The sequence below is a fragment of the Chenopodium album genome, chromosome 7, assembly GCF_948465745.1.
Source record: "Chenopodium album chromosome 7, dcCheAlbu1.1, whole genome shotgun sequence".
Classification (NCBI taxonomy): domain Eukaryota; kingdom Viridiplantae; phylum Streptophyta; class Magnoliopsida; order Caryophyllales; family Amaranthaceae; genus Chenopodium; species Chenopodium album.
In genome coordinates, this window is record NC_137840.1 from 50,705,853 (window position 1) to 50,777,941 (window position 72,089).

Here is a 72,089-nt window from a genome sequence, read left to right on the forward strand (position 1 = left end):
GGTTTTGGGGAGACATTTTTGGGTGTCTACAATTCCCTACATTTTTTTGGCGACTCCACTGGTGAGGATTTCTATTTTCATTCCTAAAATTTATTTTGGCAATGATTTAGAATGAGTGGATGATACTCAAAAAGTTCTAACTATTTCATGTACGTAATTTTGAATAACATTATTGACATAAGCATAAAAAGTTTTGCATTGGAAAGACCATCTGTAATGCGTAAAAAATATAGGATTTTTACACGTAGGAAACTACGGAAATATCTTTCACGACTAAATTCGAAATAACGCTACGAAAAAATTTGGAAAATTCAAGAACAGAAAGCTGCCGAGGCATGTAGGAATTAGTGCTGAGAAAACAGTGTCAGCGCCGAAAGATGGCGCTGTCACCTGGCGACAGTCTTGTCGTCTAGCGAAAGTGCCAGCGTCTGGCGACATACGCTATTTTTTCGCCGCGAATTCTTCCAATACCGAGCCAGAAATCTACCTTCTTGTTTCGACTAGTTTTCTAGTACTGTTTGCTCGATTTTCCTTCCTGATTGAGTTTTTCCCTTTTTTATGAAACCCATATGTGTTCTACATATGGCCCTAACCCTCTGGGAATCCACGCTCCATATACCAAATCGAACGCTCCTGGAAACGAAGGGTACATCCGAGTTTGTTGAATTCACCAAACCATGGAAGCGAGTTTAACTCGCGGGGTCCCATCCACTCACGCCAACCCTTCCAAAGGTAAGGCTTCCGCGCAGTGCATTCAGACTCATAACCATGGACCATCTTTGACTAACCCTTATCTTTGAACTCAAAAGAACTAGAGCCATGGTTAGGTTGCAAACTCATTGCATCATATTGTGACTATTTGACTACTTGTGCATTATTTGCTTGTGCATACTTATTATGTGACTAAACTAACCATTTGGTTTGACATGTAATTATAAATATGCTTAAATAAACTAACCAAGGACTAATGGACTTTGCCTAATTAATTGATTAATTAATTTAAGCTAATAAATATGTCTAAAATCGAGTCATAGTTCCTTTGAGTCAACACGGATTTTTTATTCCCGTACATTGCACAAACGTCAATTTAATTTGGTCATATCCGGATTTCTAGGAAGAGTTATGGGTCTTACAACCTATGGATCTGTAGCCCCGAGTTTTATCTTTCATTTGGGGTTGGTTTCGTTCAACTTGGAGTCACAGATTAAAAGTTATGACTAAAATACTACAGCCTGTCCAGTTTAGTGCACATACGTGAAGTCTTAGCTTAGTCCTTAATTAAGTCTAGTTACATAGTCTAGTCGCATGGTCTTGACATGATTCTTAAACATATCACTTACACTCACAAATATTCACACACATTTTGTACATACTTTTTTCACACCATGACCATGTCTTAGGGTCATGCATGAGTCGCTCTTTCCATCATTTGAGTTGGGGTCCACTTTATTCCTAAATTCTTCTATATATTCCCATCTATATCATTTTTTCACTCTTTGCATAATTTTTTCCATACTTATAATTCTCCCTTTTCTTCCATGATCTCTTCCCATCTATTGCATGTTGAATAGAGCTTGAGTTAAAAATGAAAAACTTACCTCTAACTTCCCTTTCCGCAGCGCTTGATTGAGGAGAGAAAAGTGTTCAACCAAGAAAACATTTTTTTTATATATCACTCTTTGATAGAAGAAAAAGGATCGTAATAATGGCTAGTGAACAAGAAATTTTCTTCTGTAATACCGAGGAAAACTCGTCAAGTTTGCAGAGGAAGTTCATGAACTACGCAATACTGTTGTCTGTCTTATGGGTGCAGCAGAGGGACTAGAAAACCGGATAATGGTTATCGAACAAGGTTCTCATTGTCAAGATCGAAAGTACAAAAAGGAGGATCACTATTTTTCCTCTTTCTCTCGTCAAAAATTTAATGAAAAACTCAATGCTCCTAAGCCGCAGGCAAAACAGACCATTGATGAGTACACACCAATAGGAATGACTTATGGTGAAGCTTTCAACTACCTCCAGGGCCAAGGTCTCATTCACCCCAGATCCAGTACATGAGAGACGGTCTTCCAATTGGGACCCAAAATCCTATTGCCAATATCATAGAGGCCATGGTCACACCACCGAAGAGTGTTTCGCCCTCAAGGATCGCGTTCAAGACCTCATTGATTCAAATCTCCTTCATGTTCCTCCGAGTAACAAGAAGGCCAAGATTAGTAGCAATAACGACAGTGGCTGGAAAGGAAAGAGGAACGACCATCCTTACTCTTCCAAAAACACCTACTCTATTAACAATGATGCTACCTTTGACCTTAATGAAGTCTTAGCCATGGATAACCAAGGACCTAGAAAGCAGCTAAAAAAGAATTTTGCTTCTATTGGGATTAGCTATGATACTGCCTTCGATCGAATCCATGCTAAGGGACTCATCACTCCCATTGGACCTATTCAAGATCCTCCACCTGAGAAGAGACTGCCTAGTTGGGACCCAAATGTACACTGCAAGTACCATCAAGGTAGGGGTCATACTACTGAGAACTATTGGAAGCTAAAAGAGGTGATCCAATATCTAATTGACAATAAGAAGCTTCCTACACCTCTAAATGGAAAGAAGACTAGGTAATGATAAAATAAAGACACGAGGCAAGCTTCAAGATTTCGTGACCTTGTTTTTTCTATTTCTTTTATTCAGCCTTTCCCCAATAAGTCTAGCATAAGCACCTTTTATTTTCTTTAGATCTTATTTTGTAGGTTTTTTTACTTTTTACCTTTTAAATAAAAATGAGCATTTCTTTTCTTGCATATGATTATTTCATTACATTGCACAAAAAAAAAAAGGAAAAGAAAAATTGATGTCGAAATAAGCACAAGGTATACCAATGATTTGAGGCACCCTTTGTAGCCAATCATATCTGAAAGGAATGGTGTGCTTCGAACAAGTGTACTATTCCGTTAGTGGGTTTAGAATTATTAGAAAGCTAATATATTCAGTAAGGTCAAGTGATCGGAATGCCTGGGTGGAGGCCGCTTCCGATCAGTAATATTAATGCATAATTAATATTACAACTTAATCTTGATTGAACCTTTCGGGTCACACCCAAGAAACTAACGAACCAAAGCGACGAATTAATCCGGAAGGAATTAATGAGTCGATCGAGTAATTAATATTTAGACGTCGGGAATTCGAGCTTAGAGCGTCGAAACCGAACGTCGGAAGTTGAGTAAAAAATAGTAAAAGACGAGACGTGAAAAATAATAATAAATCAACAATGACCGAAATACCCCTAGCATGGGTAAAACTGAGTGCTAGTGGCGCGGCAAAAAGCTAGCAACCCGCACCAAGTGTGCTTGGCAATGCTAGCATGCGGCAGCTAGCAGCCCGCACACTTGGCGCGTGGCTTGCTAGGCCGTGGCAGATAGCAGCCTACGGTTTAGGGCACAAGTGAGGTGGGCCGAAGCCTCACAACCGCACCATGGCAGCCCACAAGGCAACCAACGGTGCCCAAGTGAGCTGCCATGTGGCCGAACTCAATTAGAGGAGAAGAAAGGGAGGTGGCTGGTTATGGGAGCAAGAGTGGGGGGCAAGTTTGGTCCCCCCCCTCTCCAAATGGTCCTCACCTACTCCTCCTTGTATGCTTGCCACTTGTTGATTTATTACTAGTTTGATTATTAAATTTATTTTAGCTTTAAAATAAAATGGAAAAATCAAATTCTCCCACATTGATGGGAGAGCTTTTCACACTATTGCATTTCCCTTTAAATACCTTACTTGGGGCACTGGGAAGAGCACTTAAAACCTTTGATCTCATTAATTACTCGGGTTTTGGTCGGGCCTTGCTAACCCTAAGACATTGGACCGTTTTCGGTGGTCGAGTTGTGGGTGGACTATCGTTGGAGGCCGTCGTAATTTCGAGGCTTGCTTTCGAAGTAAGAGCCCCTTCCGGTCGGGCGAAGCACGCTCCAAAGGTAATCGTTTTATCTTAATCTTGTGATTAATATAATTATGTTTATGGTTTTATTTATTGCGAGTGCGGTCTTATTTTTGGGTTTGTTTCCGCGGTGAGTCGGGCTCACCAAACCCCAACAGCGGTATCGGAGTCTCGCTCGTTTATTTTTAAAATCATAATATTTTTCAAGGTTTTTTTTATGGCTTAATTTTTCTGGTATTAAGTTGCTAATTAGATTAGTAGCTCGTTTTATCTATTTTAACCTCGTATTAGAGCTGTCTTCAGCTCCCGAACCTAGAATTCGACCCAAAAATAGTGAATTTTGGGTGGAAAAGGCGTTCTGGAAATGGTTTTTACTTTTTAGGACTCGGTTTTTAGCCAAAAACGATTAGAAATGCGCTTTTCGAGGGATTTTTTGTTTTGACGAAAATTTTTAAGTCTTTCTAACCTTGAAAATTCATTGCATATTTATGGTGGTAATGTATTTGGTTCTTTCCTTAATTTATATGCAATTTTAATTCTCTTTAGGCATAATTACTTGGTGGTAATTTGTGTTTGAAAGCTTGGTTTTATTTTTCACGTAATTGCAAATTAATTGCATTAAGTGTGAGAACTTTGTTTTTGAGGCTTCTAAAGTGCTAAAGATTCAATCTTTAATTGTGTTAAGTGATTGAAACTTTAAAAGCTACTAAATTCCATGAATTTTATGTTGAACTTTGTTGTTTTAATCATTTTTGGTTCATTGGAAACATAAAGTTTTAAACTTTTTGATAGAAATTTGTTTATCTTCATATTGGAAGATATAAGTTTTCAAGGATTCACAAATGTTAGTAGTTGGATTTTTCATTTGAACATTAAAGTTCATATTTTTCTAACTCCCACTGACTTTGTCAAAATCTCAAGATTAGTTTAAATTGATTGAATTAATAATGAGAAATTGCCTTATTTATTTTATTTTGGTTGAATGCACCTTGTTAAATTTTATTTAAGTTAGACTTGAATAAATTTTCAATTTTTGCTCATTGAATTAGTTCTAAAATCAATTTAGAATTAACAACATGACACGCAAAATTGGGATCGAAATCCCGAGGCTATGGCACGCAAAATGAGGTAAACCACCCCTTGGGCTAGCCGGGCTGCATAGTAGCCCGCATGTGGCTGCCAAGAGGGGTGCTCGTGTGTGCAGCCACGTGCGTGGCTAGAGCTCACAGCAGCAGCAACACACGGCCGTGCGTGCGTGTGTGCATGCACAGCAGCAACCATGGCTGTGTGCATGCGTGCTGTGGTGCGGCAACGGGCAATGTGTGTGTGTGTGCTTGGTGTTGCGGCAAGAGAGTGTGTGTGGGTGTGCTACGTGCTTGTGGCATGATGCGCACAACCCCACACTTGGCACTTTACCCCGGGTTTTAAGGCAATGCAATTTTGTTTATTTTGCCGTTTTATTTATTTAATTAATCTTTTTAATTAAAATTTTGAGGCTAGGCCTCGGTTTTGAGCGGCATTGGCAAAATTTATTTTGACAAATTTTGGGTTCTACCAGCTTAATTAAGTTGGATGTGGAATTTAGTGGGAGCTTCATTTATTATTTTCATAACCGGTTAAAACTACTTTGACTGGTTTTAATTAGGCATGTTAATTGGATTAAACCATCTAGATTAGTTACTAGTTCTCGCGTGTTTATGCATTGTTACTTGTTTATCGTTGTAAAATGCATGGGCCATTCACAGATAGTGAATGGATGAATGGAATGTATATTCTCTCACAGGTTTTATGAAATGGCAACTAGTGGGTCCCGATTAGGATAGAGAATACGGACTGTGATCCGTGATGTATTTTTGTAAATCTAAATACAGTCTACGAACCGTTGAATATTTTTGTACCTTAATATTTAGATTAGTCCTAATCGTAGATACTAGTAGTTGCATTTATTTTGGTCAAGTCTTGGAAGACGAAGCCATGAAGTTGCAAATGAAGACCTTCTGAAGATTTGAAGATCTCAAGGGGTCCTGCTAGTTGCCAAATGCATCTCAATGTATGTTTTTCGATATATATATGTTTATGTATATGAATTATATGTTAGATGCATATTTAGGATTTCGAATGTTGTGATGATTAATTAAGTTCACTTAAATCAACCAACATAGAAACCCTAGGTTTCTAAATATTGAGTACAACTTGTCATTCCAAAACAACACTTACCAACCGAACGAGGGTAGTGGTGGGCTACGCCAAAGTGAGGCATCACTACTTCTCCAAGGAACGTAAGGCATACCGGGTATGCAAGTTGGTTTTGGTTGTACTTAACGATATGAGTGATGGAGTCCTAACATGTCGTGGAAAAGTGAATAAATTGTTGAGAGAGCATTAGATGCGACGATTTATTCAACCAAGAGTGGCTTGGAGCCATTAGCAAACCGTTGCTTACCTTGGGAGATTGAGTGCTAAGACAAGCCAAAGCATGCTTAGCCACTCTTAGTTTCCTTGGATCTTGGAATTGACTTATTCTCGCCAAATGGGAACAATTTTAATGAGTGGATAAGACGTTATATAAGATTGAAAATTTGCATGAATACCTTTTAATTTTCAAACTTATTATTTTATTTACTTGATAAATGGTTATAATTTGCACTTATATTTATAGAATTCCTAATCAAACCGTATTGCTTTCCATGATTGGTAAAGGAAATCTTTGAGAATGGTTCTCAAAGAAAAGTAAAGCATTTCTAAAATACAATTCTCATAAATGACTTTTATAACAAATTCCAAAAGGACGGTTGGACATCATGTATTCAAAATACTAGGTAGTTTTGATAAAACATGAAGTTTTGAGTTAAAAACTCAAATTTTTAATATTGACAACCAACATATCTTTTCGCTTAATACATAGATGAGTAGGACTCATTGATGTAGTAATTCAAGCGTGAATTAAAGGAAAAGATGGAACTTTGTTTTACAGCGCACTAGGTGCGTGATTATGCCCAACAAAGTGTAAAAGTCAAGGCACTTAAAGAAATGGTTCTTAAAGTAAAGTTATGAGATATTGTACAATAAGAAATATAGGAAACAAGGAACGAAGAAAAGGAATAAGATTCCATTTCAACCCATGAATTCATGTTATTGTAGTTAACTTAGCAATTTGTTATCTTCACAAGTATCGGATACTGCTTGAGTATTCCACTTTGAAAGTGACCTTAAACTATTGAAGTTAAGCTAAGTTATCGACTTACAAGCTTAGAATAAAGCAAGGAGAGCTGCATAAGTTGTAAAGTCGTATGCTTTGTTTAAAGACCTTTTAAGCAAAAGGCTGGAACATGTAATGGTTATTATTATGTTCCACAATCAGCAATTGATCCGTTTACAAACGGAAAGACTCACATTCAGAGCAAAAGCAATAGTTGCGAATTTATTTGAATGGCATGGTTATCCAAGCGTTGAGTCAAGAATGCTTGATCATAAACAAACATTTTCCTAACATGATAAACTCATTAAGTTCAAGTCATGGGCTTGATTTGCGTTCCAAACATCTTTAGCAATGTCACATCGACAAGAACATACTCAAGGCTCTATTAGATAGGCTCTTGATAGTTGATTTATTCGGAATCGTTCTAAGACAAGCAAGTCTTACTTGTTGAAACCGACAAAGTAAAGAGCTATTGTTCTTGGTATAGACAATTGACTCCGAAAGCTAAAGAGGATTCATTTACTTCAACGTTTCACAAAGAATTTGAAAGAATATGGCTATATTCATCAAATGTGAACAAACTTGACCTTGAATAGTTCAAGAGTTCAGTGAAGTACAGAATCAACATGGCAAGATATCAAAACGTCTAGATTAGATCGAGTGATGTTTGCTTGAGCCAAGCGTGACCATCACAAAGTTATGAAATTGAAATTTTCATAAATAACTCCACAAAGAACATAGTGTGTCTTCACGGAGACCTCGATGCCATTTAAAAATGACTCGAACAATGATGGATCACATCCTTTCCTATAAAGTTCTTAAGATTTGCACAAAGGACTAATGTTACACTAAACAAAATGTCGAAGCTAAGAAAGGATGCCATATTTATTTATGGATAGAATTAACTTCTAAATGTCTTTTCAAGTATATGTCTAAAACTCTTAGCCACAGTGGAAGTTCATTGGCTCAGTGGGAGCTAAGTGACTTAGTGGGAGCTCACTGGCTTAGCAAGAGCTAGGTGGTTGAGTGGGAGATTAATGGCTCTTTATAGGCTAAGATAGCTCAAGTGGGAGTGAACTGTTTGTCTTACAACAAACTTTTACCCAAAGACAATATACATGTCTCTTTGTAAGAATTCAAGTGAGACCACGGGCATTACCTCCACAACCTAATTGAGAACATAGTGTTTGTTTCTCTAAGTGGTGTCTTTCTGGAAAGTAACACATTTCCAAAACGACAAGTAGGAGGAAAATGAACTCGATGACAATCGAGCTTAGCAACAAACTAGAACTGAGAATCTTGGAAGACCTTAAAAGGGCTTCATGAGAATACTTGATCAAGAATATTCAAAAAGACTTTACAAGTACCTTAAAAGAGAATTCATTTTTCACAAAACTTTTGAAAAGTTGGAGTAAGATCAAGAAAATCAAAGGGCTATGGAAGCGCCTTGAAACTCAGTGTTTAATGCACTTGCCCCGTATAGGTATAGAATTCACCAAAGGCTTGGATTGAATTCTATAAATTTCTATTAAGTTAAAAATAAACCTAAAACTTACAAGAATACTATTTACTGTTAGATATTAAAGGAATAATGTATTTTAAGATAGCTAAGACAAATCCAAATTCCAAATAATGGTTAGAAGCCATGAAAATCCGAAATAGACCCCATGTTTGAAAATCATGTTTGAAACTTGATTAATTTGCATGAAAGGTGAAAGACCCATTGATTGCAAATAAGTTTTCAAGTAGAAAACTAACAAATGTGAAAATGTATATGCATACATAGCTGGATTGGTTGAAAAGGATCCAATTAAATTCACGGAGTTGATTTTAATAAAAACCTATTCACCAATCGGAATGCTCAAGTCTTTTCGTGATTGATCTAGCAAAAAAATTTAACATATGACATATGGCAATATAGATACCAAAACCGCCTTCCCGAAATAGGATTTTGGAAGTGACTATGGAATTGCCTAAGGGTTTTGAAAATCTAAATAATGCTAGATTTGAAAGCAAGCTCAAGGAATCCGTCATGGGATTAAAGGAAGCATTGCATATAGGAATTGGAACATGTTTTCCCATAAAGTTAATAAGAGGATTGGCTTATGGAGAAATATAGAAATTCTGATGAATAAGAAGTTTAGTGGGAGCAAAAGTAAAGGTCCAACGAGAAGTTTACGAACTCTATTGTGAAACAACTATCAAATGCTAAATGTTTAGATTTGAAAGTGAAAGTATTTTGACAATGGACCAAGCTAAAGACGATACTTAGTACATATTGGTATTAAGATCTATTGTATAGACTTAATAAAATGTTTGAACGTGTAAAGAAATTTACCATGTTAAACATGAATTGAAGGACCTTGAAAGACTTTCGACCCGTATGTATAAAACTAAGTAAATGTTTGAACTAAGTATAAGCTAGGATAAATACTAAGTCAAACAAGAAAGACTCTAGTAAGAGACTTTCAACCATATCACATAGCAAACAATTTAGCAAGACTCAGTGAAACTGAATGAGCTAAAATGTCACATGGATGGAATAAGATTGAGAATTACTCTGCAATTTAATCCATCATGTACGATGAGATATGGAATCATTGCACGACTTACTTGCTTAGAGTATGTGAAGTATGTATGTAATACCAATCAACCTGAATCTATGTAATAGATCATTAGATTACAGTCAAGAACATCCAAAACACTTGGATGAGTTAGAGGATGAGTTCTTGACGCATGGAAATAAATATAATTTGAGCATTGTGGTGCAAGCACAAACCTTAAATAAGGATGAAATCCTTAATAAGGAAGCCATTTGTAAGCACAAGGTAAGAAACATCGTGGCTTGAGAAATGGTAACATGGATATGCATCCATGTATAATGTGCGGAAATTTAAGGTAAAGTTCCATGATCACAAGTGATTAGGGTTTTCCAAATCATTTTGAGCCGTTGGGAGTCCTAAGCAAGGCATCTTCAAGAAGTCTACTTAAGTATATGATGAGAATATTGTTGCCTAAAAAGACAATAATAAGGAAGATATTAAATGGAAAGTTCGTTGTTTTACGTTAATGATTGTAGGTTGTCAAGTTGAAGGTCTCAATCATGAAAATGAGTGGGAGCCATCTCTTGGACAATAAATCCTAAATCACATACAATCCATGACACTCTCAAATTTTATCATCTTATTATGAAAGTGATTAGTAATGAAGATGCTACGATTAGCAAAGTAGTTATAACTAAACCTATGCAATAAGTGAACGACAACATTCACAATTGCATGAAAGAAATCAAGCATATTAGATATGGGTGTGATTTCTATAGATGTTTTATAAAGAGTGATACTCTTAAAACATTCGGAAAAACCATTTATCATAAGATGAACCATTCAGGTTTTGGAGTAATTTAAAATTTCATGAAATTTTTATCACTCCGTTTCTATTTAATTGTGGTTTAGAATTAAATAATAATTTTGTTTGATTTAAAGAATATTCAAAATAGGGTATCAAGGAAACACCTTTTAAGTGAACGTTGAATGTTATAATAAAAAATTATCCCTAATCGAGGTCATTTAAACAATGGACGATTAATGACCAATTGAGATTAGTGTGTAGTCTGATTTATAACACTGTTTCTTATGCTACGAGGACATGATTGTCATAAATCATTTGCATAGGTATTGGTTTAGAACCATACTAGATCGACCTATGAGAATACTTTACGAGATTAAAAATCGTCACAAGTATACTTCTCATTATGGCTAGCGGAACCTATTTCCTCGACCATGAGTATTGTGAGTTCTCTTGTTTGAGTACTAGTCTGCTTTGATGTTCTCAAACGTCTGCCGTAATAGGCGATTATAACGAAAACACTCGGGCGGCTAGGTCCTCTCAGTAAGAGGAGCTACATTACAAGACTAGGAATTTCCCCCTACTAAAATAGGGAAGATGTCTTTGTTGTATACAAGGCCTCTCGTAGAGCGAGACTGTGAAAATGCATGGCCGTGCTCGAATGGATTTTAGAAATCATATGTTTATTGACAGTCGGAATCGGAATCGAGAAACATTTCTAGACGTAATAAGGATGACAAAATAATCTTACCTTATAGTTCATGAATAGACATTAAGCGACATAGGAAAAAGGCTGTACACTAAATGCGCACTTGTCCGGAAGGACAAGTGGGAGATTGAAAGGAATGGTGTCCTTCGAACAAGTGTATTATTCCGTTAGTGGGTTTAGAATTATTAGAAACCTAATATATTCAGTAAGTTTAAGTGATCGGAATGCCTGGGTAGAGGCCGCTTCCGATCAGTAATATTAATGCATAAGTAATATTACAACTTAATCTTGACTGAACCCTTCGGGTCACACCCAAGCAACTAACGAACCAAAGCAACGAATTAATCCTGAAGGAATTAATAAGTCGACCGAGTAATTAATATTTTAGACGTCGGGAATTCGAGCTTAGAGCGTCGAAACCGAACATCGTAAGTCGAGTCAAAAAATAGTAAAAGACAAGACGTGAAAAATAATAATAAATCAACAATGACCAAAATACCCCTAGCATCAGTAAAATCGAGTGCAAGGGGCGCGACAAAGAGCTAGAAACCCGCACCAAGTGTGTGTGGCAATGCTAGCACGCGGCAGCTAGCAGCCCGCACATTTGGCGCGTGGCTTGCTAGGCCGTGGCAGCTAGCAGCCTACGGTTTTGGGCGCAAGTGAGGTGGGCCGAAGCCTCACAACCGCACTATGGCAGCCCACATGGCAACCAAGGGTGCCCAAGTGAGCTGCCATGTGGCCGAACTTAATTGGAGGAGAAGAAAGGGAGGTGACCGATTATGGGAGCAAGAGTGGGGGGAAATTTTGGTCCCCCCCCCCCTCTCCAAATGGTCCTCACCTACTCCTCTTTGTATGCTTGCCACTTGTTGATTTATTACTAGTTTGATTATTATTTTAGCTTTAAAATAAAATGGAAAAATCATATTCTCCCACATTGATGGGAGAGCTTTTCACACTCATGCATTTCCCTATAAATACCCAACTTGGGGCATTGGGAAGAGCACTTGAGTAAGAGTTGAAAAAGGCATCACCATTGTGAAAACCTTTGAACTCATTAATTACTCGGGTTTTGGTCGGGCCTTGCTAACCCCAAGGTATTGGACCGTTTTCGGTGGTCTAGTTGTGGGTGGACTATCGTTGGAGGCCGTCGTAATTTCGAGGCTTGCTTTCGAAGTAAGAGCCCCTTTCGATCGGGCGAAGCACGCTCCAAAGGTAATCGTTTTATCTTAATCTTGTGATTAATTTAATTATGTTTATGGTTTTATTTATTGCGAGTGCGGTCTTGTTTTAAGGTTTGTTCCCGCGATGAGTTGGACTCACCAAACCCCAACAATATCATCTTCACCCTTTCAAATATACAATCCTTTTTTGATAAACCACTTTGAACCTCACCTAAGGATATGCCTTTCTTTTTTCAACCCACATCTACCTAACCTTAGGATGGGATAGTGTGCAATTTATACAATTTTCAAAGAATAAAAGCTTGAGTGATTTTATAAAATTCAAAAGAATAAAATAGCAATAAAAGTGTGTAAAAGGGCTAGTGTTCCAATGTCTTTGACATAAACATTTATTTGATATGAACACGTCTCGGATTGCGTTTTTTATCGATTGCTCGGTACCGTGCCTGAGAAATATGAATGCCAAGTGAGTGATAGACCACATGATCGGGATTGCCCACACTTATTCAAAAAAGATTCAAATATAAAAAAATGCAAAAGCAAAAAAAAGAGAGAGAAAAAATATAAAAGAGAATTCAAAAATAACAAAACCTCAAGCATACAATACAAAGATTTAAAAGCAAGGTTGCACACCTTGGGGGCTTATCTAGGGTTTTGAGCCTTTTATCCCCTTCTTCTTCAACCTTTAGCCTAACCACGTTACAACCCTTAAAAGAACTCTTTGAGGTATACACATACTTGTGCGAGGTTCGGCTAGAGCTAGGTTTGGCTTGAATCCTAACGGATACGTAGGCAACCTCACATTGGGGTGCAGCCATAATAAAAAATGCATAATTGATTATATCAAGGGATATCCAATGCTCATCCTTATCCATTTAGAGCTAGACTTGTGGGCTTGATCCCTACATCATTAGTTTACCTAGCCTAAAGAGTCACCATTACTTGGCTCCTCTCATAATACTTCCCCATACACTTGGCCTTTGCATCCTAGCTTTAGTGTCACTTTCACACACTTCACGGATACATGACAAAATTATACTTCCCTTAGGAACCTTTTGTCACGAAATCTTAACATAACGTGGAAGCATACCTTATCATCATTGCATCACGAAGTATGAAGTGCTTAGCCTCCGTGCCTAAGTTACCTAAATACTTTCATCCAAAATTAACAATGGAGATAGCCGAGGATATTACAATCTTTGTGCCCTAAGATACGACATTGACCCATACATTTGTTAAAGCTCCACATGCACCTTCAACAACTTCACTTCCTCTCTTCTTGCGTCTTTTTTTTCGGGAGAAAGTCGGTACCCTCCACAAAAATGACGGAATTTTTTTTATTTTTCTACGTTTTCGAGTCGAATGCACACATAAGTCATGTACATATCGAGTTTCATGATTAAATGCTTTGCCCTCACATTTCACAATCGAGTTGAGTCGACCTTGAGTCGGTCAATTGTATTAAGTCAAGTTTACACCTTGAGTCATGTCAAGCCATGTGTGTCAAAACGCTTTGAGTCGAGTCTTGACAAGTCATTTATGTTAAAAACACATTAAGTATTATGAAATGAGTCAAGCAACACTGAGCCTTAGGTCAACCCCTAAAAATGAGATGAGCAAAGTCCTGTAGTACAAAATATAAATGTAGGTACAAAAGATTAGAAGCAAAAGAACGCAAATGGCTTAGCAAATCAACTAGAGTCAGCCTGATCGCAGTTAGATTGACGATTAGCCGGATTGATTGAGCATATCCATATTATGATCAAGCACCTCAGACTCGGTAAAATCCTGAAGGATAGGGTTTTTGACAGAGTTTCGAGGCATAGGAAGCTATCACTTCCAAAGAGCAAGTGAGCAAGAACATTTCTGGATTTTTTCCAAAAACCGCGAATATAAACACATGAAATTCTTCCAAGATAATAGAAGTTTGAGCAAAACTTACATGGATCAGTAAATTAGAGATGAAGAGCTTTAATTTGCAAAAGATTTGAGCAGATTTGGTTGAAAGGAAACGACCAAGATGAAGGATCAGAGCAAAATCGAGCAACAAACAACAGTAATGGAGAAGAAAAGAGTTTTACTTCAAACACTTGACTCTGTCGCCAAACGACAAAATTGTCTTCTGGCGCTGGTCTTCGTCGCACTGGTGACAGAGCTAAATCTTGGCGACGGCGTGTTCCAGCGTGCGCTGGTGCGGCGACAGGATATGTGGCCCTCATAAATGACTATGAGGACCTTATACAACAATTTTGGGTTCCTTGGTACGCCAGTTAGCCCCTATAAGCAATTTGACATGATTAAGTAATCGACTCGGTTACAATCACAGTAAGTGATCGATCTGATAAAAGATTGTCTCACTTAGCTTAAAGCGCCTAAACATTGGCTCATTGCAAAGACACCGACATAATGGTTCACAAGCAGCAAAAAGCACCAATGTAATGGTTCACAAGCAGCAAAAGGCACCGACGTAATGGTTCACAAGCAGCAAAATGCTCCGATGTACAGGCACCACGGTAATTTAAGCAAATATCATAGTAGAAAAGTTCAAGCGAGCTTTAAGGATCGACAAACGTTGGTCTTCGGTAATTTTCTTCGGAATATTATCGCAAAACAGAAGATGGCTGCAAGCGGAGTTATCTTGGACGGCGTTCCCTAGCTTGCGCAGGGTTGTCACAAATAACTGAGGGTGGCTTCAAGCAAAGTGATCTTCGACGGCGTTCCCTAGGATGTGGAAAGTTGTCAGAAAACTGAGGATGGCTTCAAGCGAAGTTATCTTGGACGCCGTTCCCTAGGATGTGGAAGGTTGTCAGATGCAGGAGGTGGCTTCGAGCGAAGTTATCTTCGATCATAATCCCTAGGATGTGGAAGATAGTCATAAAACAGCGGAAATTAGAGGCAGCTGCAAGCGTGGTAGTCTGCAGGCGGTATCCCCTAGCTTGAGGAAGATCGTCACAAATCAGTTACTACAGAGACGTGTGCTAGACGGTACAAGATATGCATTTCTTAACTCTCTTATCTGTTTTAACTAACGCTAGTTTGGAGGTATCGGCGTTACAAGAATGATTTAGGATCGAATAACGTTCTGAATCATTCTCTGTCCCTATCGCTACTTTGACTTTTGTTTTCGAAACATAAGTTTCTCTAAACTAAGTCAAAGTAGGGGTTTCTGTAGACACCCAAATGTGTCTCCCCAAAACCAGACTCAGTGATGAATACCTTTCGCGTTATTTGATTACCGAACGAAGTGAAAGTGTGGAAAGTCTAGTGATAAGGATGTTTTTATTAAAATATTTATATTTCTGTTTTAAAAAATGTTTCTTCTTTCAGACTATTATGAAAAATAGCCAGTCTAATTTGGTTTGTTCCATGATAAGGGTCCAATAATAGTGTAGTTGGATTGGGATCGAAAAGAGCTTTCCTACGATATATTATAAGCCCAATTCCAATGACTTATGAGGAAGTTATGGATTAAATCAAATTAGGCCCAATGATTTTAAAAATGTGGCCCAACGATCTAGTGGAGGGCCTATTAATTATTATTCCTAAAGTTATTAGGATTGATTTTAGTCATCTAGGAATATCTAGAAGGTTCTCTTTAATTCTAATGAGGTTAGAATTGATAATTATATTTTTTTACAAGATGTTTTATTTTGAATAAAATATATTAAATCTTATTTTAAATCTGCTTGGACGCAGAATTACCTGTAACCGACTTAGAAGGTAATTCCGCGTTTAAAAGGTCGTTGACATTTAAACCAGCGCGAGATGACAGAGTCGTCGCCAGGGGCTGACTTTCGTCGCCTGGTGCTGGCCTTCGTCGTCTGGCGATGAGCTTGTTGTCCGGCACTGACTCCTGTCGTTTGCGACATGAGTTATTTTAGTCCGAATATGATTTTCTTCGATCACGTGCTATTTTTCCTATAAATAGGGGTCGTATTTCCCCATTTTTTATTCATTCACAATCACCATCTCTCTCTCTCTAAAAGCTAGAAGCTTTCTCTCTTTTCTTTTTCTAAACCTTCCCCCTCTCAAAGTTCGTCACTCATTAGATCTAGAAACACCTAGCTAAGTTCGAAGTTGCCTTCGCCCTAGACGTTAAAGGTTTGATAATTTCCGAGGGTTTGGTCCCAAATCTCTATTTCAATTATTTAATTGTTTTTTTTCCTTGAATTTACTAACGTGTGTATTTTGTTATTAGAAAATGGTACGAGATAGAAGTTACTAATTTAATTGTTTTATTGATCTTTTGATATAGAAATCATGCTTAGATTATTTTATTGATTCGTAGTGTCATGTTAGGATGTTTTATTGATTCATAGTATCATGCTTAGGGTTAATCAATATTCCTAATATCAAGTATGATGATGCTTCCTATTTCTTTCCTAATATCATGTTAGTATCATGTTAGGGCTAAAGTTTTGATATTTAATGTTTAGTGTCATGCTAGGGTTTGTTATTAATCTTATTAGTATGCATGTTTGAAGGGAATTTGTACTTGTAATCATGCTTAATGAGATAATTAATAATCTTGTTTAGGGATAATTTGATTATAATTCAAGTGATCACCAATAATAGTTTTGTTTGTGCATTAATATTCAACCAACATAGATAAACAGGTTTAGGGTTAATCTAATGATTGTATGTTAGTTAGAAAGCGCACATGAATACGAGAAGAATAAAGTAGAGGCCTATTTTTAGGGCAGGTTCAGTCTCTTTTAGGTTGGAGTTGTACCTTCATCCCCAAACTTCCAGTCATGGTTCCAGACCTTATTGGAGTTAACGATATCCTGGATCGTTAAGGGGTGTAACCTCCACCTAGTGAACGGTTTACAAGTTCCTAAAACTTGTTGGTGACTATTTTACTCTAGCTTCCTTCCCTTTGGACGCCACCATGCTTAAGTGTATGATCATAGTGGGGCTCAAGTGTGGGATGGCTTCAAATATTCCCTACAATGTGGGACGAAGAAGTTTCTGTTTTTGATGCCCATTAGAACGAGATGTTTCTATTGCGTGCAGCCCTTATGTGGACCATTAATGATTTTCCCGCATATGGCAACCTGTCTGGGTACAAGAATGAACAAAGGGCATAAAGTATGTCCCATTTGTATCGATGACACACCGAACGTGTACCTTGATTACTATGGAAAAGATGTGTACGTGAGGACTCGAAGATTTCTTAGGCACGATCACCTATATTGTAGGCAAAAAAAGGCCTTCAATGGGAAAGTTGAAGGGGATGCTGCTCCTAGGCCATTGAGTAGAAAGGAGGTGTATGCTAGAGTGAAGGGTATACCATGTGTTTTTGGTAAAACAACGAAACCAATATACCCACATGCTCTCTTTAAAAAGGAATTAATCTTTTGGAAGCTTGAGTACTGGGAAGAAAATGATGTTAGGCATTGTCTCGATGTGATGCATATACAGAAGAATGTTTGTGATGCAATTGTTGGGATAATTATGAACATTCCTGGTAAAACGAAGGATGGAAAGAGTGCGCGATTAGATTTGCAAGCGTGGGGGGTTCGTCCGGAATTGTGGGTTAACACAAAGGTAGGGATCGAAGACAAAGGTAAAGGAAAAGAAAAGCGAAGAAGGTGGACAAAAACGTAAGGGGAAGCGCAAGGAAAAGGCCACGGGTAGCTCAAATAAGAAAGATGATGGAAAAGGCAAGAATAAAAAGGTGTATTTACCTCTAGCTTGCTACACATTATAAAAGGTAGAAATACGAGACAACGGAGTTGATTGTGCCCTATAAGTGATGGCTATACATGACTAGATTAGAGTTGTGCTATGTTACTGTGCATAACAAGACAACGGATTTGATTGTGCCCTATGCTTGATGAGGATTATGTTTGACATATTCAATAATTGCACGGAAGCTCAACGCGTTGAGGAGGTATGTTTTTTTTTTTATAACTTCGATCAATACTTGCTTCCATTATTGCACCGAACACATAAATGGAAAAGTGAGAACCCGAGGAATCCACCCAAGTATATTCAGAACATGAGGCAACTTCAGCATCCGAGGCAGCTGCCTCGGGTTCTGCCTAAGCAGCTGCAGCAGCCGCCCAGGAAGCTGCAGCAGCCATGGCAACAACCCAAGCAGATGCAGCAGCCGTGGCAGCAACCCGGGCAGCTGCAGCAGCCCCAAGAGTAGCCGAGCCATGGTGATAGTTAGGAATTTTTGTGAATTATGGTAAATTTGGTCAACTGGGTAAAATTTTGTGAACTTGGTGCGTAATTGTTAGTGAATTTGGTAAATAAGTCATGTAGGTTGATTTTGGATAAAAAAAACGTCCTAAAACTTAGTAAAATGCTCTTTTGATGTGACTTCAAACCTTACATAACTAACACTAGGTAATATATGAGAAAGAAAAAGTCCATTTGAAAAAACAATGTAGAAAATGGGCAAAGTAGAAGTGATATAGGCCTTATTTGGGCGATTTTTGATAAAAAGAGTCCTAAAAATTAGTAAAAGGCTCTTTTAATGTGATTTCAATCCTTAAAGACCTAAGACTAGGTAATATTGTCATGTTATGAGAAAGAAATAGTTCATTTTATAGAAAATGTAAAAAATGGCCAAAGTAGATGTAATATAGACCCTATTTGGGAATTTTGGATAAAAAGCATTCTAAAACTTAGTAAAATGATCTTTTGATGTAATGAAAGAAATAGTTCATTTAATAGAAAATGTAGAAAATGGGAAAAGTAGAAGTCATGTAGGCCTTATTTGGGCAATTTTGTGAAAGAAACAAACCTATATATGTGGCCTTTGAAATATTTGACATACATTTGGTTTGGTTTTTCTTTTTTTCCCCCAAAGTTTTGCAAGATTCAAAGGGAAGACCCGTTAACAAGAAAAGAAATTGATGAAATTCGCGACATGTGGGCTATTTTCGTGACATATGATGGCATCTAGAATTGTCGGAGTGGATGCGCACACACACCGAATTAATTAGTGAGCTTGAGTTTAGTTATGTTTTTTTTTATATTTACATCAATTATAATTAGTACATAGTATTTGTGAGTGTTATCTTTATGTATTTTGGTGTACTTAAATATTATTGTTAATTAATATATTATTGATGTTACTTTTGATATATATGTTTTTATTTCATGTTGTTATTGTATTATTATTCTTTGTAATATTTTAATTATTATTAATAAATAATATTAATATTATTAATTAATAATATTAATATTATTACTAATTCATAATATTAAGACAGATCAGTATTTATATTAAAACAGGTCAATATTTATATTAAAACAGGTAACTAATACAATTATTATTAATTAATAATAATTTGGAATTAAAAAATAATTAGAAAGGGAAGCAGTTTGGCGCTGTAGGGAATATTTCAAGCATCCCACACTTGAGCCCCACTATGATCATACATTTAAGCATGGTGGTGACCAAAGGAAAGGAAGCTAGAGTAAAAGAGTCGCCAACAAGTTTTAGGAACTTGTAAACCGTTCACAGGGTGAAGGTTGCACCCCTAAACGATCCATGAGATTGTTAACTCAAATAGGTCTGGAACCATGACGGGAAGTTTAGGGATGAAGGTACAAATCCAACCAAAAAGAGATTGAACCTGCCTTAAAAATAGGCCTCTACTTTATTCTTCTCGTATTCATGTGCGCTTTATGACTAACATGCAATCAATAGGTTAACCCTAAACCTGTTTATCTAAGTTGGTCGAATATTAATGCACAAACAAATCTATTATTGGCGATCACTCGAATTATAATCATATTATCCCTAAACAAGATTATTAATTATCTTATTAAGCGTGATTACAAGTACAAATTCCCTTTAAACATGCATAAAAGGTGTGATCAAGCAATAACAATAATAATATAATATCAAGCAACATAATAATAATCATCATAATAATCATGTTAAAAATAAAACATAATAGCATTAGCAAGATATTAGGCATGATACTAACAAGATTAATAACAAACCATAGCATGTCACTAAACATTAAAGATCAATTAGCCCTAACATGATACTAACATGATATTAGGAAATAAATAGGAAGCATCATAATAATATACATGATATCAGAAATATTAGTTAACCCTAAACATGATACTAGGAAGCAATAAAACATCCTAACATGACACTAGGAATCAACAAATTAATCTAAGCATGATTGCTATAATAATAAAGCAGTTAAGCAATTAAATTACTTACTTTGATGCCTCGTACCTCTTTCTAATAACAAAATAAACACGTTAGTAACTTCAAGGAAAATATAAAATCAAACAATTAAATTAAATAATTGAAATAGAGATTAGGGACCAAACCCTCATAAATATCAAACCTTTCACATCTAGGACGAAGGCAATTTTAAACTTGGCTAGGTGTGTCTAGAACTTGTGAATGAGGAATTTTGATAAGGAAGGTTTAGGAAAAGAAAGAAAGATAGAAAGCTTCTAGCTTTTAAAGAGCGAAGATGATGGTTGTGAATGATTAAAAAGGGGAAATACGACCCCTATTTATAGAAAAAATAGCACGGGATCAAAGAAAGTCATATTCGGAATAAAATACCTCCTGTCGCCAACGATAGGAGTCAGCGCCAGACAACAAGAGCAGCCCATGATGACAACTCTGTCGTCTCGCGCTGAATCAAAAGGACAACACGCTTTTACACGCGGAATCATCTTTAAAACCGGTCAACAGGTAATTCCGTGTCTAAGCAGATTTAAAATAAGATTTAATATATTTTTTTCAAAATAAAACATCTTTAAAATATAATTATCAGTCCTAATCTTATAGAACTAAAAAAACCTTCTAGACATTCCTAGAATATTAAAAATAAATTCTAATTATTTTAGGAATAATAATTAATAAGCCCTCCTCTAGATCATTGGGCCACATTTAAAATCATTGGGCCTAATTTATTTTAATCCATAACTTCCTCATTATTCATCGGAATTGGACTTATAATATAATCTATCGTTGGAAATCTCTTTTCGAGCCCAATCCAACTAAACTATTATTGAACCCTTATCATGGAACAAACCAAATTGGATTGGCTATTTTTCATAAATAGAGAAAGAAAAAGAAATATATATTTTTAAAACAGAAAGAGAAACATTTTAATAAAAACATCCTCATCACAAGAATTTTCACACTTTTAGTTCGTTCGATAATCAAATGACGTGAAAGGTATTCATCACTAGGTTTGGTTTTGGGGAGACACATTTGGGTGTCTACAGGCACCAAAATCTCTTCCCATTACACTTGACATAATATTATGTCAAGTGCAAATGGCAAGCGGTTTGGCGCCAAAACCGCTGCCCTTTCTCTTGTAATGGCAAGCAGTTTTGAACCACTTGCCATTTAAAAGGCTAATGGCAAGCCCCCTAACCCCATGCTGTTCAAAACCGCTTGCCACTTGGGGGTATGGACCGCTTGCCATTTAGTTTTTTCTACTAGTGCATCACTGGGTTTGGTTTTGGGGAGACACAATTAGGTGTCTATAGTTACTTGTTTTTAATTGTAAAATGCATGGGCAGTTCACATATAGTGAATGGATGAATGGAATGTATATTCTCTCACAGGTTTTATAAAATGGCAACTAAGGTCCAATTAGGATAGAAAATATGTACTGCGATCCGTTTTTTATTTTTGTAAATCTAAATACGGTCTGCAAACCGTTGCGTATTTTTGTACCTTAATTAGTATTTAGATTAATCCTAGTCATAGTTACTAGTAGTTTCATAAATGATGGCGATGTCTTGAAGACGAAGCCTTAAAGTTGCAATGAAGACCCTTAAAGACTCAAGGAGTCATGCTAGTTGCCAAATGCATCTTTTACTTATGTTTTCGATATATATTTATGTTTAAATTATATATGAATGATATGTTAGATGCATGTTTAGGATTTCAAATGTTGCAATGATTTAACTAAGTTCACTTAAATCAGCCAACATAGAAACCCTAGGTCCCTACAATATTGAGTCAATTTTGTCATTACAAAATAAAACTTACCGAACTAATGAGAGTTGTAATGGGCTATGCCAAAGCAAGGCATCACTATTAACCTAGGGACGTAAGGTATACCGGGTATACATTTTGATTTTGGTTAAACTAAACTATATCAGTAAGGAGTCCTTAGATGTCGTGGCGATGGAGATAAATATCATAAAGCATTAGACGCGACGTATTATCGAACAAAGAATAGCTTAGAGCTATTAGCAAGGAGTTGATTACCTTAGAATAATAAGTGTTAAGACAAGCCAAAGCATGCTTAATCACTCATATTGATTCTTTGGATCTTGAAATCGTTTTATTCTCGCCAAATGGGGACAAATTTAATGTGCGGATAAAACACTTAATAAGTTTGAAAATTACAGGAATGATTTAAAATTCAAACTTATTGTTTCATGAATGATTTTTCATTTTAAATTCTTTCGATTGTAGAAACATGTCTGCGAAAAACTCAAACAACCAAAATCCGTAACGCTCAATTCTCGACAAGGAGAAACTGAGTGGGCCAATTTTTCTTGATTGGCAAAGGAACTTGCATATAGTTCTCATGAAAGAGCAAATGGAATACGTCCTTGTTGAGGAAATGCCTGAGACTCCCAATGAGGAAATGCCCGAGTCTCCCAATGAGGAAGTCACTCAGGCTGCCCTAAACCGATGATAAACTACCAATCGGGATGTCAAATGCATCATGTTGGCCATAATGTCTCCCGACCTTCAAAAGACTTTCTTTGACTAGGATACAAATTTTGAGATCATTTATGAACTTTAGAATATGTTCCAAGAATAGCCCAAACTAAAAGGTTCGAAATCCACAGGCAGATCCTTGAGAGCAAGCTTAAGAAAGAAGAGCCACTCAGCCCATATGTACTCAAAATGATCAATTTATTTGTGAATATGGAAAGTCTTGATGCAGGGTATTCGAATGAAATGACAATAGACATCATTCTCCATTCCCTACACAAAGGCTATGATCAGTTTAAGATGAACTACAACATGCACAACATGGAGAAAACCCTCACCGAGCTTCATAGTTTGTTAAAGCAAGCCGAGTAAACGCTCAAGGATGAGCGCAAGGCGGCGGGAAACATGATATTCTTATGGTCAAGAAGGGCAAGTCGTTCAAGCTCTCGGGCAAGAAGAAGAAAGGATTTATGGGTAAGGGTAAGAAGACCTTTCCACCTAAGTCAAAAGCTACCAAGGACCATAAGTACAAGAAGGTACCTCTTCTAAATCAAATTTCGAATGTTTCTATTGCAAGAAGAAAAGACATTGGAAGAGATATTGCCTCAAATTCAAGGAAGATAATAAGAACGAAACCGTTGCTTCTTAATCAGGTACTTTTGTTATAGACTTAAACTTCGCTATGACAACATCATGTGTATTAGATACCGGATGTGGCTCACACCTTTGTTCCAATTCTCAAGGACTAAGGAAAACTAGAAGGCTAAAGAAGGGAGATGTTGAACTCCGGGTCGGCAAAGGAGCCAGAATTGCAGCCGTATCCGTGGGAACTCTCAGTTTGTCTTTGCCCTCCGGGCTAGTTCTAGAACTTGAAAACTGTTATCATGTTCCGAAAGTTACAAAAAACATCATTTTAATTTCGTTGTTGGACACCAAAGGATTTAAATTTCGAGTAAATGACAATACATGTTCATTTTTTCTCGATAATGTTTTTTTTATGGTACCGCACATTCTGAAAATGGTCTTTATGTGGTTTCTTTAGACAAATATGTTTATAATGTTAATGATACTACCAAAAGACCTAAGATCGTTGAGCCAAATCAGATATACTTTTGGCATTGTCTTCTTGACCACATTAACTACATCAAGCGCATCAAGAAACTTCTTCACGAAGGTATCCTTGACTCATTTGATTTACAATCATTTGAGAATTACGAAGGATGCTTATTAGGAAAGATGATAAGGCATCCATTCTCCAAGTTGGAAGAAAGGGCAGGTGACTCATTGGGACTAATGCACAATGATGTATGCAGACCAATGAGCACACCCGCGAGGAATGGTTATCGATATTTCATCACCTTCACGGACGACTATAGTAGATATGGATATGTCGTCCTTATGTCGAACAAATCAAAATCATTTGAGAAATTTAAAGAGTTTTAGAGTAAAGTTGAAAACCAGCTAGGCAAGAAAATCAAAGCCCTTTGATCGGATATAGGTGGTGAATATTTGAGCCATGAATTCGATGACCACTTGAAAGAGCATGGTATTCTTTTAGAATTGACACCTGCAGGAACTTCACAATGGAACGGAGTATTTGAAAGAAGAAACTGAACCTTGCTAGATATGGTACGATCAACAATGGGTCTTAGTGATCTTCTTATCTCAATCTGGGGACATGCACTTCTAAACGCAGAACTAACACTAAATCGTGCTCCGTTAAAAGCTGTCAAAAAGACTCCGTATAAATTATGGACGAAGAAACCTCCAAGGTTGTCTTTTCTCAAGATTTGGGGTTGTGAAGCATATGTCAAAAGATTCATTTCTGACAAACTCTACCCTAAATCTGACAAGTGTTTCTTTGTGGGATATCCAAAAGAAACTAAACAAATCTGAGAAAAAAGTGTTTGTTGCTCGCAATGGTGTCTTTTTGGAAAAAAAACATCTTTCCAAAGTGACAAGTCGGAGGAATATCGAACTTGATGAAGTTCGAGAGGACGAGTAATAAAGTCAAATTGACAACCAAAATGCTCAAACAACATCTTTTGACATTGATCAAACTGTGCAAAGTCAAATGTAAAATGCAAATGCTCAGTCCATTACTCTACGTAGGTCACAATGTCCAAGGCCTCAACCATATAGATATCTCGGTGTTGTATTAACCGAGAATCAAGACATCCTTGTCATGGATGGAGATGAGCCGGCAATCTACAAGCAAGATATGATTTACCCCGACTCTGCTAAATGGAAAGAAGCCATGAAATATGAGATGAACTCCATGCTTGAAATCAAGTATGGGACTTGGTTGATTTGCCCGAAGGTTACACACCTATCAGTTGCAAATGGATTTTTAAGTTGAAACCGACAAAGATGGAAATGTATTTCTATTCAAAGCTAGACTGGTAGAAAAAACTTACAGGTAATTTCATGGCGTTGATTATGATGAAACCTTTTCTCAACTTGCAATACTTAAGTCCATCTGCATTATCCTAGCAATTGATGATTATTACGATTACAAAATATGGAAGATGGATGTTAAAACCGCGATCCTAAATGGAATTTTTGATAAAATGTGTACATGACACAGCCTGAAGGTTTTTTTGATCCAAGAAATTCAAAATAGGGTATCAAGACCATATCTTGGATAAAGAAACACCTATTAAGTGAACGTTGAATATTATAATCGAAAATTAAATCTAATCAAGGTCATTTAAATGTTGGACGATTAATGACCACTTTAGATTAGTGTGTTGTATGATTTATAGCACCGTTTCTTGTTCTACGAGGACATGATTGTCATAAATCATTTGCACAGGTATTGGTTTAGAACCATACTGGATCGACCCATGAGAATACTTTAAGAGATTGAAAATCATATTAAGTACTCATTATGGCTATCAGAACCTTTTTCGTCGACCTTGAGTATTGCAAGTTCTCTTGTTTAAGTACTAGTCTGTTTTGATGTCAGTCAAACGTCTGCCGTACATGGTGATTATAACGGCAACACTCGGGTGGCTAGGTCCTCTTAGTAAGAGAAGCTTACATTACAGGATAGGGAATCACCCCTATTAAATAAATAGGGAACATGTCTTTGTTGTTTACAAGGTCTCTCGATGAGTGAGATTGTGAAAATGCATGGCCGTCCTCAGATGAATTTAGAAAACATCTGCTTATTAAAAGTCAGACTCAAATATCAAGAAACACTTATGGACGTAATAATAGGATGACGAATAATATTACCTTACAGTTCATGAAGAGTCATTAAGTGACATATGAAATAGGCTATATACTAAAATCGCACTTTTCTGAAATGACAAGTGGGAGATGGATAGGAATGATGTCCTTCGAATAATTGTATTATTTTGATAGAGGCTTCATAATTATTAGAAAGCTGATTATTAAGTAAGGTCAAGCGATTGGAATGCCTAGCTGGAGGCCGCTTTCGATCAGTAATATTAATGTATATTGTAATTAATATTGTAGCTTAATCTTAACTTAACCCTACGGGTCACACCCAATCAAGTAAACGATCTGTGACGACAAATTAGTCTAAAAGGAATTACTGAGTCAATAGAGTGTTATGAGCAAAGACGTCGGATATTGAGCTAGGAGCATGAAACCGAGCGTCTCAAGTCGAGTCGGATTTGAGAAACAACGCGACAGTAAAATCAAGCAATCAACGAGTAGTATATACCCCTAGCATCGGAATGCCCCAAGAAAACCGAGTGCTAGGGGCATGGCTGCTAGCATGGGCGCCGCACCAAGCCGAGGCTATTAGCAGCGCTGACTGGTGCGGGGCATAGCATGCTAGCATGTCATCATTGCTAGTAGTGCTAGCACGCCAGCAACATTCTAGGCCTTGCTAGCTGTTGCTAGCGATACGCGCAACATCTTGCACCCTGTAGCACGCAAGCATGCGGAACGTGTTAGGCTGAGGCAGCAGGCATGCACCAAGCTGGTAGGCCCAACCATGGGGGCCAAGTCGCAGCCGCCGCCGAGGCAGCCTTGGTAAGGCAGAGCATTTTGGTGAGGCGGTTTGTGAGTATGCTTGGGGAGGAAGGAAATGATCCCCTCCCCTTGGTGGTCCTCACCTACTCCTTCTCTCTTACCGTGCTACTTGTTGATTCTTGATCGCTTTGCCTTTTTCTTTTGACTTTTGATTTAAATTAAAATAGAAAAAGGGAATTTTACCAACTCTCCCACATTAATGGGAGAAAGGAATGTTCATAGAATTATCTCTAAAATACCAAGGTTTGGGATTTGAGAAAATCACTTTGAGTTGTGAGCTTAAAAGGATCACCAAAAGTGGGAACACTTTTGTTCTTAATACTCTAAGTTCTTTTGGTCTAGCCCCGACTAAGCTCCGGGGTAGGGATTGTATTGGTCGTGCTTGTGGGTGGACTTCGTACGTAGGAGGTTCTCGCATTTGCGAAACTCGAGTAGCTTTCAAGTACGAGCTCTTTAAGGAGCGAAGCAAGCTTAGATGGGAAATCGTCTATCTCTCTCTATATTAATTATGTAATTAATTATGTCATTAGTTAATATGCTTGTTTAGTTACATTTGTTTATGTGTAGGTCTTGGGGTCGGGTTTTGATTCCGCGTAGTGTTGGACATAAAGAAACCAAACAAAAGATTTTTTACCTTATTTTAAATGGCTTGTAAAGTAGACTTGAATATCTTTCAACGATATATTATAAGTCTTATTCCGAGTACAAATAAAGGTCATCAAATTTTTAAAAACCCATAAAATTGGAAATTACCGCGCCACGGTAAAAGTAGCGTGTTACGGCGGATAATACAGTGCCACGAAAATTCTTTTTCCTTGACCCAATGACGCAGTTTTGAATTTGAAACAGATAGAATTTCTTACCGTGCCTTTTCAGCGGTATTGTGCTACGACTATTTTGCTGTGCCAAACCTATTTATTCTTTTATGGCGCTTCTTTTCTAGGGTTTCGTACCTCACCCCTTGCATTTCCTTTATGAATACGAGGTTGGTTTCACTGTTTCGGGGCATCAACACACATTCTCATTTCTCTCTTTCACATTCTAATCCTTAAACCTATTCTCCTAATTATTATTATTTTACCATTTCTTCCCTAAGCACTCCAAGGAGTCCATACAACACTCAAAGTACTATACTTAAATGAAGGCTTGAAAGGTAGAAACGAATAAGGGTTTGGATCATGTCATCAACTCTACTTTAATTTAATTTAATTTCAATTTGATTTAGTATTCTTTGAAGTTACATAACATGTTTATGGTTTTATAGTTGCAACAAACGCAATCAAAGATTCTAAAAAAAAAACGCAATCAAAGTTTTAATCGTTATTATGGTTAAACTGCTTCCAATGTTAATGTTGATTCTATTTTTTATTATTGATCAACATATTGCATGTTTAAAGGGAATAGTAATTGAAGATAACGCCTTATAAAATAATTTGGACAACCGGTTTAGGATTATTTTAATAAATCTTGTTGTTAATTGAAGTAATCATAGTAGTACAAAAAAGTAAATGGGAAGCGGTTAGAACCCCCTAATTGGAAACGGTCGGTTTTGAACCGTATGCGCTTGGAGGAATTCCTATTGGCCTTTTAAATGGGAAGCGGTTCAAAATGCTTCCCATTTGTAGTGAAAGGGAAGCGGTTTTGGCGCCAAAATGCTTCCCATTATGCCTAAATTTTTTTTTAAAAAAAATAAAATTTTTGGTTTTTTTTTTTTTTTTTTTTTTTTTTTTTCCAGTCAAATTGATACACAAGCACAACATATGTACTAACATAATTATTTTCATTAATTAATCTTGTAATTTTACAATTTCTGATTTACAACAAAAAAAATAAAATAATAAAAAAATTGATAAAAAATATAAAATAAAATAGCAAATCATATGCTGCATTTCTGACTTACAACAAAAAAAATTAACAAAATAATTGATTAAATAAATAAAATAAAATAGCAAAACATGTGCTGCTCTTGTTCCACCACTAGCCACAAGCACCAGCACCACCATCCACGCACACCAGCACACCACCAGCCAGCACCACCACCATCCACGCGCACCAGCATTTTCCACCAGATCCTAACTGTAGACACCCATTTGTGTCTCCCCAAAACCAAACCCAGTGATGAGTACATTTCACGTCGAATCACAATCGAATGAAACGAAAATGTGGAAAGGTCTAGTGTTGCGGAAAGTTTTTATTTCTTTTCTTTTCTCTCTGTTTTTGAAAACTTTATTTTAAGAAAACAGCCAATCCAGTTTGGTTGGTCCATGATATGGGTCCAATAGTGGTGTAGTTGGATGGGGCTTGCAAAGACCTTTCCAACGATATATTATAAGCCCAATTCCGATGAATATTGAGGAAGTTATGACCAATTTACTAAACTGGGCCCGGTTTGAGCTTTATATGCGGCCCAATGATCTTGGGGAGGGCCTAATATGATTTATCATTCCTAATGCAATTAGGAATGGATTTAGTCTTCTAGAATCTTCTAGAAGGTTCTTTTCATTCCTAATTCAATTGGCATTGATAAGTTGACTTTGTTGACTTTTCAGAGTTTTAATCAAAATCAAATAGCATTTTCGAAGAAATTATATTATTTTATCCTCCAGTATGGGAAATTTATCAGATTTTCGAAAACGCGTTGAAATCAAGCTTGGCGTCCAACCCCAGGCCTTGGCGCCTGGCGCTAGCCATTGGTGCCTGGCGCCAGCTAGCCAGGGTTGGCGCCAGCTCTGTTTCCTGGGCGTCAGACTCTGTTTTGTTAATTTATCTTTTTTACCTGATTTTCTCTATAAATATCGTATTAAAAACTCCGTTTTCATTCACCAATCATCACGAATCATCATCAATCATCATTGACATCTATCATTCACCAATTCTCCTCATTCACAAGTTTTAATTAGCATTCTTTAATACATTCAATTCTTTCTAAACCTTGTTTTTATACAAAATTCCGCATTCACAAGATCTAGAAACAACTAGCCATATTCGAAGTCGCCTTCGCCCTAGACGTGAAAGGTTTTAATTTCTGAGGGTTTGGTCCCAAATCTCTCTTTCAATTATTTAATTTAATTGCTTTGATTATTATTTTTCCTTGAAGTTACTAACGTGTGTATTTTGTTATTAGAAAGAGGTACGAGGCATCAAAGTAAGTACTTTAATTGGTTTTATTGATGTTATGATGTAGACATCATGTTTATTATTGTTATTATGATATTCCTAGTATCATGTCTAGGGTATTTTTAATATTAAATATGATTGCTATGATGCCTTTTATTCTCTTCCTAATATTTATGATTGTTAGTATCATGTTAGGGTTAAAGATTTGATTTTTATTGTTTAGTGACATGCTAGGGCTTCTTATTAATCTTGTTAGTATCATGCCTAGGATCTTGCTATTTTTATTATGCTTTAATATTAACATGAACATGATTATGATTATAATTGTTATAATTTATGATGATTATGAATATTATTATTATTATTATTATTATTATTATTATTATTATTATTATTATTATTATTATTATTATTATTATTATTATTATTATTATTATTATTATTATTATTATTATTATTTTGATAATGATTATTTTATTTATGATTATTATCGTTTTGATTATGATTATAATTTTATGATGATTATTATTATGTTGCTTGATGCTTATTATTTATTGCTTGATCACCTTTTATTGCATGTTTAAAGGGAATTTGTACTTGTAATCACGCTTAATAAGATAATTAATAATCTTGTTTAGGGTTATTGTGATTATAATTCAAGTGATCGCCAATAATAATTTATTTGTGCATTAATGATCAACCAACATAGATTAAACAGGTTAAGGGTTAATCCTAATGATTGCATGTTAATCAAAAAGCGCACATGAATACGATCAGAATAAAGTAGAGGCCTATTATTAGGGCAGATTCAATCTCTTTTAGGTTAAATTTGTACCATCATCCCCGAACCCTTATTTGGTTCATGACCTTATGGAGTTGACGATCTCTTGGATCGTTAAGGGGTGTAACCTTCATCCTATGAACGGTTTACAAGTTCCTTAAAAACTTGTTGGCGACTCTTTTACTCTATCTTCTTCCCTTTTGGACGCCACCGTACTTTAGTGTATGATCACAGTGGGGTTCAAGCTAGTGGGATTTAAAGGCTTGAAATTATTCCCTACACTAGCCCACCTCACCACCAACACCCATTAACCCGTAACCCACCTCACCACCAACACTCATAAACCCGTAACCCACCTCACCACCCACCAAAACCAAATCCCAACCCCCTATCCCAAATCACCATCACTACCAACCACCTTAAACCTACCTTTAAAAACAAAAATAAACCCACCTCACCCACCACGACCCCCACCAAAACCCCCACAAAACCAAATCGGCCAGAAACAAGCCAATACAACCATTCATCACCATAAAATAAATAAAAAAACTTAAATAACAAAATAAAAGATAGAAAAAGGGAACATACCTTGAATTCCACCAAAACCTTGAAATTGGCTTGAAATTTGGGTTTTAAGGATCAAATTCGACTATAAAAACTCTAGATCTAGATTTTTTTATGGTCGAATTTGACCTAAAAACCTGTACTTTGTTTTAAAAATTAAAAACCAAGAATTCCATGGTCGTCAAATTCCACAGAACTTCGTAAAATAGAAGAAAGAGAAAGAAGAGAAAAAAAGAAAGGGAGTCGTGAGAAAGCAGACGTGAGAAAGAAGAGCGGTGGTCAACGTTTGTGGTGGTTTGAAAGAGGAAAAGAAGAGGAAAGAGAATATAGAAGGAGATCGAAGAAGAGGAAAGAGCAGAAGATCGAAGAAGAGGAAAGAGAAGGAGATCGTAGAAGAGGAAAGAGAAGGAGAAAGAAAGCACCGAGAGAAGGAGAGGAGAGAGAAAGAGAGAGAACAAGAAAATGAAGGGACAGGAAAGAGAATTAAATCATAAGGGGCGGCTACTAGCTGTACTATATTTATTAAATGGGGAGCGGTTTACAATTTAAAACGCTTTCAATTACAATATTTGAAAGCGGTTTACAATTTAAAACGCTTTCAATTACAATATTTGAAAGCGGTTCACTCATAAACCGCTTCCTATTTGTGTGTTCCACTTTTTTTTGGCGGGTTTTTATGGGTTTTTGGAAGCAGAATTCAATAACCGCTTCCTATTTGGGGCTTCCCAATTGATTTTTTCTACTAGTGATATAACGATATTTAGAATTACATGTTGCATTAACATTCAACAAATTTAGCCTAATATAAGTTTGGAGCAACTTGAATTTTTGTTTGTGTGCACTTGATATTGCAGGAATAATTTTGATAACTTGTTATTCAATATGGTTTTAGGGCGATTTTGAACCTTGTTTACTTGACAAATTGGTGTTTTGGTTCACTCTATTATCGTGAATTTTTGTTCGTATCCTTTGTTTCACGAGTTGTTAGTGTTTTTGTTGAGTTCTTAGGTCCAAAGACAACCATTTTAGAGCATATGGATGATAGATCGAGGTTAGAAGCCGAGACAAAAGAGAAAAACTGAAGAAAAGGGCCTAAGATACCCTACACGGTCATGCCACATCCTGCATGTCCCTGCAGGGGTGTTTCAGCAAGCACCAACTTTCTGCCAGAGCCCACAAGGACGTGCAAGAGTGCAACACGTCCATGCACGACCCCAAGCACAACCATGCTTAAGGCTGCACCTCCGTGCATCTTTCTCAGGCCAAATATGGGCTTCTGACTTGCATTGCAAAGCTACACGTCGGTGCCGAGCCTAGCACGCCCGTGCTGAACTACAGACGATCCTGACTCTTGTTTTCTCCATCCTTTTTATTTAGGGGTCATATAAATACTCTTCTTAGCTCTTTTGTACGGGCATCTAAGTTTGTAGAGCTCTCTTTTAGTTTGTAATCTTAGAAACACAAATATTCTCAAATTTTTAGTTAGATTTTAATTATTATCTTGGAAATTTCAATCTCAATCATTCTAGAAGACAAGTTCCACCATTGTTATTCAAAGTTGAAGCTTCTAGTAACTTTTCTTACTCTTCTCTTCCATTTTAATTGCTTTGATTGTTAATTATTTTGCTTAATTCCTGTATGCTTAGATTGTTAGTTATCTTAATCTTTAGTTTGAATCTTGTTCATGAGTAGCTTGAAAACCTTAATTGCTTTAATCTCCATGGATTGTAAGTAGTCTTATTTTCTAGGGTTTGGGTAACCCTCAATGTAGTCACTAATTTCTTGTTGCATGTGTTAATTTGGTAATTGTTGGGTGTTAATTAGTTGAGCTTAATTGGTTTAATTGCTTAGTTCTTGTATATGGCCATTGCTAGAACTATTATCCAAGCTTTCTCAACGAAGGATCAAGAGATGAACTTGAGTTAGCTCCCTTATGCTTAATTGACTTGAAATGCCATGGGAATAGGAATTTTCAGTCAAGGGAATGTTTTTGTCATCGTGATTATGCTTTAATACTTGTTTTGTGCTTTGTAACCACGAGAGTAGGTTATATTCATGATTCAAGTAATCCCTCTAGCTTGAGAGTGTAGTTGGGTGCTTTAGATGACCTCCCCTATGTTATCCCCTTAATTTACCATTGTTTGCTACACGCTTTTTGTGATTTGTGATGAAGTTGAGTGGTATTTCCCGACCCATAGAATCCTCTAAATATTGTTAATCTCCCCTTAGTCTTAGTTGATTTTATTTAGTACATGTTACGTAAAACCAACCCAATATTGACTTCATTTAGCTTATTTAAACGGTAGTATCTCGGTGGTTGATTCAACGCCTCTCTTGGGGTCGACCCTTTCTTACCCTTGCTATTAGCTAGTGAGACCAAGATAGGACTTTTATCTTTGGTAGGCTCGACAACGGCCTATCAAATTTTTGCGCTGTTGCTGGGGAGGCAAAGTCACATTGAATGTATTATTGTTGAATGAGTCTAAGTGTGTATATTTGTATCATAATTTTTCTTATTTATTTTTACTTAATTGTGTTTTTTACTTGTGATAGTAATTTGTAACGTTTTCTTAGCTTTGTTTGACTTTGCATGACACGAAAGAGTAAGCAATCACCGCTTATTCCCGTGGATTTAGAGTTGAACAAGACCTTAAGGAACGTAAGGAGACTCTTGCAAGGTACTCCTGAATTCTCCATTGTCTATTCGGATTCCGACTCGGAAGAGGTTCTTGGGAGCAACAAAGAAGATAACATAGGTGGTATTGATCTTCATCCTCCTCAACTGTTGCTTTGAGATTATGACCACCCCAACGCATTCCAACTACGGAGTGGCATATATACGTCTCCCAACTACGAATGCAAATAATTTAGAGCTTTCACCTCAAATCATCCGTATGATCCAAAGTGATCAATTTGGTGGTAGTTCTTATGAATTTCCTTTTGCTCATTTGGACAACTTTCTCGAGTTGTGCACAACCATCAAGCAAAACAACATTATGGAAGAATTCATCCGTATGCACATGTTTCAATTCTCCCTCCGTGACAAAGCAAAGCATTGGTTGAGAACGGTAGAAGAGGGATCATTGACCACTTAGGATGAAATCACTAAAGCTTTCTTGGAAAGTATTGTCCCCCTGAAAAGACCGTCAAACTAAAAATCACCAATTTCAACTAAGAGATTGATTAAACGTTAAGTGAAGCTTGAAAGCGTTTCAAGGACTACACTAGAAAATGCCCACACCATGGTTTCACATCATGGGTTATTGTTCAAAGCTTCTATGATGGTCTTACTCCTACTTCAAGGGAAAACCTTGATTGCGGAGCAGGTGGTAGCCTTAAAATGCTATTGGTAGATGATGCATCCAAGATGATTGAAGAAGTAATAAAGCACTACGCATATGGAGGTGATAGAAGGCAACCTCAAGCAAAGAAGGGCGGAATCCACGATCTTAGTGAAATAGACCTTATTGCATCAAATTTTAATATGCTAGCTCACAATCTAGATCAAGCCACCCTTACATCTCCAAGCTTTTCATCACAAGTCATATCTTTTGAGACTTGTGGAAAAAATGATCACTTGGCCTCCTATTGTTACTCAACTAACCAAGAACAAGCGGAGGCCGTTGGGCAAAGAAATGATCAATATTCCTAACCCTACAATCAAAGTTGGAAAACTCAACAAAACACCGGGTGGAAGCAACAAAACCAAGGCCCCCTTCAAAACCAATACAACCAACCCCATTCACAAAACCAACAAGCTCCATATAGTCACCCTAATCAAAGGGACAAAAACCAACAAAGACATCAATATAACCAACCTGCTCCTCCTCCTCCACCTCCTCAAAAGTCTAGCCTTGAAGCCGCACTTGAGACTTTCATTACAAAACAAGGAAGAAGCAATGTGGAAATGAAGGCGAACATCCAACAACTTCAAGCACACAACAAGATAATTGAGAATCAATTGGCTCAATCTACGCAACAATTTGGAAGTTCATCCTCCAATCCTAGTGGTCACTTCCCAAGCTCAATATGGTAGTGAACCCAAAGGAGCAAGCTAAGGCCATTACTTTGAGATCAGGGGGAGGTTATGAAGGGCCGGTCATGAGTGAAGGTGTGCCACAAAAGAGAGATGAGGGAGTTGTGGTGAGAAGTGAGAATGGGTTTGAAAATGAAATAGTTGATGTTGAGAGAAATGAGTCACAAAAGAAAAATAAGAGAGATAAGGAAAGAATAGAAAAGCCCCCTATGAAAGTATACAAGCCTCCCATTCCATTTCCTCATAGGATTGTAGAGAAGAAGTTGAGTGAGAAGTTTTCAAATTTTCCTGAAGTCATGAGAGGACTTCAAGTGAATATCCGTTGTCTTCATGCTATGTCACAAATGCCTACCTATGCAAAATTTTAAAAGGATATTCTATCCAACTAGAGTATGCTTGAGGAGAGTGCAACCATCTCCCTTCCTAAAAAGGTGAGTGCTATCATTCAAAACAAGCTTCCTCAAAAGCTTGGTGACCCCGCTAGCTACGCAATACCAGTGAAGATTGGAGATTTGGAAGCTATGGACGCTTTGTGTGATCTTGGGGCAAGTGTGAGCTTGATGCCCTATTCTTTTGCAAAGAGTTTGAAAGTTGGAGACTTGAAGCCAACAAAAATGTTCTTAAAATTGGCTGACCGCACAGTTAGGCTACCTTTGGGAATTCTTGAAGATGTACCGGTTCAAGTTGGGAGAGTATTTGTGCCTTGTGATTTCGTGGTGCTGGAAATGGAAGAAGACACAAGGGCACCCCTCATTTTGGGGAGACCATTTTTGAACACCGCGGGTGTTGTAATTGATATGAAAGAAAGAAGGTTAACATTGAATGTGGGAGATGAGAAAATTTCATTTTCATTCTCACAAAGATTGAAAAAGCCATTGTTTGATGAAGTTCATAGAGTCGACACATTGGAAAGGGACTTAGAAGAGTCCCAAGAGAATTTGATTGAAGGAGATCCTTTACAAGCCATCCTAACGAGACGCTTAGTTGAGGAGGGTGAAGAAACAAGGGGGTATGATCTTTTTCTCAACCAACCTTTAGTCCATAATGAAATGAAAGTGGAAGTGTTTAATGTAGAGGTAAAAGAGGAGAGGACTATGCCTCCTCATAAGGTTGAACTTAAACCCATTCCCCCTCTACTTAAATATGCTTTTCTTGATAATAGTGAGACTTATCCCGTTATTGTCAATGCCAAGCTCGATGATATCTCTCTTAAGAAACTCCAAGTTTTTCTAATGGAGTATAGAGATGTCATTGGGTACAAAATTGATGACATTAAGGGGATAAGTCCCGGAATTTGCATGCATAAGATTTTACTTGATGATGATCATGCTTCTTCGATTGAGCACCAAAGAAGGCTCAATCCAAACATGAAGGAAGTTGTGAAAAAGGATGTTTAAAATCTTCTTGAAGTGGGCATAATCTACCTTATCTCCGATAATAAGTGGGTTAGCCCTGTTCAAGTTGTCCCTAAAAAAGGAGGCATGAATGTAGGGAATAATTTCAAGCGTTAATCCCCTAGCTTGAACCCCACTGTGATCATACACTAAAGTACGGTGGCGTCCAAAAGGGAAGAAGATAGAGCAAAAGAGTCGCCAACAAGTTTTAGGAACTTGTAAACCGTTCACCCCTTAATGATCCAAGAGATCGTCAACTCCATAAGGTCTTGAACCAAATAAGGGTTCGGGGATGAAGGTACAAATCCAATCTAAAAGAGATTGAACCTGCCCTAATAATAGGCCTCTACTTTATTCTGATCGTATTCATGTGCGCTTTCTGACTAACATGCAATCAATAGGTTAACCCTAAACATGTTTATCTATGTTGGTTGAATATTAATGCACAAATAAATCTATTATTGGCGATCACTTGAATTTATAATCATATTAACCCTAAACAAGATTATTAAATTATCTCATTAAGCGTGATTACAAGTACAAATTCCCTTTAAACATGCATAAAAGGCGTGATCAAGCAATAAAAATAAATAAGCAACATAATAAATAATCAATAATAATTATCATAATAAACTTATAATCATAATAATAATTATAACAATCATAATTAAAAATAATCATCATTATAACAATTATAATCATAAAATCATAAAGTATAATCATAATAATAATCATCATCATAATAATAATAATAATGTTAAAGCATAGCAAGATCCTAGGCATGATACTAACAAGATTAATAACAAACCCTAGCATGTCACTAACAATAAAAATCAAATCTTTAACCCTGACATGATACTAACAATCATAAATATTAGGAAGAACATAGGAAGCATCGTAACAATCATATTTGATATTAAAGTTACCCTAGACATGATACTAGGAATGTCATAATAACAATCTAAGCATGATTTCTACATCATGATATCAATAAAAAAATTAAAACACTTACTTTGATGCCTCGTACCTCTTTCTAATAACAACATACACACGTTAGTAACTTCAAGGAAAATAATAAAACAAAACAATTAAATTAAATAATTGAAATACAGATTTGGGACCAAACACTAAGAAATTAAACCTTTCACGTCTAGGGCGAAGGCAACTTCGAATATGGCTAGGTGTTTCTAGTGCTAATGTATGAGGAATTGTGTTTGTAAAAAGCTAGGCTTAGAAAGAGGGAGAGAATCAAGAAATTCTTGATGAGAGTTGGTGAATGATTAGAAGAGAATGAGAATGAAAACTGGTTGTAGGTGAATATTTGTCATCGAAAACGGAGTTTCTAATACGTTATTTATAGAGGAATTCAGCCAAAAATATAAAATATCAAAACAGAGTCTGGCGCAACAAAAACTGAACAAAATATCAACACTAGCGCCAGGCGCTAATGCTGGCGCCAAGCGCCAAGCGTAGCGCCAGGCGCTACAGCTGGCGTTTGGCGCTGATTTCAGAAAATCACGCGTTTTCTTAAAATTAGATAAAAATTGCCGTACAGGAGGGTAAAATTGTATTTCCCTCAAAAATGCTCTTTAATTTTAATTAAAACTCTGAAAAGTCAACAAAAGTCAATTTATCAATGCTAATTGATTTAGGAATGAAAAGAACCTTCTACAAGAATATAGAAGACTAAAACCATTCCTAATTGCATTAGGAATGATAAATCTATATTAGGCCCTCCCCTAGATCATTGGGCCGCATATAAGGCTCAAACCGGGCCCAGTTTAGTAAATTGGCCATAACTTCCTCAATAATTATCGGAATTGGGCTTATAATATATCGTTGGAAAGATCTTGTCAAGCCCCATCCAACTACACTACTATTGGACCCATATCATGGACCAACCAAACTGGATCGGCTGTTTTCTTAAAATAAGTTTTCAAAAAAAACAGAGAGAAGAGAAAAGAAATTAAAACTATCCGCAACACTAGACTTTCCACACTTTCGCTTCATTCGATTATGATTCGACGTGAAAGGTACATATCACTGGGTTTGGTTTTGGGGAGACACAAACGGGTGTCTACAGAAGCCCCCACTTTGACTGAGTTTTGGGAAACGCAAGTTTCGAAAACGAAAGTCAAAGTATCGATAGGGACAGAGAATGATTCAGAACGTTCTGCGATCCTAAATCACTCTTGTAACGCCGATACCTGCTAAAATAGCGTTAGTTAAACAGATAAAAGAGTTAAGAAACGCGTATCTTGCACCGTAGAGCACACGTCTCTGCAAGTAACCGATTGTTTTGATGACCTCCTGCAAGCTAGAGAATGTCATCCCGCTTGAAAACTGCTACACCTGTAACTGCTTCCAATATAGAAGACTACTTCGCCTGCAACGATCCTCCTTCGCTATGATAATATTCCACGTCCAAGGGAATACCATCGAAGATTGCTTCTCTTGAAACAATCCTCATCTGCATTGATAATATTACACGTCCAAGGGAATACTATCGAAGATTGCTTCTCTTGAAATAATCCCCATCCGCATTGATAATATTCCACGTCCAAGGGAATACTATCGAAGATTGCTTCTCTTGAAACAATCCTCAGTTGTTTGTGACAACTCTCCACAATCTAGGGAACGCCACCTTGCTGTTTCGATGTTCACTTGTCTCTGAACAAAGAGCTTCTTTTTTTTTGGATATGTTCACGCACCTCTGAACAAAGAGCTTCTTTTTTTAATATGTCCACGCGTCTCTGAACAATAGAGCTTGAAAGGATTGTCCACGCGTCTCTGAACAAAAGAGCTTGAAAGGATTGTCCACGCGTCTCTGAACAAAAGAGCTTGAATGTTTATTGCGATAACATTCCGAAGAAAAATTTCCGAAGACCAACGCTTGTCGATCTCTAAAGCTCGCTTGAACTTTGCTTCCGCTATGCCAGTACGTCGGCGGTTTGCTGCTTGTGAACCATTATGTCGGTGCCTCTGTTGTTTATGAACCAGTATGTCGGTGTCTCTGTTATTTAGGAACCAGTACGTCGATGTCTCTACGATGAGCCAATGCTTAGGCGCTTTAAGCTAAGTGAGACAATCTTTCGTAAGGTCGATCACCTATTGCGATTGTGATCAAGCTGACTACTTGATCATGTCAAATTGCTTATAGGGGCTAACTGGCGTACCAAGGAACCCGAAATTGCTGAAAGAGGTTTAAATATACTACTCTGAGTGGTTGAGCTCTGTTGCCGTTGCAATGCCTCTGGCGCCACGATTTGGCTCTGTCGCTAGACGCTAGGATCTAGCGCCAGGCGCTGAAATCTGTTGTCAGACGCTAGATGTTTTCGTCTGGCGCTGGAGTAGGGTCTTCCCTATTCTGCTCTTGCTGCCGCTGGAATGCACCTATATTTATCTTTAACTATAGGACTTTGCTAATCTCTTTAATTATTTTAGGGCTGACCTAAGTTTTAATGTCGCTTGACTCATTGATTTGACATGACTCAAGGTATAAACTTGACTCGCTGTGATTGACTCGAGGATGACTCGACTCAAAGTGTTTGACACATGTGTTAGACACAAATCAAGGTTATATGACACGACATGACTCAATGTGTACATGACTTGTGTGTGCATTGTAATGTGATCGTGCGACTCGAAAATGCAAAAAAGCAAAAAATTTCCGTCATTTTTTTGAGGGTACCGACTTTCTCCCAAAAAAGAAAGACGCGAAAAAAAAGCGAAGTTTTTGAAGGTGCATGTTGAATAAGCTTAATCCGTTAACGTTGTCTCTCACAGTACAAGGATTGTAACATCTTAAACTATCCTAGTTGACTCGATAATGAAAGTATTTAGGTAACTTAGGCACGGAGGCTAAGCACTTTATACTTTGTGATGCAATGATGATTATGATTGATAAGTGATTTTGATATGACAATACATGCTTCAACGTTGTGTTAAGATTTCATGACAAAGGGTTCCTAAGGGGAAGTATATTTAGTCATGTATCTGTGATGTGTGTGATAGTGACACTAAAGCTAGGCCACAAGGGCTAAGTGTGTGGGAAAATATATTGAAAAGAGTCAAATGGTGGTGACTCTTAGGCTAGGTAAGCTAATGATGTAGGGATCAAGCCCCCAAGTCTAGCTCTAAATGAAAAGGGATGAGCATATGAAATCCCTTGATATGATCATGGTGTAAGTGTGTGAATTTGAATATGAATGCATGTTTATTACGGCCGCACCTCGATGTGAGGTTGTCTACGTATCCGTTAGGAATCAGGCCGAAATTAGCTCTAACAGAACCTCGCACAAGTGTGTATCAAAAAGGTCTTTTTAAGGGTTGTAACGTGGTTAGGCTAAAGGTTATAGAAGAAGGGGATAAAGGCTCAAGACCCTAGATAAGCCCCCAAGGTGTGCAACCTCGCTTTTGAATCTTTATATTTTAATGCTTGAGTTTCTACTCTTTTTTAGTTCTCTTTTTTTTTTTGCCTTAGCATTTATTTCATTTTTATAAGATAGGGCAATCCCGATCATGCGGTCTATCACTCACTTGGCATTCATGTTTCTCAGGCACGGTACCGAGCACTCGATAAGAGACGCAATTTGAGACGTGTTCATATCAAAGACATGTTCATGTCAAAGACATTGGAACACTTGCCCTTTTGTACACTTTTATTTATTTATTTTTGCTATTTTAATCTTTTTAATTCACTCAAGCCTTTTTTAGAATTGCATAAGTTACACACTATCCCATCCCAAGGTTAGGTAGATGTAGGTTGAAAAAAGAAAGGTTTATCGTTAGACGAGGCTCAAAGTGGTTTATGAAGAAAGGATTGTAAATTTGAAAGGTGAAAGGAGATATGATGTGGCTACAAGGAGTGCCTCAAATCATCGGTATACCTTGTGCTCCATTCGACATGGATTTTTTTTTTTTTTTTGAATGCAATATAATGAAATGTTCATATATAAGGAAATAAATTCTCATTTTATTAAAAGAAAATAAATAATGATCCTACAAAATAAATCTAAGGAGAATAAAAAGGTGCCTGTGCTAGACTTATTGGGGAAAGGAAAAAAATGAAAAAGAAATAGAAAAAAGAGGTCACAAAATCTTGTCGTTGAAGCTCGCCTCTTTTCTTGTGTTGTTTCCTTTATCATCACTCGCTCTTCTTGTTAACTGGAGGCATGGGAATCTTGTTATGATCAATCAAATGTTGGATATCCTCCTTTAGCTTCCAACAATTCTCAGCAGCATGACCCCTACCTTGATGGTACTTGCAGTGTTCGTTTGGATTCCAACTAGGTACTCTCTTCCCAGGCGGGGGATCTTGAAGAGGTCCAATAAGAGTAATGATTCCCTTGGCATGGAGTCGATCGAAAGCATCATCGTAGCTAATTCCAATAGGGGTAAATTCCCTTTTTGGTTGCTTTCGATTACCTATGGCTAGGATCTCACTAAGGTCGAAAGTACCAACACTATTACTAGAGTAGGTGTTTTCGGAAGAAGAAGGAAAATCGTTCTTCTTCCCTTTACAGCCACTGTTGTTATTATTACTGATCTTGGCCTTCTTGTCGCGCGGAGGAACATGAAGGAGATTTGAATCAATGAAGTCTTGAACACGATCCTTGAGGGCGAGACATACTTCGGTGGTGTGACCATGACCTTTATGGTATCGACAATAGGAATTTGGATCCTCATTGGGAAAACGTTTTTCAGATGGAGGGTCTTGACTGGGACCAATAGAATGAATATGACCTTGATCATGTAGACAGTCAAAAGCTTCATTGTAAGTCGTTCCTATTGGTGTGTATCCTTCAATGGTCCGTTTTGCTGGTGGCTTAGGAGCATTGAGTTCTTCATTAAACCCTTGGCGAAAATTTTGTTCGATTGCCATTACCCGATTTGCTAATCCTTCTACCACATTCAAGAGCATGGCAATGACATCTTGCAATTTTCGAACGTCCTCTTTTAGACTTAACGAGTCTTCCCTGGTAATATCTAAGAAAAGACTTTCATCCTCCCCAATCATGGCCACCTCATCGAGAGAGGTCATATAAGTTTTCTAGATTATGGGCTCTCCTACAGGTGTGATAAGAAGTGATTGATCGAAGGATGCTTGGTCATCTTCGATGGCTAGAATCTCGGAAGTTTCATTGTTATCGATCAGATCCTGAATAGCTTCTTTGAGTTTCTAACACTCCTCAGTGTCGTGACCCTTTCCTTGGTGATATTTGCAGTGCTTATTAGGGTCCCACTTGGGTGGCCTGGCTTTTGGAACCGGATCTTTGATAGGCCCTATGGGCATGACTAGTCCTTTGTGGTGTAACTTCTCGAAAGCTGTTTCATAACTCATACCAAGTGGATTGAACACCCTTTTTGATCTTTAGATTCGTGGTTTAGAGGCGTTCGTGGCATGTACCTCATTAATGGGAGAGGAAGAAGAAGGATGGTCGTTCTTCTTTCCTCTCCCACTATTATCTTTCAGAAGGTCATCTTCAATGTCAATGCCTATATTATAGACAGCCTTGAGAGTATTCAAGTTGTGTTGGTACTTTAAGTGCTTTGAATACTTCCCTTGGAGATTCTTGATAAACATCCTCACAGATTCTTTTTCGGTGGGAGCCTTGACCATATTAGCGGAAGTTTCCCTCCATTTATTGAAGAAAGACGTGAACCCTTCGTTTTCTTTTTGTTTTAACATCTCGAGTTGTCTACATTCTGTTTCGTCTTGGATGTTGCACTTATATTTATCTATGAAAGTGTTTGATATGGACTCCCAAGTGGAGGTTTTTTCTTTCTTGAGAGAAAAGAACCGTTGCTGGCAAACTGTCTCGAGAGATAGTGGGAACAGAGAGGGGAAAACCTTCTTATCGATACCCTTAATGTTCATTATAGTTTCAAAAGCTCTTAGATGAAAGTAAGGGTTATCTGTCGCCTTGAATTTAGGGATGTCAGTGGCGTTGAACTTATGCGGAAGAATTTCCTTGTCCAGCAAGACCCCTTGTGAACTCATGCCCTGAAATTTCTAGTCACTAGATAGCTTGCTCAAGCTTTCTTGCATAAGGTTCATTTGTTGTTGCTTCACGGGATCATCGACCTTAAGTGTGAGGAGCTTCAGTGTTTCAGTCATGGTAACGAGTTGGTTCCTAAGCTCATTAACTTCTTCTTGTGTCGCCATTATCTTCTTAGCCTTCCTCTTTTGACGAATTGGTTTATCGAAAAGTGAAACTTGAATAAAGAGGTTGTCCTTGATTTATCGCCCTTCTCTCCTCGACCAAGTACTGTGGAAAAGGAATTTGGGGATATTTATTATCAATTATTTGACTCAAACTTTATTCAACATGCAATGGATGGAGGAAGTGAAGAAAGATGGAAGAGAATGTGAAGGAAAATGATGTAGAGGAGGAATGTGGAAAATTAGGAATAGAATGTACCCTCAACTCAAATGACAGAAAAAACCGACTCATGCATGAACCTAAGGCATGGTCATGGTGATATGTACTCAAAGTGTGTGTGCAAAGACTAGCGAGTGTAGGTGGCATGTTAAGACTCGTGTCATGACCATGGGAGTTAGTGCCTAAACTCGATTAATGACTCAACCAAGTACTATTGACAGCGAAAATTAATCGAATTAATTAGCAAACTGGTTAATTAGACACTAGGTGATGACTCGACCCATAATCCGAACTGTCGGCAAAACGACAGGACTGGCGTCGCACTGTGTAGCTTGGCGCCAGACGACAGAGCTGTCGCCAGGCGCCACACTCCACAGAGTGGCGCTACAGTCCAGACTTTGGCGCCAATGGTGGCGCTTCAATCTGGGACTGTTTTCGGTGTTATTAATCAACAGAGGTATGCCTAAAGTCGTACTAAGTTAATTCTGATTAAAACATTAGACTTTATTGACTCAAATTAATTAATTAATTAGGCGAAGTTCTTTAAGTCATTAATTTATTTAATCTCAACACAAGTCAAACAAACGGTTAAGAAAACATAGAATATATGCACAACAAATAATGCACATTTAATCAAGTAGGCACAATATGATGCAATGAGTTTGCAACCAAACCATGGCTCTAGTTCTCTAAAGTTCGGGATATGGGTTAGTCAAAGAGGGTCCATGGTTAATTGTCCGTATGCACCGCGCGGAAGCCTAACCGTGAAGGGTTGGCGCGAGTGGATGGGACACCGCGAGTTTAGAAAAACTCGCTTCCATGGTTTGGTGAATACAACATTCTCGGATGTACCCTTTGTTGCTCAGAGCGTTCAATCAGGTAGATGGAGCATGAATTCCCAGAGGGTTATGTCCATATGTAGAACACATATGGGTTTCAAAAAAGTGAGAAAAACTCAATCAGGAAGTAGGATCGAGCAAACAATGCTAAAAACTCGTCGAAATTAGAACGCATATTTCTGGCTCATTATTGGAAGAATATGGTGCCAGCAAACAGAGACTGGTGCCAGGTTTTAGCTGTAGCGCCTGGCGCCAATACTGGCGTCTGGCGCTACGGCTAAAATTTTAGCGCCAATGCTCTGGCCCCTGGCGCTAATTCCTACATGCCTCAGCAGCTTTCTGTGCTCGATAAAATTTTCTAGTTTTGCGCGGTGTTATTTCGGTCCTAGTTGTGAAAGATATTTCTCAAATTTCCTACGTGTAAAATCCTATGTTTTAACTCATTACGGATGGTCTTTCCAATGAGATCTTTTTTATGCATATGACAATAATGTTAATCAAAATTACGCACATGAAATACTTAGAACGTTTTGAGTTTCATCCACTCATTCTAAATCATTGCCGAAACAAATTTAGGAATTAAAATAGAAATCCTTCCCAATTGAGTCGCCAAAAACAGTAGGGAATATTTCAAGCGTTAATCCCCTAGCTTGAACCCCACTGTGATCATACACTAAAGTACGGTGGCGTCCAAAAGGGAAGAAGATAGAGAAAAAGAGTCGCCAACAAGTTTTAGGAACTTGTAAACCGTTCACAGGGTGAAGGTTACACCCCTTAACGATCCAAGAGATCGTCAACTCCATAAGGTCTTGAACCAAATAAGGGTTCGGGGATGAAGGTACAAATCCAACCTAAAAGAGATTGAACCTACCCTAATAATAGGCCTCTACTTTATTCTGATCGTATTCATGTGCGCTTTCTTACTAACATGCAATCAATAGGTTAACCCTAAACATGTTTATCTATGTTGGTTGAATATTAATGCACAAATAAATCTATTATTGGCGATCACTTGAATTTATAATCATATTAACCCTAAACAAGATTATTAAATAATGTCATTAAGCATGATTACAAGTACAAATTCCCTTTAAACATGCATAAAAGGCGTGATCAAGCAATAAAAATAAATAAGCAACATAATAAATAATCAATAATAATTATCATAATAAACTTATAATCATAACAATAATTATAACAATCATAATTAAAAATAATCATCATTATAACAATTATAATCATAAAGTCATAAAGTATAATCATAATAATAATCATCATAATAATAATAATAATAATAATAATAATAATCATGTTAAAGCATAGCAAGATCCTAGGCATGATACTAACAAGATTAATAACAAACCCTAGCATGTCACTAACAATAAAAATCAAATCTTTAACCCTAACATGATACTAACAATCATAAATATTAGGAAGAACATAGGAAGCATCGTAACAATCATATTTGATCACGCGTGAACATAGGAAGAACATAGGAAGCATCGTAACAATCATATCAGAATATCACGCGTTTTCTTAAAATCAGATAAAAGTTGCCGTACAGGAGGATAAAATCGTATTTCCCTCAAAAATGCTCTTTGATTTTAATTAAAACTCTGAAAAGTCAACAAAAGTCAATTTATCAATGCTAATTGAATTAGGAATGAAAAGAACCTTTTAGAAGAATATAGAAGACTAAAACCATTCCTAATTTCATTAGGAATGATAAATCTATATTAGGCCCTCCCCTAGATCATTGGGCCGCATATAAGGCTCAAACCGGGCCCAGTTTAGTAAATTGGTCATAACTTCCTCAATATCCATCGGAATTGGGCTTATAATATATCGTTAGAAAGCTCTTGTCAAGCCCCATCCAACTACACTACTATTGGACCCATATCATGGACCAACCAAACTGGATTGGCTGTTTTCTTAAAATAAGTTTTCAAAAAAACAAAGAGAAGAGAAAAGAAAATAAAACTATCCGCAACACTAGACTTTCCACACTTTCGCTTCATTCGATTATGATTCGACGTGAAAGGTACTCATCACTGGGTTTTGTTTTGGGGATACACAAATGGGTGTCTACAATGACCATCATCAAGAATGATAAGGGTGATACCATCTACAAGTTTGGTCACCGGGTGGAGGATGTGCATTAATTATAGAAAATTGAATAAATTCACCCGGAAAGACCGCTTTTTTTTTTTTTTTGGTAAGTAAGAAAGTATATTACTATAAAAAAACTGTACAAATGTACAAAGAATACAAGCCTGACAACAGGGAACTTTAAAACTACACAAGACCTAAAACAAAGGCCACCCCCCACCTCAAGCTTTAAACTCCTCAGTTGCCACCTTCTAGGAAGGGTTCACCTGAAGGAGAAAAAAAGCAAACCTATCCAGAAGCAGTCTGCTGCCTTCTAGGAAGGACACAAACCACAACTGAAAAGGACTAACAACAAAAAAAAAAACAAGCAAAAAACAAAAAACTACAAGCATCAAACCAAAATGAACTAATTTGGGATGTTGTTGTACAGTTCCTGTATCCATTTGCACTGCAATCTACTCCAATTCTTGTTTATAAGCTGCTTGACTCTGTCCATGCTCACCCTACCAATAGCCTTACAAAGCTTGGAGGGGTGAATAATAGCTTTCTGCCAAAAAGTTGTATTCCTAGCAAACCAGATGTGATAAACAACACAAGCCAGAACTGCCAGAACCACCTTCTCCTGCACCTTATCTTTCACTGCTCTGAGCCAGTTCTTCCAAACCTCATCAATGCAGAAATTCTGATTTGGAATATGGAGCCAATGGGCAATTCTCATCAAACACTCTTGACTGTATCTACAATTAAAGAACAAATGATGCATGTCCTCAATATTAGCACCACACAACAAACAACTATCCTCAGCACAAGCATCATATTTCAAGAGTTTCTCTCTTGTTCTGAGTCTATCATGCATAGCAAGCCATAAAATGAAAGAATGTTTGGGGATATTGAACTTATTCCAAACCCATTTACACCAATCCACCTTTGTTCCAGCTCCCTGCAGCCATTTGTACCACTTAGAAATTCTATAAGTGCCATTCATCCAGCTATTTTGCTCAAAACCTTCTTTTAGCTGGTCCTTAACTGCACATAATCTCCTCCAAGCCCATCCTGCAGACCTTTTAGGACTATAATTCCACCAGTCTTGGTCTTTAATGTACACAACATGAACCCATTTCACCCACAGAGAGTCCTCTTTTTTAGCTATTTTGCACACATACTTCCCCAATGCTGCCCTGTTCCACATACCACAATCTCTAATACCCAGGCCACCCTCAGCTTTGCTTTTGCATACCCAATCCCACGCAATTGGGGGAGCCTTAGACAAAACAACATCTCCACACCAAAGAAAAGCTCTGCACAACTGAGTAATCCTCAAGATAACTGACTTAGGTAAAAGCACACACTAAGCCCAATAAGTATGGAAACTAATCAGAACAGAGTTCACCAGCACAACTCTGGCAATATAAGGCAGATTTCTGCTAGACCAACAGGTAATTCTAGTCAGCATCTTATCAACTATAGAATCAAAGTCTACTCTCCCCTTCATTGATCAAATATTGGAAAGACTAGCATCACATAGTCATTATTGCTTCTTGGATGGATATTTGGAAATCTTCCAAATCCCAATCCAACCCGAGGACCAAGAAAAGACTACATTCATATGTCCTTTTAGCACCTTTGCTTATCGAAGGATGCCATTTGGACTTTGTAATGCACCTTCCACATTTCAAAGGTGTATGATGTCTATTTTTTCCGACATGCTTGAATCATCAATTGAAGTATTCATGGATGATTTTTTTTTGGTCAATCCTTTAATATTTACCTTTTGAATTTGATTAAAGTGTTGAAAAGATGTCAAGAGGTTAAACTTAGTCTTAAATTAGGAAAAATGTCATTTCATGGTGGAAAAGGGCATTGTTCTTGGTCATGTGATTTCTAGTACGGGCATTGAAGTAGATCGTGCAAAAATTAAGGTCATTGAGCGCCTCCCACCCCCTACAAATGTGAAGGGGATAAGGAGCTTTCTTGGACACGCGGGCTTTTACCGCCGGTTCATAAAGGATTTTTCAAAAATCACAAAGTCGCTCACTTAATTGTTGGTAAAAGATGCCCCTTTTGTGTTTTCTAATGATTGTTTGCTAGCATTTGATAGGTTGAAGGAGGAATTGATTTCAGCTCCTATCATTCAACCCCCTAATTGGGAGCTTCCTTTTGAGCTCATGTGTGATGCTTCGGATTTTTCTATTAGGTCCGTTCTTGGACAAAAGAAGAATAAAAATCTCCATGCCATCTACTACACTGGAAAAACGTTGGATGAAGCACAAAGGAATTACACAACCACAAAAAAAGGAGTTTCCAACCATTGTTCATGCAATTGAGAAGTTTATGTCCTACTATTGTTGAGGTCTAAAGTCATAGTCTTCACCTACCATTAGACCTTGAAGTACCTCTTGTCCAAGAAGGAACCAAAGCTAAGATTGATACAGTGGGTCTTGCTCTTACAAGACTATGCCATTGAGAATAGAGAAAAAAAGGGTGTAAAAAATGTTGTGGTTGATCATCTTTCACGGTTGCCTATTTTTGTAGGTGATCTTAATAACTTGCCAATCGATGATTAATTTCCGGATGATCAACTATTTACTATTCTTCAAGCACCGGCACCATGGTTTGCGGACGTTGCAAACTATCTATCTTGCTCTATTCTTCCTCCCGACCTGTCCTATCAACAGAAAAGGAAGTTTCTACATGATGTTCGTTAATACTTTTGCTTGCTCTTCAAACAAGGTGTTGATGGCCTTTTTAGAAGGTGTGTCCCGGATGATGAAATTGAAGATGTTATCACAATGTGCCACTCCTCACCTTGTGGAGGGCATATGAGTGCTAACAAAACTTTGGCGAAAATCTTGCAATGTGGTTTTTATTGGCCTACAATGTTCAAAGATGTGTGGGGTGCAATGAAAGCTTGTGACCGGTGTCAAAGAACCGGTAATATTTCAAGAAAAAGTGAGATGCCTTTGAACAACATTCTTGAGCAAGAGATTTTTTATGTATGGGGCATTGATTTTATGGGGCCTTTCCCGACCTCTTTTGGGAATAAGTTCATTCTTTTGGCTGTAGATTACATGTCAAAGTGGGTAGAAGCGGTTGCATCTCCAACTAATGACGCTAAAGTGGTGGTCAAGCTCTTAAAAAGAGTAATCTTCCCAAGGTTTGGGGTTCCACGTGCCGTTATTAGTGATGGAGGTTCACATTTTGCAAAGCGGTCCTTTTAAGCTCTCCTTAAGAAATATGATGTGAGGCACAAGGTGTCATTGGATTACCACCCACAAACATGTGGCCCAGCAAAAGTTTCAACTCGGGAGCTAAAAAAGATTCTTGAGAAAACGGTGGATAGGTCTAGGAAATATTGGTCTACAAAGCTTAAAGATGCTCTATGGGCCTACCGCACCGCATTCAAAACTCCCATTGGCACTGTAGACACCAATTTGTGTCTCCCCAAAACCAAACCCAGTGATGAGTACCTTTTGCGTGGAATCATAATTGAATGAAGTGAAAGTGTGGAAAGTCTAGTGTTGCGGTTAGTTTTTATTTCTTTTCTTTCTCTCTGTTTTTGAAAACCTATTTTAAGAAAACAGCCATTCCAGTTTAGTTTGGTCCATGGCAAGGGTTCAATAATGGTGTAGTTGGGTCGGGGTCAAAAAGAACTTTCCAACGATATATTATAAGCCCAATTCCGATGAATAAAGAGGAAGTTATGGCCAAATTACTAATTGGACCCGGTTTGATATTTATATGCGGCCCAATGATCCAGAGGAGGGACTAATATTAATTTATCATTCCTAATGCAATTAGAATTGATTATAGTCTTCTGGAATCTTCTAGAAGGTTCTTTTCATTCTTAATTTAATTAGCATTGATAAATTAACTTTAATTGACTTTTTAGATTTTTAATTAGAATAAAATAAGTGTTTTTAAGGAAAATACAATTTCGCCCTCTCGTACGGCTGAATTTTATCAAATTAAGAAAACGTGTGGAAATTTATTTCCAGCGCTTGGCGACAGGATCAACGATTGGCGCCACTCCTGGCGTCTGGCGCAAGAGTCTAGTGTTTGGCGCCACGTCTGGTGTCTGGCGCCAGATCCTGTTGTTGGCGCTGCGACCGTGTTTTATTTTTTTCGAAACTCTGATTTCTTTTTTATCATATCCAGCTGATTTTCATTATAAATAGCGTCCTTAGACCTCCGTTTTTAATCATCGATTTCCATCAACTCTTCTCAAACAACTCTCTAATTCTCTTCTCTTTCTAAGCTAAAACTTATTCTCTCTCTCCCTTTTTTCTAAACCAACCCTTTTGCATACGAAATTCCGCATTCACAAGATCTAGACACACCTAGCCAAATTCAAAATTGCCTTTGCCCTAGACGTGATGAAAGGTTTTATTTTCTGAGGGTTTGGTCCCAAATCTAGTCTAAACTTTCTTATTCTTTATTTAATTTAATTCTTTCATTTTATATTTTCCTTGAAGTTACAAATGCGTGTATTTTGTTAATAGAAAGAGGTACGAGGCATCCAAGTAAGTGCTTTAATTGATTTTATTGACATTATGATATAGAAATCATTTCTAGGTGGTTATTATTTTTCCTAATGTTATGTTAGGGCGTTTTGATTTTCCTAGTATCATGTTTAGGGTAATAACTATAATTTCTATTATCAAATATGACAATTATGATTCCTGCGATGCTTCCTACTTTCTTTCCTAATATATTCATCTTAGTATCATGTTAGTAATAAGCTTTGATTTTTATATGTTTAGTGACATGCTAGGGTTTGTTATTAATCTTGTTAGTATCATGCCTAGGATCTTGCTATTAATATTATGCTTTAACATGATTACTATTATTATGATTATAATGATAATTGTTATTATGATCATTGTTATGTTGCTTGATTATATTTTATTGTTATTGCTTGATCACGCCTTTTATTAATGTTTAAAGGGAATTTGTACTTGAAATCACGCTTAATAAGATAATTAATAATCTTGTTTAGGGTCAATATGATTGTAATTCAAGTGATCGCCAATAATAGTTTTGTTTGTGCATTAATATTCAACCAACATAGATAAACAGGTTAAGGGTTTAATCTATTGATTGCATGTTGAAAGGAATGGTGTCCTTCGAACAAGTGTATTATTCTGATAGCGGGTTCAGAATTATTAGAAAGCTAATATATTCAGTAAGGTCAAGTGATCGGAATGCCTGGGTGGAGGCTGCTTCCGATCAGTAATATTAATATAATTAATATTACAGCTTAATCTTGACTGAACCCTTCGGGTCACACCTAAGCAAAATATACGAACCGACTCGACGAATTAATTCGGAAGAAATTAATTCGTTGCCCGAGTGTTAAATATTTAGAAGTCGATAATTCGAGCTTGGAGCGACGAAACCGATCGTCGGAAGTCGAGTCAAAAATAATAAAAAAGACGAGACGCGCAAAATAATAATAAATCGACCATATTCCCAAAATACCCCTAGCATCAGAGTGCCCCGAGCATCCGAATGCTAAGGGCAAAATGTCCAAGCATAGGTGGCTAGCAAGTGCACCAAGCCGAGCCTAGGATGGCTGGCTAGGTGCGTGCTAACGCACCGTGCTAGCTGCCACGCACAGCAGCAGCTAGCAGCTGAAAGGAATGGTGTCCTTCGAACAAGTGTACTATTCCGTTAGTGGGTTCAGAATTATTAGAAAGCTAATATATTCAGTGAGGTCAAGTGATCGGAATGCCTGGGTGGAGGCGGCTTCCGATCAGTAATATTAATGAATAATTAATATCACAGCTTAATCTTGACTGAACCCTTCGGGTCACACCCAAGCATTCAACAAATCGAAACGATGAATTAATTCGAAAGGAATTAATGAGTCGACCGAGTAATATTTATTTAGACGTCGGAAAATCGAGCTTAGAGCGTCGAAACTGAGCGTCGGAAGTCGAGTCGAAAAAATAGTGAAAGACGAGACGAGAAATAGTAATAAATCAACAAAAGACCAAAATACCCCTAGCATCGGAATGCCCAAGCAAACCGAGTGCTAAGGGCGTATGGCCTAGCATGGTGGCTAGCATGTGCACCAAGCCGAGCCAAGGCTGCCTGGTGCGTGCTAGCGCACCCATGCTAGCATCGCAAGGCTAGGCGCTGCCTAGTACGTGCTAGCATGCTAGGCACAGCCTTGTGCGCGCAATGGCTAGCAAGCCATGCCGCAACAAGCTGCAGCAGCTAGCACGCTAGGCGCGCCAGCTCGCCACAGCTAGCAGCAGCATGGCTAGGCCATTGCTTGCTGCCTAGCAGCGCTGGCCAAGGCACAAGGCCAGCAGCAGCCCGCACAAGCATGGTCGAGTAAGAGTTGAAAAAGGCATCACAATTAGTGAAAACCTTTGAACTCAATATAATTACTCGGGTTTTATTGGTCGGGTCTTAATAACCCCAAGACATTGGACCTAGTCGGTTTTGTTGGTGCGGGTGGACTTCGTTGGAGGTCTCCGTGTGAGCGGGACTTGAAGCTTTCAAGTAAGAGCTCATTTTGGAGCGAAGCACGCGTCAAAGGTAATTAGCTTATCTTAATCTTGTGATTAATATAATTATGTTTATGGTTTTATTTATTGCGAGTGCGGTCTTGTTTTTAGGTTTGTTTTCGCGGTGAGTCGGACTCACCAAACCCCAATAGCGGTATCGGAGCCTCGCTCGTTTATTTTTAAAATCATAATATTTTCAAGGTGTTTTTATGGCTTCATTTTTTTGGTTTTAAGTTGCTAATTAGATTAGTAACTCGTTTTTCCAATTTTTACCTCGTATTAGAGCTGTCTTCAGCTCCTGAACCCATATTTCGACCCAAAAATAGTGAATTTTTGGTGGAAAAGGCGTTCTGGAAATGGTTTTACCCTTTTAGGGCTCTGTTTTTTGCCAAAAAACGACCAGAAATGCATTTTTCGAGGGATTTTTCGTTTTGACGGAAAATTTTAAGTCTTTCTAACCTTGAAAATTGATTGCATATTTATGGTGGTTATGAATTTGGTTCTTTCCTTTACTTATATGCAATTTTAGACCACTTTAAGCATGATTACTTGGTAGTAATTGGTGCTTGAAAGTTTGGTTTTATTTTTCCTCATAATTGCAAATTAATTGCATTAAGTGTGAAATAGTTGTTCTTTGTTGCTTCCAAGTACTAAAGATTCAATCTTTATTTATGATTAGTGATTGAAACTTTGAGTTACTAAATTCCATGAATTTTGGTTAAACTTTGTTAATTTAATCATTTTTTAGTTGATTGGAATCATAAAGTTTAAAACTTGTGATTGAAATTGGTTTATCTTCATATTGGAAGATATAATTTTTCATGAAGTCACAAGTATTAAAGTTGGAGTCTTTATTGAACTTATGTTCATTTTTTCCAACTCCCTTTTATTTTGTCAAAATCTCAAGATTAATTTAAAGTGATTAAATTAATAGTGAGAATTGCCCTAATTTATTTTATTACACCAAGTTAAACCAATTTTATTAAAGAATGGTTCTTGGAAATAAATTTGGTTAATTGCTTTTGGATGAATTATTTAAGCTGGACTTGTAATTTTTCATTTTTCCTCAAAATTAATTCTAAAATTAATTTAGATTTGATTTATAATGTCACACACAAAAATCGATAATTTTCGAAGCATTAGCACGCAACACGAGGCCTAAGAGCCCCGAGCTAGCTCTCGGCCAGCTGGGCTGCTCACGCAACCCATATGTGGCTGTCGAGGCTGCTGGGCGCTTCGTTCTTAGGTGTGTGGTGTTGTGCGTTTGTGTGTGCGAGGAAGGGCGTGGGCTGCTGCTAGCTGCCAGCAGCATAGCGCGACAGCCAGCAGCAAGCAGCAGCATGGCACAACAGCAGCATAAGGCTGTGCGCGCTGTGCGTGCTGCTACGCTTGGCAGGGCTGGGCGTGGCGCATGCGAGCACAAGCAGCCCACATGCATGCTTGGTGTTGCGGGGGTGCGCATGGGCACACTACGTGCTTGTTGTACGGTACGTACATTCCCATAATTGGCACAATAACCCCGGGTTATTAAGGCGATGCTATTTTAAAGTTAATTTTAGCGTTGCTTAATATGTAAATAAGGGTATTTTTTTTGGACTCCAAGTCTTAGTGCTAGGCACTTAGACATTGTGGAATACGTAATTTTGCTTAAAATTGTCGTTTTAATTATTTTAATTATTTTGTTTATTTAATTAAAATTTTTGGAGGCTAGGCCTCGGTTTTTGAGCGACATTTGCAAAAAATTAATTTTGGCAAATATTTGGGTTCACCGACTTAATTAATTGGATTAGTTAAGTTGGATTCGGAATTTAGTGGGAGCGTCTCTTAGTTATTTCCATAACCGGTTAAAACAACTTTGACTAGTTTAATTAGGCGTGTTAATTGGATTAACCACCTAGATTCGTTACTAGTTCTCGCGCGTTTTATGCATTGTTACTTGTTTATCGTTGTAAAATGCATGGGTCATTCATAGATAGTGAATGGATGAATGGAATGTAAAATTCTCTCACAGGTTTTATGAAATGGCAACTAGTGGGGCCCGATTAGGATAGAAAATACGGACTGTGATCCGTGATGTATTTTTATAAATCTAAATACGGTCTGCGAACCGTTGAGTATTTTTGTACCTTAATATTTAGATTAGTCCTAATCGTAGATACTAGCAATTGTAATATTTTGGTCAAGTCTTGAAAATGGGGTTCTTAGAAGACAAAGCCATGAAGTTTCAAATGAAGACCTTTTGAAGACTTGAAGATCTCAAGGGGTCATGCTAGTTGCCAAATGCATCTCTATTTATGTTTTCGATATATATTTATGTTTATATATATATGAATTATATGTTAGATGCATGTTTAGGATTTCGAATGTTGAGATGATTAATTAAAATCACTTAAATCAACCAACATAGAAACCCTAGGTCCCTAAAATATTGAGTAAAACTTGCCATTCCAAAACACACTTACCAACCGAACGAGGGTAGTGGTGGGCTACGCCAAAGCGAGGCATCACTACTTCTCCAAGGAACGTAAGGCATACCGGGTATGCAAGGTGGTTTTGGTTATACTCAACGATATGAGTGATGGAGTCCTAACATGTCGTGGAAAAGTGAATAAATTGTTTAGAGAGCATTGGATGTGACGATTTATTCAACCAAGAGTGGCTTGGAGCCATTAGCAAAGCGTTGCTTACCTTAGGAGATTGAGTGTTAAGACAAGCCAAAGCATGCTTAACCACTCTTTGTTTCTTTGGATCTTGGAATCGACTTATTCTCACCTAAAATGGGGACAATCTTTAATGTGTGAATAAGACGTTTTAAATAAGTTTGATTAAAATGCATGAATTCAATCTTATTTAAGTATAATAAATGGTTTTTCATTTCAAAATTCTTTCAATTGTAGAATCATGTCTTCAAATAACTCAAACAACCAATTCTCGTTACGCTCAATTCTCGACAAGGAGAAGCTGAGTGGACCAAATTTTCTTGATTGGCAAAGGAACTTGCGAATTGTTCTCATGCAAGAGAAAAAGAAATATGTCCTTGATGAGGAAATGCCCGAGGCTCCCAATGAGGAGGTGACTCAAGCTGCCCTAAATCGATGGCAAAGTGCCAATCGAGATGTCAAATGCATCATGTTGGCCACAATGTCTCCTGAGCTTCAAAATACTTTCTTTGAAAAAGAGACGGCTTTTGAGATCATTTCTGAATTGCAGAATATGTTCCAAGAGCAAGCCCGAACTGAAAGGTTTGAAACCCACAAGCAGATCCTTGAGAGCAAGCTCAAGAAAGGAGAGCCAGTCAACCCACATGTACTCAAAATGATTGGATTGTTTGAAAACATGGGAAGGCTTGATGCGGGGTACTCAACCGAGATGGCAATTGACATCATTCTCCACTCGCTGCATAAAGGCTATGATCAGTTCAAGATGAACTATAATATGCACAACATGGAGAAAACTCTCACCGAGCTTCATGGTATGTTGAAGCAAGCTGAGCAAACGCTCAAGGATGAGGGAAAGCATGATATGCTCATGATTAAAAAGGGCAAGTCGTTCAAATTTTCGGGCAAGAAGAAGAAAGGCTTTAAGGGGAAAGGTAAGAAGAAAACTTTTCCGCCTAAGTCTAAAGCTACCAAGGATAAGAAGGTAGCGTCTTCTAAATCTGATTCCGAATGTTTCTACTGTAAGAAGAAGGGACATTGGAAGAGAGATTGCCTCAAGTTCAAGGAAGATAAGAAGAACGGAACCGTTGCTTCTGAATCAGGTATATTCGTTATAGACTTTAACTTCACTAGCTTAACATCATGGGTATTAGATACCGGATGTGGCTCACACCTTTGTTCCAATTCTCAGGGACTAAGGAACGTTAGAAGGCTAGAGAAGGGAGAGATTGAACTCCGGGTCGGCAATGGAGCCAGAATTGGTGCCGTATCCGTAGGAACTCTCAGTTTGTCTTTGCCCACCGGGCGAGTTTTGGAACTCGATAATGTTTATTATGTTCCTAACATTACCAAAAACATTATTTCAATTTCGGCGTTGGACGCCAAAGGTTTTGAATTTCGAGTAAAGGACAAAGAATGTTCGTTTTATCTCGATAATGTTTTATATGGTATTGAACATTCTGAAAATGGCCTTTATGTGCTTTCTTTAGACAAACAAGTTTATAATGTGAATAATGATACCAAAAGAGCTAAGACCATAGAGTCAAATCAGACTTACTTGTGGCATTGTCGTCTTGGCCACATCAACATCAAACGCATCAAGAAACTTCTACAAGAAGGTGTTCTTGACTCTTTCGATTTAGAATCGTTTGAGAATTGCGAGGGATGTCTATTAGGCAAGATGATTAAACAGCCATTCTCCAAGTTGGGAGAAAAGGAAAGTGACTTATTGGGTCTTATACATACCGATGTATGTGGACTAATGAGCTCAACCACAAGAAATGGACATCGATATTTCATCACTTTCACAGACGACTATAGTAGATATGGCTATGTCTACCTCATGTCGCATAAATCTGAATCATTTGAAAAGTTCAAAGAATTTCAGAGTGAAGTTGAAAATCAGCTTGGCAAGAAAATCAAAGCCCTTCGATCGGATCGAGGTGGTGAATACTTGAGCCAAGAATTCGATGACCATCTGAAAGAAAAGGGTATACTTTCAGAATTGACACCTCCAGGAACTCCACAATGGAACGGAGTATCCGAAAGGAGAAATCGAACCTTGTTAGACATGGTACGATCAACAATGGGTCTTAGTGATCTTCCTATCTCTTTCTGGGGACACGCACTTCTAACTGCGGCACTAACACTGAACCGTGCTCCATCAAAAGCTGTAGAAAAGACTCCATATGAATTATGGACGAAGAAACCTCCTAGGTTATCTTTTCTAAAGATATGGGGATGCGAAGCATATGTCAAGAAATTGATTTCTGACAAACTTTATCCCAAATCTGACAAGGTTTACTTTGTGGGCTACCCAAAAGAAACCAAAGGGTATTACTTCTACAAAAAATCGGAGAACAAAGTGTTTGTTGCTCGCGATGGTGTCTTTTTGGAGAAGGAGCACCTTTCCAAAATGACAAGTGGGAGGAAAATCGAACTCGACGAAGTTCGTGAGGATGAGCAACAAAATCATAATGGCAGTCAAAGTGCTCAAACAGCATCTGTTGACGCAGGTCTAAATGATCAAAATGTGCAAAGTCGAACCAACAATCCAAATGCTCAATCCATTACCCTACGTAGGTCTTAAAGGCCGAGATCTCAACCTGATAGATATCTTGGTTTAGTATTAACCGAGAATCAGGACATCCTGATCATGGATGGAGATGAACCGGCAACCTACAAGCAAGCGATGGCAAGCACCGACTCTGCTAAATGGCAAGAGGCCATGAGATCTGAAATGGATTCCATGTTTGAAAATCAAGTCTGGGACTTGGTTGACTTACCCGAAGGTTATACACCTATCGGATGTAAGTGGCTTTTTAAGTTGAAAACCGACAAAGATGGAAATGTATTCATTTACAAAGCTAGATTGGTGGCAAAAGGTTACAGACAAGTTCATGGTATTGATTACGATGAAACCTTTTCACCAGTCGCAATGCTTAAATCCGTTCAGATCCTCCTAGCGATTGCTGCATATTACAATTATGAAATATGGCAGATGGACATCAAAACCACCTTCCTTAATGGTTATTTGGAAGAAGCTGTGTATATGACACAGCCTGAAGGTTTTGTCGACCAAAACAATGCTAGGAAAGTTTGTAAGCTTAAGAAGTCCATTTATGGATTAAAGCAAGCAAGCAGAAGTTGGAATCTGCGATTCGATGAAGCCATCAGTAAGTTTGGTTTTATCAAGAATCCAGATGAATCTTGTGTTTACAAGAAGGTTAGTGGGAGTGACATCGCCTTCCTAGTCTTATATGTCGATGACATATTGCTCATTGGAAACAGCATTCCGTTGTTAGAGTCTGTAAAGGCCTGGCTTGGAAAGATCTTCTCAATGAAAGACTTGGGAGAGGCTTAGTACATACTAGGCATCAAGATCTATAGGGATAGATCGAAAAGGATGATTGGATTGAGTCAGAGTACTTATATTGATAAGGTACGTGCTCGATTTGTCATGGAGGAGGCTAAGAGAGGTCACCTGCCAATGTCATATGGCATAACCCTAAGCTAGAAGCAGTGTCAACAGACACCTGATGAGCGGGTAAGAATGAATCAGATTCCATATGCTTCGCTTATTGGATCGATCATGTATGCCATGATATGTACTAGGCCAGATGTATCGTATGCCTTGAGTGCTACGAGCCGTTACCAATCAGACCCAGGAGAGGCGCATTGGACTGCGGCCAAAAATATCCTAAAGTACCTGAAAAGGAACAAGGATAAATTCCTGGTGTATGGTGGTGTAGAGGATTTAGTTGTGGAAGGTTATACCGACGGAAGCTTCCAGACAGACAGAGACGATTTCAAATCGCAATCTAGATATGTGTTCTGTCTAAATGGAGGGGCGTTTAGTTGGAAGAGTGCAAAGCAGATTACAACTGCAGATTCTACAACTGAAGCCGAATACTTAGCAGCTGCTGAAGCAGCTAAGGAGGCTGTTTGGATTCGTAAGTTCGTTGGTGAACTTGATGTTGTACCCTCTATAAAGGGTCCAATAGCCCTCTATTGTGACAACAATGGAGCTATTGCTCAGGCTAGAGAGCCTAGGGAACATCAGAAGGTCAAACATGTCAAGCGGCGATTTCACATGATTCGAGAATGGAAATCAGAAGGTGAAATCAGAATTTGCAAAGTTGGAATGGATGACAATGTAGCCGATCCACTTACTAAACCTTTGCCTCAAATGAAGCACAACAATCACGTTGAGGCAATGGGAATCAAGCATGTAGGAGATTGGCTTTGATTTCCTTGTTTAGTGTTTTAGTTAATTTTGAGAAAAATTAATGTAAGACGCTAAGGAAAACCATTCATGTTTTGGAGTAATGTAAAATTTCATGCAATATTTTATTACTCCGTTATGCTATTTAATTGTGGTTTAGGATTAAATAATGAGTCCATTCGATTATAAGAATATTCAAAATAGGGTATCAAGACCAGTCTTGGTAAGGAAACACCTATTAAGTGAACATTGAATATTATAATTGAAAATTATCCCTAATCAAGGTCATTTAAACGATGGACGATTAATGACTGATTGAGATTAGTGTGTAGTTTGATTTATAGCACTGTTTCATGTGCTACAAGGACATGATTGTAATAAATCATTTGCACATTTGTCATAAGTATACTTCTCATTATGGCTATCGGAACCTATTTCCTCGACCATGAGTATTGTGAGTTCTCTTGTTTGAGTACTAGTTCGCTTCGATGTTGTCAAGCGTCTGCCGTAATAGGGGATTATAACGGCAACACTCGGGCGACTAGGTCCTCTCGGTAAGAGGAGCTACATTACAAGACTGGGAATGTCCTTCTACTAAAATAGGGAACATGTCTTTGTTGTATACAAGGCCTCTCGTAGAGCGAGACTGTAAAATGCATGGCCGTGCTCGGATGGATTTTAGAAATCATCTGTTTATTGACAGTCGGACTCGGAATCGGGAAATACTTCTGGACGTAATAAGGATGACAAAACAAATCTTACCTTATAGTTCATGAAGAGACATTAAGCGACATAGGAAAAAGGTTGTACACAAAATGCGCACTTGTCCAGAAGGACAAGTGGGAGATTGAAAGGAATGGTGTCCTTCGAACAAGTGTACTATTCCGTTAGTGGGTTCAGAATTATTAGAAAGCTAATATATTCAGTGAGGTCAAGTGGGGAATGCCTGGGTGGAGGCCGCTTCCGATCAGTAATTTTAATGAATAATTAATATTACAGCTTAATCTTTACTGAACCCTTCGGGTCACACCCAAGCATTCAACAAACCGAAACGATGAATTAATTCGGAAGGAATTAATGAGTCGACCGATTAATATTTATTTAGACGTCGGAAATTCGAGCTTAGAGCGTAGAAACCGAGCGTCGGAAGTCAAGTCGAAAAAATAGTGAAAGACGAGACGAGAAATAGTAATAAATCAACAAAAGACCAAAATACCCCTAGCATCGGAATGACCAAGCAAACCGAGTGCTAAGGGCGTATGGCCTAGCATGGTGGCTAGCATGCGCACCAAGCCGAGCCTAGGCTGGCTGGTGCGTGCTAGCGCACCCATGCTAGCATCGCAAGGCTAGGCGCTGCCTAGTGCGTGCTAGCATGCTAGGCACAGCCTTGTGCGCGCAATGGCTAGCAAGCCATGCCGCAACAAGCTGCAGCAGCTAGCACGCTAGGCGCGCCAGCTCGCCACAGCTAGCAGCAGCATGGCTAGGCCATTGCTTGCTGCCTAGCAGCGTTGGCCAAGGCACAAGGCCAGCAGCAGCCCGCACAAGCATACTGGGCTTGCTGGGCAGCAGCGCCTGGCAGCCCGCATGCGAGTGCTAGGCCTGCTGGGCTTGCTGGGCGTGGCTGCCACGGACAGCAGCACATGGCAGCCCACCTTGGCTGCCTTGGTGCCCAAGGGTGGGTGCCATGTGGCTTGTGGTCCTTGAGTGTGTGTGGAGTGAGGTGGCCGGTTATGGGAGAGGGAGTGGGGAGCAAGTTTAGTCCCCCCCTTCTCCAAGTGGTCCTCACCTAACCACTCACATGAGCTTGCCACTTGTTCATTTATTACTAGCTTGATTATTAATTTTATTTTAGCTTTAAAATAAAATGGAAAAATCATACTATCCCACATTTATGGGAGAGTAAATGATACTCCCATCATTTCCTATAAATACCCAAGTATGGGCATTGGGAATGATGCTTGAGTAAGAGTTTAAAAAGGCATCACAATTAGTAAAAACCTTTGAACTCAATATAATTACTCGGGTTTTATTGGTCGGGTCTTGCTAACCCCAAGACATTGGACCTAGTCGGTTTTGTTGGTGCGAGTGGACTTCGTTGGAGGTCTCCGTGTGAGCGGGACTTGAAGCTTTCAAGTAAGAGCTCATTTTGGAGCGAAGCACGCGTCAAAGGTAATTAGCTTATCTTAATCTTGTGATTAATATAATTATGTTTATGGTTTTATTTATTGCGAGTGCAGTCTTGTTTTTGGGTTTGTTTGCGCGGTGAGTCGGACTCACCAAACCCCAACAGCAGCCGCGTGCACATGGTGCGTGCAGCAGCTAGCTGCAGCAAGCTAGGCGTGCTAGCAGCGCACGTACTAGCAGCCACGCTCAGCAGCAAGCCCGCACCAAGTGCGTGGCTTGCGCGCACAGCAGTAGCCCGCATCTTGGTGCGGGGCTGGGCTCATGGCTGGGCCAAAGGGCCGGTCACTATGGGGAAGCTTGAGGAATATGGGAGCAAGTGGGTAAGGACATGTGGCACAAGGAGAGTATTGAGTGGGGAGCAAGTATGGTCCCTTACTCTCCATGTGGTCCTCACCAACCCATTTCACATGGTAATTCCACTTGTAGATTTATTATTAGTTTACAATTTTAATTTAATTTAGCTTTAAATTAATTTGTGGAATTTCATGATCCCACATTGATGGGATAGAAATTCCCACTCATACTTTCCTCTATAAATACCAACATTGGGATTTGGAGTAAAGTGCTTGAGTGGGATTTAGAAAGAGCATTCCATATTGGGAAAAAGTCTTAAACTCCATTAACACTTGGGTTTTGGTCGGACCTTGCTAACTCCAAGGTAGCGGACCTAAAAAGTCGTGTTCGTCCTTTGTGGGTGGATACCGTTGGAGGCACGACATTTGCGGTGCTCAAGGCTTTCAAGTAAGAGCCCGTTTTGAGAGGGCGAAGCTCGTTTCAAGGGTATGATTCGTTCTTCCTTTTCTTGTGTTTATTTATTTATACTTTATGGTTTTATTAATTACGAGTGGTTCCTTGGGTCTGGGTTGTTTCCGCGGTGAGTCGGACTCACCAAACCCCAACAGCGGTATCGGAGCCCCGCTCGTTTATTTTTATAATAATGTTTTTCAAGGTTTATTTTGGCTTATTTTTCTGGTTTAAGTTGCTAATTAGATTAGTAGCTCGGTTTTATTTATTTTAATTCTTTTTTTTATGTCGAATTTGGCCCATAACCCAGATTTTCGCCCAAAAATAGTGAATTTTGGGTGGAAAAGGTGTTCTGGAAAGGTTTTTACCCCTATGAGACTGTGATTTTAGCCAAATTCTGACCAGAAATGCCTTTTTCGAGGGATTTTTCATTTTTGACGAAAAATTTTAAGTCTTTTCTAACCTTGAAATTAATGGCATAACTTGTTGATTATGTGGTTGATTATTTGTATTATTTTCTGCATTTTTAAGTCCCCTTAAAGCACAATTAATTGGTAGTATTTGATGCTTAAAGGTTGATTTATTTTCACATAATTGCAAACTAATTGCTTTTTAGTGTGAAATTTTTTGTTTTAAGGCTTCCTAAGTGTTAAAGATTCAATCTTTATTTGTGATAAGTGATTGAAACTTTAAAAACCACTAAATTCCATGTTATTTTGTGTTAAACTTTGTTGTTTTAATCATTTAGAGTTGATTGGAAACATAAAGTTTCAATTTTTGTGATAGAAATTTGGTTATCTTCATGTTGGAAGATATAATTTTCAAGGATTCACAAAATTTAGATGTTGGAATTTTCATTTGAACATCAAAGTTCATATTTTTCCAACTTCCCCTTACTTTGTCAAATTCTCAAGTTTAATTTAAATTGATTAAATTAAAAATGAGAAATTGCCTCTTCTTTGTTATTACACCAAGCTAAACCAAATTAATTAAGAATGGTTCTTGGAATTATTTTGGTTATTTGCACTTTGAAATTTTATTAAGTTAGACTTGTTTAAAATTTTTATTTTTTGCTCATTAAGTTAGTTCTAAAATTAATTTAGAATTAATTAATTATGTCTCGCAAAATGGGATCAAATCCCGAGGCCATGGCACGGAAAACGAGGCAAAGAACCACCCTTGGCTAGCTGGGCTGCATAGCAGCCCGCATGTGGCTGCCCCGCCTGGCGTGCGGCCACAAGCGCGACAGCAGCACACGGCCGCAGCATCCACGCACCAGCAGCCAAAGCTGTGCGTGCGCGTGCGTGCCGCAGTGGCAGCAGCCCATGGCTGCTTGCCGCGGGCCGTGTGTGCGGAGTTTTTTGTGTGTGCATATGCTTGGTGCGGTGAGGTGAATAGCCGTAGTATGATTGGTTTGCATGAGTTGCGATTATTCGAGTTTCCTTGGCAAAACGCTTAAAGCGAAAGCCACTTGAAATGTGGTTGGCTTAATATTGCTTATTTTGCCGTTTTATTTATTTTAATTAATTTTGTTTATTTTAATTAAAATTTTGGGAGGCTAGGCCTCGGTTTTGAGCGGCATTGGAAAAATTTTATTTTGACAAGTTTGGGTGCTACAGACTTAATTAATTGGATTAATTAAGGGAAATGCGGAATTTAGTGGGAGCTTAAATTAATTAATGACGTCAAATTACATAATCGGTTAAACAACTTTGACTAGTTTTAATTAGGCGTGTTAATCGGATTAACTACCTAGATTAGTTACTAGTGCGCGCGTTGTTTAAATGCATTTTACTTGTTTGATATTGTAAATTTCATGGGCCATTCACAAATAGTGAATGGATGAATGGAATATATATTCTCTCTCACAGGTTTTATGAAATGGCAACTAGTGGGACCTGATTAGGATAGAAAATACGGACTACGTGCCGTTATGTATTTTTGTAAATCTAAATACGGTCTACGCACCGTTAAGTATTATTGTACCTTAATATTTAGATTATTCCTAGTCATAGACACTAGGATTTGCATAGTTTGGTTAAGTCTTGAAGACGGCGTATCTTGGAAGACAAAGCCTTGAATTGCAAATGAAGACCTTTTGAAGATTTGAAGAATTCAAGGGGTCATGCTTGTTGCCAATATGCATCTATAATTTCGCTTTATATTTTATGCTGATATATACATGTGAATTATTCGTTAGATGCATGTTTAGGTTGTCTTTTTGTTGCGATGATTAGTTAAGTTCACTTAAATCAACTAACATAGAAATCCTAGGTCCCTAATAATATTGAGTCAAACTTGTCTTTCCAAAACAACACTTACCAACCGAACGAGGGTGATGGTAGGCTACGCCAAAGCGAGGTGCCATCACTTCTCCAAGGCTCATAAGGCACACCGAGTGTGCACGTTGGTTTTGGTTTAACTCATCGGTATGAGTGAGGAGTCCTCACATACCGTGGCAAAAGAGATACATCGTCAAATATGCATTAGATGCGACGATTGTCTAACAAAGAGTGGCTTAGATCCATTAGCAAGGCAATGCTTATCCTAGAAGATTGAGTGTTAAGACAAGCTAAAGCATGCTTAACCACTCTTTGTTTCTTCGGATCTTGGAATCGCCTTATTTTAATAAAATAGGGACAATTTTACGTGTAAATAAGACGTTAAATAAGTATTGAAAATTTGCATGAATAAAATTCAATCTTATTTAAGAAATTTTGAATGGTTTTTCATTAAAATTCTTTCAATTGTAGAATCATGTCTTCAACCTCAAACAACCAGTTTTCATTACGCTCAATTCTCGACAAGGAGAAGTTGAGTGGTACCAATTTCCTTGATTGGCAAAGAAATTTGCGCATCGTTCTTATGCAAGAACAGAAAGAGTATGTCCTTGATGAGGAAATGCCCGAGGCTCTCAATGAGGAGGTAACTCAAGCAGCCCTTAACCAATGGCAACAGAAGAAGAAGTCAATGATCTAAAGAACCAACTGGCTACCGTGACTGAGACACTGATGCTTCTCGCACTTAGGATCGATGATCCCGTGAAGCAACAACAGATGGACCTCATGCAAGAGAGTTTAAGCAAGTTTTCTAGCGACTACAAGTTTCAAGAGCTTACATCACAAGGGATCTCGGTGGACAAAGATCTTCTTCCGCAGAAGTTCAACGCCAACGACATCCCAAAATTCAGAGCAATTGACAACCCTTACTTCCATTTAAGAGCATTTGAAACAATAATGAGTATCAAGGGTATCAATAAGAAGGTCTTTTCTTCTCTGTTCTCACTATCCCTCGAGACCGTTTGCCAACAATGGTTCTTTTCTCTCGAAAAAGAAAAGACCTCTACCTGGGAGTCTATAGCAAACGCTTTCGTTGATAGGTACAAGTGCAACATTCAAGTCGAGACTGACCATAGAGAACTTGAAATCCTCAAGCTGAAAGAGAATGAAGGCTTCACCTCTTTCTTTAACAAGTGGAGAGAAACCTCGGCTAAGATGATTGAGGTGCCAAGTGAAAAAGAGTATGTGAGACTGTTTATCAAGAATCTCCAAGAAAAATATTCCAAGGATCTCAAATATCAAAATAATCTCCATACTTTCAAGGCCGTTTATGACATTGGGATCAATATTGAAGATGACTTGGCTAAGTCAAAAGCTGCCAACAATAACTCCAACAGTGGCTGGAAAGGAAAGAAGAACGACAATCCTTCTTCTTCCAAAACCGCCCACTCAAATAATGTTAGCACCTTTAATTTAGGAGAAGTTCTTGCCATGAACAATCAAGGACAGAAAAAACCATTTAGGAGGAACTTCACTCCTATTGGCATGTGTTATGACACCGCATTTGATCGATTAAATGCAAAAGGTCTTATAACTCCTATTGGACCATTTGGGGACCCACTAGTCGAGAAGAGGTCGGTTAACTGGAACCCCAATGCAGACTGCAAGTATCACCAAGGTAGGGGCCATCTCACTGAAAGCTGTTGGAAGCTTAAGGAAGCTATCCAAGACCTAATCGACAACAACAAACTACCGTTGCCCCCTGCCAGTAAGAAGCCAAGCATTGACAATGCACCTCTCGCTCATACCTTGGCTATCTCCGATGAGGAAAACGAGGTTGACCCCTCCTCTCTCATTAGACCTGTCAAAGAAATCAGTACCATAGAAAAAGAAGAGGAGATCTTTTTCGATGTCAAGGATAACCTTCCAGAACCGGTGAATAAGGAAGATATACAATTGCTCACCCTGTCTATGAAGGAGGCATCGCAATTACTACGTGAAGCTCTCAAAGTTATGAACGAACTCCATAAGAAAGATGATGAGCTTCCACTTCTAAAGGAAGAACCTAAAAGAGAATTCACACCAGTGAGAACGACTTATGAGGCAAAGCACTTTCCCTTACAAGTCACTGAAAAACCCAAGAAGAGCAATAGAATCTACACTCCGATTGGGATCCCATATGCGCAAATGTTCAAAATGCTCTCCGAGAGTGGCGAGGTCAAACCTCTCAAACCGAGACCATTCGAGTCATTAAAAAGGACAGATAGATATTACTGTCAGTATCATCAATCAGAGGGTCACACTATAGAAAACTGTTTCAAATTCAAGGATTTGGTACAGAAAATGATTGATGAAAAGAAACTGGTCCAAGTTCAACAAGAAGAGGATACAACCATTAATGGAGTCTGGGATAGTGATGAAGAAGATGTGTATCTAAAGGACATAGTAGGACCTTCACCTTCTGTGTCATACACCACAGATGACATTTGGGGTGAAGAAGATTCATCAATAGACGTCCTCACAAGATTTGGGAGAATGCAACCTCCCATTTCAACACAACCTATGCCCACCATACATCAAGTTCCCATACCTATCATCGAAGACAACGACATTGTTAAACAGTTTAAGAAGACGAAAGTTGAGATGAATGTGTGGAAACTTCTGGAAACATCCCGAGAGCATAGGTTGGCTGTAATGAATGCCTTGGATAAAATCGGGATAGATTCTGACACTACTCCTGAGGGACTAGCCAACATCCTCACAAGTGACCTTCCTAGTCCGATCAACCTGATCACCTTTTCTGACAAAGATTTACCCCCAGAAGGTGACAAACATTACAAGGAGTTAAACCTCACGGTAGTTTGCAAAAGGATGAATGTTCCTATTACTCTTGTAGACAATGGATCAGCTATCAATGTCTGTCCACATAGAACCGCGAGGATGCTCGGCATAAGGGATGAAGACTTAACTCCTTCCACACAAGGAATAAGAGCCTACGATAACACTCGTCGTCAAGCTCTTGGCAAGATTACCCTAAATGTAACGGCAGGAGCAATAGAACATGCTACTACTTTCCAAGTAGTAGACATCAAAGCTTCATTCAACTTATTGTTGGGACGCCCTTGGCTTCATGATCTAAAGGCCGTCCCTTCATCTCTCCACCAACAAGTGAAAGCTATAGTTGGAGGAATTCCAATCACCATCGATGCTTTGCCTATGAGAATCAAATCCATAGAGAATCCAATCATTAACGTAGAGCACGACGAAGATGATGAAGATTTATGGTGCTTTAACGAAGAAGTCTCCTTAATCTAGGAGTATGAGAGGACCCCTCTTTGCCATGACCCCCATTCCAACATGATTGTCAACACCATGCTGAAGAAACAAGGACACTTTCCTGGGATGACTTTAGGAAAGAAAAAAGGAATGGCAGAATCGCTGGAGTCACCTGGCCTCCCTAAGTTAGATACTTTCGGACTTGGTTTTGAACTGACTCGGAAGGATCTCAAGCGAGCCCAGGAAAAGTTGAAAGCACGTAGGGACGCTCGCATTTAAAAGAAAGCAATTCCAATGGATCAGTACCCTCTTACGCTTAATGATCAGTTTATAAAAGAAGGAGAGGACTATTCATGCCATGAATTTCCCGAGCCATTTGTTGTAAACGGCATACGACAACCGGGATTCGAGATTTTCTTGGATTGCTACTTCACTGATGAAATCCCAACTCCCGTCCATAAGGAGAAAGCACCCCCATGCTTTGACTTTAACTTCATGGGATTACTGTTTGGGCGAGAAAAGAATGAGCCAACTTATGAAGAAGATAACTCCTCGCTCATTCAAACAGTCCTACAAAGTGAAAGCTTCGACCCCTCAAAGCTAATTACTCCAGCTGAAGGATCACTACAAGGGTGGCGCAAGACTATCACGGTGACAACTCCAAGCAGAAGGAAGATATCAATCACAACAGGGCAAGGACCGATTTTTGAAGAGTCGTCTGAGTCAGAGTCTGAGTCGGAGTCTCTCCCTCTAGAGTTTTCTAAGTCTGTAGTAGTAACACCTCCCCCTCTTATTTCTTCTCCTAGGATAGTTAGCGATCCAGTCCCTGAGGACATATCACTCTTTGATGTAATGATCTCACAGTACAATAATATTTCTCATTCTTCATACTTCTTGTGTTCTTCTTTAACCCAAGATGACGAGCATTGCTTAGCTAACGATGAAAAAGACAAAGAAATTATTAAAGCAATGGAAACACTCGAAAAGAAAACACCGGTAATTGAAGAAACTGAAACAGTTGATATCTCGAATGATTCAACCCATAAAAGAGAAGTTAAAATCGGATTAACATTGAATAAACAAGAAAGAACCGATTTAATTAACTTACTTAAAGAATTTATCGATGTATTTGCTTGGTCATATGAAGATATGCCAGACATTAACAGAGAAATAGCTCAACACACTATACCACTAATTCCAGGAATGAAACCTGTAAAACAAAAGTTACGTCGAATGAAACCCGACGTAGCACTTAAAATAAAAGAAGAAGTTCAAAAACAAATAACTGCAGGTTTCATCAAGGTATCCAAATACCCCGAATGGGTCGCCAACGTCGTCCCAGTTCCAAAGAAAGACGGAAGGGTAAGGATGTGTGTCGACTATCGAGATCAAAATAAGGCAAGTCCAAAGGATGACTTCCCTTTGCCACACATTGATATTCTAGTAGATAACACGGCAAATCACGCGCTTCTTTCGTTCATGGATGGGTACGCAGGTTACAACCAGATTCTCATGGGAGAATAAGACATGGAGAAAACAACCTTTATAACACCATGGGGCACTTACTGCTACACGGTAATGCCATTCGGGTTGAAAAACGCGGGTGCTACTTACCAACGTGCAACAACTGCCTTACTCCATGACATGATGCACAAAGAAGTCAAAGTATATGTCGACGACATGATTGTAAAATCAAAAGACCGTCCAGGCCATCAAGTAGCCTTAAGGAAATTTTTCGAAAGGCTAAGAAAATATAAAATGAGGTTGAATCCATCAAAATGTGCTTTTGGAGTCACCTCAGGCAAGCTCTTGAGATACGTAATAAGCTCTAGAGTAATAGAGGTAGACCCAACCAAGATCAAAGCAATCATGTCCATGCCACCGCCCAAGACTGAGAAACAGATTCGAGGATTTATTGGCCGGTTGCAATACATAAGTAGGTTCATATCAAAACTGACGACAATATGTGAACCAATCTTCAAGAAGCTCAAAAAGAATGTACCAGTAATATGGGATGACGAGTGTCAAAAAGCCTTTGAAAAGATCAAAGCCTATCTCGCAAATCCTCCCGTATTAGCGCCAGCACTTCCTAGAATAACTCTTAGGTTATATTTGACGGTTACCAAATAGACAATGGGAGCCATGCTAGCACAAGAAGTAGAAGGCAAAGAGAACGCAATTTATTACCTAAGTAAAACGATGCTCGAATACGAAACACGCTATACACCGCTCGAGAAATTGTGCCTCGACTTGGTGTGGGCCACAACTAAGTTAACACATTACATGTTGGTGCATACCGTTTTCGTTGTTTCCCGATTAGATCCACTCAAGTATCTGTTCGAGAAATCTACACTCAATAAACACACATCAAGATGGATAGTCAATCTAGCCCAGTTCAATGTAAGGTTTATGCCACAAAAAGCTATTAAAGGATCCGTGGTGTCAGACTTTTTAGCAGATTTTCCAATAGAAGACTCGACGCCAATACAGGACAACAAATTTCCAGATGAAGACTTAATGGTTACTGAAGATGATACTTGGACCTTGTATTTTGACGGAGCCTCAAACCAAAAGGGATGTGGCGTTGGAGTACTACTAGTATCACCTAAAGAGGAGCATGTTCCAATATCAATAAAGCTTGATTTCGACGTTACCAACAATGCTACTGAATATGAAGCATGCGTGGTAGGCCTTGAAACAGCTTTGGCATTGGGAGTAAAGAAGTTAAGGATATTCGGAGACTCTTCTTTGATCATCAATCAGATATCTAAAAGGTGGAAAGTAAGGAGCGAAAGTCTAGCCCCTTATCAAACCTATCTGGAAACTCTTACCGATCAGTTAGAGAAGGTAGAATACACATATCTACCTAGAGAAGAAAACCAATTTGCTGATGCCTTGGCAAGATTAGCCTCAATGGTTAGTTTTC

The 72,089-nt window shown here is 38.2% G+C and overlaps 2 protein-coding genes and 1 non-coding gene across 3 annotated transcripts; 1 reads left to right on the forward strand and 2 right to left on the reverse strand.

Annotated features, from left to right (window-relative positions):
* Positions 1 to 34,660: 34,660 nt before the first annotated feature.
* LOC145641305 (small nucleolar RNA R71) lies at positions 34,661 to 34,769 on the reverse strand. The gene has a single exon (XR_014115349.1). It is a non-coding gene; the product is annotated as a small nucleolar RNA R71 (small nucleolar RNA).
* Positions 34,770 to 35,948: 1,179 nt separating this feature from the next.
* Positions 35,949 to 36,953, forward strand: LOC145640283 (uncharacterized). Its single transcript, XM_081691583.1, has one exon. The coding sequence runs from the start codon at positions 35,949 to 35,951 to the stop codon at positions 36,951 to 36,953; it is 1,005 nt and encodes a 334-aa protein (XP_081547709.1).
* A 10,736-nt stretch (positions 36,954 to 47,689) lies between these two features.
* Positions 47,690 to 48,775, reverse strand: LOC145640284 (uncharacterized). Its single transcript, XM_081691584.1, has 2 exons — positions 48,674 to 48,775; positions 47,690 to 48,631 (listed from the first exon to the last, which is right to left on the reverse strand). The coding sequence occupies exons 1-2, from the start codon at positions 48,773 to 48,775 to the stop codon at positions 47,690 to 47,692; spliced, it is 1,044 nt and encodes a 347-aa protein (XP_081547710.1).
* Positions 48,776 to 72,089: the final 23,314 nt, after the last annotated feature.

What these genes read in the sequence shown, in the direction of transcription:
- LOC145640283 (XM_081691583.1), top strand. Translation starts at nt 35,949, where the DNA reads ATGCTTGAGGAGAGTGCAACCATCTCCCTTCCTAAAAAGGTGAGTGCT.
- LOC145640284 (XM_081691584.1), bottom strand. Translation starts at nt 48,775, where the DNA reads ATGAAGGGGAGAGTAGACTTTGATTCTATAGTTGATAAGATGCTGACT. An exon ending in ATATTGCCAGAGTTGTGCTG is followed by an intron (nt 48,632 to 48,673) that starts GTGAACTCTGTT and finishes TATTGGGCTTAG; the next exon opens with TGTGTGCTTTTACCTAAGTC.